This window comes from Ixodes scapularis, unplaced genomic scaffold (assembly GCF_016920785.2).
Source record: "Ixodes scapularis isolate PalLabHiFi unplaced genomic scaffold, ASM1692078v2 PGA_scaffold3__209_contigs__length_174095766, whole genome shotgun sequence".
NCBI classification, from domain to species: Eukaryota; Metazoa; Arthropoda; class Arachnida; order Ixodida; family Ixodidae; genus Ixodes; species Ixodes scapularis.
The window spans coordinates 78,256,081-78,328,169 of record NW_024609868.1 but is presented as its reverse complement, the minus strand read 5'-3'; the positions used below and the strand labels follow the sequence as shown (position 1 = coordinate 78,328,169).

General features: G+C 42.9%; 2 protein-coding genes across 8 annotated transcripts in view; one reads left to right on the top strand and one right to left on the bottom strand.

The window, feature by feature from the left end:
- Positions 1–9,748, top strand: part of LOC8025947 (general vesicular transport factor p115) — a 21,948-nt gene extending 12,200 nt beyond the window's left edge. The window contains exons 15-19 of the mRNA XM_029986921.4: positions 1–43; positions 1,368–1,480; positions 1,938–2,129; positions 3,801–3,932; positions 9,442–9,748. The exon at positions 1–43 is cut by the window's left edge and continues 96 nt beyond it. Of these exons, the coding sequence (XP_029842781.3) occupies positions 1–43; positions 1,368–1,480; positions 1,938–2,129; positions 3,801–3,932; positions 9,442–9,537 (576 nt within the window). The 3' untranslated portion in view covers positions 9,538–9,748. The remainder of the gene's footprint in view (positions 44–1,367; positions 1,481–1,937; positions 2,130–3,800; positions 3,933–9,441) is intronic.
- A 3,076-nt stretch (positions 9,749–12,824) lies between these two features.
- LOC8025953 (FK506-binding protein 15) lies at positions 12,825–63,928 on the bottom strand. 7 transcript variants are annotated; one of them, XM_029986926.4, is made up of 30 exons: positions 63,708–63,928; positions 63,412–63,512; positions 63,186–63,246; positions 63,025–63,094; positions 59,349–59,423; positions 59,013–59,111; positions 48,217–48,378; positions 45,601–45,669; positions 45,094–45,237; positions 44,915–45,009; positions 42,959–43,142; positions 40,704–40,860; positions 39,121–39,194; positions 35,337–35,540; positions 33,659–33,751; positions 30,299–30,393; positions 30,042–30,144; positions 29,187–29,316; positions 25,079–25,215; positions 24,902–24,985; positions 24,482–24,544; positions 23,365–23,517; positions 23,205–23,291; positions 22,768–22,902; positions 22,535–22,642; positions 21,870–21,948; positions 21,323–21,772; positions 16,573–16,643; positions 14,494–14,565; positions 12,825–13,918 (listed from the first exon to the last, which is right to left on the bottom strand). In XM_029986926.4, the coding sequence occupies exons 1-30, from the start codon at positions 63,758–63,760 to the stop codon at positions 13,847–13,849; spliced, it is 3,480 nt and encodes a 1,159-aa protein (XP_029842786.2). In that variant the 5' UTR covers positions 63,761–63,928; the 3' UTR covers positions 12,825–13,846. The 7 variants fall into 7 exon arrangements, with proteins under 7 accessions (XP_029842786.2, XP_029842793.2, XP_029842803.2 ...); XM_029986933.4 differs by having other exon boundaries at positions 42,959–43,139; positions 63,708–63,891; XM_029986943.4 differs by lacking the exon at positions 14,494–14,565 and adding an exon at positions 15,885–16,012 and having other exon boundaries at positions 63,708–63,861.
- Positions 63,929–72,089: the final 8,161 nt, after the last annotated feature.

Genomic DNA, 72,089 nt, shown 5'->3' with positions numbered 1-72,089 from the left:
CAGCAGCTGAAGGACCAGAATGCTCTATTCAAAGCACAAAGGGGTGAGAGGCACCAATTATGCTATACTTCGTCTCCCCTTAGCATCAACTATTGTTAGGCGGGCATGCTAAAAGTGCGAGCTATTTGCTTTGGATGCAGCCTCGTCGGTTGCACAAGCGCTCGTGCAGCGAGTGCTTCAGTCAAGGCAGTCAAGGCTTCCCGCTCGCACTTGCACAGCCTTCACAGTTAGTCTATACTGAGGTGAGACAAAGTATAGGGTCTCACACCGCATGACAACTGCCTCTTTTGGTTTTAAAGTGTCAACATCTATTGAAGTAACAATTTTCTGAAATTTTAGTTTGCTGAGTTTAATTTAGGACAGTTAGTCATCAGTGGCAAAGTCGGCAATGCCGAAACCAACACGAAAATTATTTAATATATTATTTCATACAAGCAAGTTCTTCTGAACTTGGTGCACTTCTATGTCCAGATATTTTAGAATGCAGCTCTTAGGCGCCAGTTTCCATGTATAGCGGCGTCGCCGACGGCGTAACCACCCTGCTAAATTTAGCGGGAAATCGAATTGGTGTTGAGCTTATGTGACGTCAATTTTTCCGCTAAATCTAGTGGGGAGACTGAATTTGTTCATGGGTGACGTGACACGAAGTCATGTGACGTGATGTTCCCCGCTAAATTTAGCTTGGAAACTGAATTGGTGTTGAGGTCACGGGGCATCAATTTTCCAGCTAAATTTAGCTAGGAAACTGTTGGACGAGGGGATGGAGGAGGAGGAGGGAAGGGTACAGAGGAAAAGGAGGGGCATACCCTCCCCTCCTCCTCAAGAGCTGCACTTTAATTTCGCATTACAGAGATTTGTAAACATCTTTCATCTTTTCTTTTTGTTTTCAATTTTTAACAATTGGGAACATGGCAATAATAAACTCAGAATTTCCGAAAATTGAAAGTCCAACAAAAATAAACTCCGAAGAAAACCTCTGAATGTATGACAAAATATAAACTCCGAAAAAAACACCCTCCGAATTTCACGAAAAATAAACTCCGTAAACACAGAATCCTAGTTGTAAGTTAGGTTTCATGGTTTTCTTTTATATATTGTTTTGCAAGAGTCTAGCTTTTCGAAACCCAAGCCGTTTTTTTTCCACAATGTCTCAGCTTGACCGGAAATTGTGCTAGGAACAGATCAAATGCAAAGTCGTCTACTATAAACAACTGAATGTATACTAAATGCAAATTAACTGACAAATGCAATGAGGGCTTGCCCTGCCAAAATGCCTAATGTCTCGTACAACTGTCTCCGCCTTCCAATGATGATCTTCTACTGTACATGTCATGGAAGAACTGATTTTGTACCCCTGGACGTTCCAGTGGCAGCTGGGGGTGGCCAGGGCGACAGCAAGAGTCCCAGTCCCGAACTGGACCAGACCAAAAAGGAGCTGGATGATCTTCGGAAACAGCACGAGGAACTGCAACTGGAACTGGTACCTTCACTTTATGTTGCCCTCGAAGTGTCTATCAATAGGCAAAACCCGGGATTTTCTCCAAAAGGCAGCCACGGTTTAAGATAACACATATAAATTTTTCTTTCTGGGACGCTTTCTTTGCACGTGCAAGATTTATATAGATTTAATTATTAGGTGTACCACAGCCATTAAATGTTAGCTGAGAATTGTGCAAGCACAATTTCGACTGTACTTCGGCTTCCCCAAAGATTACCATTGTGTTGTCGTAAAGCCATGTGTTCCGTACGCCTGCCGTCATTTTTGCTAGTGATAGTACCTTTCGTTTGCCAGCATGCAGTAAGAAAAACATGTAAAAAATTGGAAAATTAAAATTCGTAAGCGTGGTTATACTGGACCTCCTGGCCCATGTTTGGGCTGTCTTGGATAGGTGCCACCAGATGCAACTCACTAGAGGGTTGTTATTTGTCCTCAACAGAATTCTCTGAAAGACGAGCAGACCCAGCAGAGCGTGGCCGCTGAGAGTGCGACCATACCGTCGGCGCCCCCCCTTCCCGTCGACCCCGAGGCAGACGCAGCTGCACAAGCTGAGCTGACCGCTCTCAAGGAGAAGGTTGCTTCTCTGCAGACAGAAATTGCTTCTCTCCAGGAGCAAAACAAGTCTCTTCAGGTAAGCGAGTGTAGTTTCCGATATTTGAATATACTGTAATATCCCGAGTCATCACCCACCCCCCTGCCACCTGAAATTTATAGGAAAAGTGGGGTGGGCCATGTCTCGGTGGGTAAGCACAAAAAGTTTAGAAAAAGCTAAAAAAAAATTCATTTTTTTCTGTATGTATCTATGCAAGAAATGCTCATGAAATAATGTTTTACTATCGCAAAGTCTGTTGCTTGCATACGAGCGATGAACACCAATGATCGGCATATGTGAAAGCATGTTTCTAACAGCGCTACATTCTCTTCATTAGTAAAAAAAAAGTCAACAAGAAAATAGAAAAACCAACCAGGTGCAACTAGTGAGCGAGCGAGCGAAGAGACGAAAGAAGTGACGAAGAGCGATGGCGAGGAAGCAGAAAAGCCGGCGATCGCGTCAGTGAATACTTCGGCGTTGGGCCAGGTCAAGGGCCTTCTCAATCGCAAGGAGCAGGCTTTTGCGCAACTTCCTTGTTTGGTACGTACATGTGTGCTGTCAACACTGGTTGAGGTGGCATTGCTGCGTGGCGTGGACGGCATCACGAACTTGGTGCTTGAAATGGGACGCTCTACAAACGTCTGTGTGCAGTGTTCCAGCAAATCTTTATTTACCAGTTATGTGCGGTGTTCCAGAAAATTTTTATTTACCTGTTGGCTTTGTCTTAAACATAGCATCATCTTACTAACCGCGATTTAGACGTTCTGGGAGACGGAGCAGGTTTGCGGTGACCTTAACTATGGTGGAGACGGACCTTAACCTTACACTTTGCGGTTACATTCCAGGATATGGGGTGTCCAAACAAACTTTTTTGTAAGCGAAACAAAGCTCCATTCTGTTATCTCCACCATTTTCCTTTCGCACACGTGTGCTACGACCTCGGGGTCAAGGAACTCGGGTAGAAAATGCGTAAACAAAGAGAAGTGTCTTTTCCTCCTTCATTTTACATTGTCACAAACGTCCTTGAACTGTAAGGTCCATACGGCTGCGTCATTCGAGTAAGATGAATGTCTGCGGATCGCCGAGTCCGCATTGGGGCATTCGTAGGGGTGGGCGATCACTCTGCGTTTTTTTGGGACTTGATATTCGCCCAAAAGGTGCGGTGGGCGACGACCCGGGATATTACGATAGTCGCTGACAAGATGAGAATGGCTGGGAGGAGTTTCAGTTTTTCTACCGTCGATAATGCTTCGGAGTCTCGCAAGCCTTGGGCGTGCTGGAGAGACCGGGTGTTCTAAAGAAACGCGGTGACTTTCTCACCTTGTCGGCAACTGTAAGTGCTACTGGTTTGGCAAGGGAACGCAAGTGGTAGGAACATGATGGCCAAAGTTTCGTTTAGAGACTGCTTTTGGGGGCCGATGTGTATGCTGTTCCTCATGAGTTGATGACCACTGCCAAGGCCATGGTCTTTGCTCGATTTTGACCTCTCATGAGAAATGACATACTTCCGTGCATCCCAAATCAAATACTGTCTTTACTACTTCATGGATGATGGCAGTCTCCCACGCTCAAGATGGGGCTAAAGCTTATGGTACTCTCAATGTTTCAAGGTAATATTTCGACGCAGATGCGATCTAGAAAATGTTAGGAGAGTACTATTTCAATGATCATGACGTTTCTTTTTGCGATTGTGCGATTAATTTTGAACAGCAAGAGAAAGCCACGTCGGAGGAAGAGCTCCAGACAATCAGGAAAGAACAAGAAGATCTGCTGGTCATGTTGACAGAACAAGACTCCAGGATTTCCAAGCTCAAGGAGAGGCTCAAGGAGCATGGAGAAGAGGTGAGCGCTTTCTTTTAACCGTTTCTGAAGGCTTCTGCCATCTTATGCTCTGTGCCTCATGAAATAAGCTTATTTCTCAAGATTTCTGGCAATGTTCTATCTATTGCTTTTTAGGATGCAAATGCTATTGTGATGGTGTCTTTGTTATCATTGGACATTAGAGCACTGCACGGGCCGTAATTTCTAGGCCTGGCCCGACCCGGCCGGTAGAGACACGGCCCGGGCCCGGCCCGAGCCCGACAGAATTTTTAATTTCTAGGCCCGGCCCGACCTGGCCTGGAAGAGACACGGCCCGGGCCCGGCCCGAGCCCGATAGAATTTTTAATTTCTAGGCCCCGCCCGACCCGGCCAGATGGCTGTCGCCCGAAACAACCCATTCCCGTTTGAACCCGTCCCGTTTCGACCCGTTCCCGAAACGAGCTCCCCATTTGAACCCGTCCTGTTTCGACCCATTCTTTAAACGCCCTTCCCATATGAACCCGTCCCGTTTCAACCAGTTCCCTAAACACCCTTCTCGTTTGAATTTGTCCTGTTTCTACCCATTCCTTAAACGCCCTTCTTATTTGAACCAGTTTCCGAAACACCCTTTGCGTTTGATTGCGTCCCGTTTCAACCTACTTTTATAAGGCACTGCACATCGCAACCCCTTCAAAAAATGTTTCCATCCTTCTAAGCCTGGTCTGCGCACCTTCTCTGTTTAAGAATATGTTCTGAAGTATATAGCTTTACATATCAACGCGTTCTTAAAATATACAACCCTTTCAGGCAAGCTTAAGTTTAATATATTCCTACTTAACCCCTTAAAACGTTTTTTTCAAGATGGTTCCCAAAACGTGCAAGCGCGGAACGGACTATGTACACTGCGCGACACTGATACCGCGAACACAACGTTGGCTTTTTTTTCGAATTTTACTTCGAAATGGTGTTAGTAGGCACCAAAGTATACCGCTTAGGTCTGTGGCCCAGATGAGCACTTCTAAAGACACTAATAGTTTTGAAACAGCGTTATGATTCTATGAGATAAACATAAAAACACGACGTTCGCTTGTTCGCGCTAATATAGTGTCGCGCTCTGTGCAATAAGGGAGTCTTAGAATAACGTACTCAAGCACTTTGGGCAAGCTAAAATTAGCATCACCATAGGTTTTACATCGCAACGCTATTTTTATGGTACCCAAAGCGCTTGCGTACGTTTTTCTAAATCTTCCTAATAGCGAACTAGATATTTTTGAGAGTGATGAATCAGACAGGTTGACAAGCATATGACTGGGACTTTATTTTGTTTACAATTTATAACACTGATCCCTCGCTCACACGGAAAAAGCTCGAAAGCTTTCTAGCTTCAAGACGCCTTTTAGTTATTATTTTTAACGACGCTGTAATGAATTTGCACTTCGCTTTTTTTTTTTTTTTTGTATTCAATGAACCTAAAAGATTAATGAGCAAACTTCTTGCTATCAACAACAATTTATGATTTACGGCAGAAGATTGCCCAGGCATGGCCCGGGCCGGCGCGGCCCGAGAACTTTTTTGTTCAAGCCCGAGCCCGGCCCGGGCCCGAGAAAATACATGCTACCCGGCCCAAGCCCGGCCCGCGGGCCAGGCCGGGCTCGGGTTTTCGGGCTGGCCCGGACCCGTGCAGTGCTCTATTGGACATCACCATCATCATCTCTGATGGCTCGCTTAGGGCACTATGGAATTACAATAGATATAAAATTGTTAGGGGAATACAGAAAGGAGTCATAATACCGGGGTTGTCTTTTGGCAATGCGATGTTATGCATGAGATCGGAGGTCCAGTCGAGCTTAGAAATCCGGCAGAGGAGGTTTGACAGACTGGCACTGGTGGCACATGGGAATACACCAAATGAAGGGGTGCAGGGAGACATGGGCTGGGCATCTTTTGAGGTTAGAGAGGCGATCAGTAAGTTGAAATTTGAACAAAGACTGGACACAATTGAGGATACACGATGGGCAAGAAAAATATCAAGTATCTGTTTGTGAAAAGTTTAAACACTAAATGGACAAACCAGACCCGAAAACTAAAATTAAAGTAGCAACAGTCAAGTGCGGGTGCAGAACAGACTACCTCTGTGAAAAAAGAAAGTAAAAGAAACAGAGAGAAATATGTGGGAGGGAAGAATGTGTGGGGAGAGAATATGTGAGAGCAGAGAGAATATGTGTGAGGGAAACTATGCATAGGGGACAAAAACAGGAAGTAAAAAAGGAACATTGGTACAATAATTCACGTGGGAGCTCGTTATTCAAGGTTAGGACTTATAGGACAAAGTATGAGGAAATGGATATGTGGTAAGCTGTATGCCAAGGGGAAGACGAGACAATAGAACATGTGGCAGGAGCAAGCACAGAGCTTGCTCCCGCCCCTCCGGAGGGGGCGACGGATTTGACCAGAGCACTGGAATTTGCAGACGAGAATGGATGATAAGTGTATTCTAGTAACAAAGAGGAGATTGGAAGACTGGTGGACATTGTCTAGGGAGAATTGAACGATGTACAACTAGCTGCTACAACTGGGGACAGGCAAGACAGTGATATCCCACACCGCCTTGTGATAGTTACGAAATTGCAGAGGGTAAGCAAATTGGCGAAGGAAAGAAAGCATACTTTTGGTTTTAAACTTCTAGGCTAGGTGGCGCAAGCTATTGCCCGATATAAAGGCCACAGCCGTTAGCATTCCTCCATCCAGCTTGGTCTGACTGAACAGTGTCGGTCAATTCCGACATATACGTTGATGAGACTATCGCAATATGTGTATAATTCAATAAAATAGTTGCTAATAAAAGCCTGACTTATAGAGCCAAATTTGGAGGCAGATAATCAGAGTACCAAAAGTTATACATTATATTTTTTATACTCTATATGTATATTTCTATTTTTCCCCTGCTATGCCCGATGTTTATTACTTTTTCCCTGTGGGTGTAGAATTTCCAAGTCGCTTTCGTTCAGATTTGGTATTGGCTTGCATGCTTTTGTTTATCCTCTCTGATGTATTCTACTTTTACCTATTAACACTATGTTATGCCTAACATGGGTTTTCTCATATGTACTGTCACAGACAATGTGGGCTGAAACAGCCCTCAATGCTTTATCAACTTACCCGTCAGTTTTCAAAGAAGCTTTGGCACAAAAATGTGTTGGAATGCAAAGCTTAGGTCAGAATCTTTGTGAACTTTTTCACGATTTAAGATGTAATAGATATTGTGGGAACTGTAGGCATAGCAAGAGTCCAGATGGGGTGTTTCAGCTCATATTGTCCCGAGGTGTACGTAGCTCTCTCTCTTCAGCAGCACCCACACATTAACTTGGTGGCATTTTGCTCAAATATATAACCATTATTCTTAATCCTGATAACTGACAGTGCAGTCTGGCATTAGAAACTTAACCCTATGCCCATATAGTTTCTTTAGTCAATTTCCTGGGCATCTCAATATTTTCAGGCGGAGCCAGAGCCGGTGAGTTTCTTGCACCATTTTAGAGTGGTGGTGGGAGGTGTGATGGTGATGATACTGGTGGTAGTGCTATGCATGTTTACATCATCAGTGGGCATGTTTGTTGTTGACAACTTTGCATGTTCTGTTTGGCATGTTTTCTCTGACAGTGAAAGACTATCTGTATTTGCAGCTGGTTAGTCCAGTTGAAAGGCAAGCCTACATTATCAAGGCCTAATTAAGGCTTGCCAAAGAAATGTCTAAAGCATTGGCCTCGGCAGACACAATGCATTGGCCAAAGGACAATGCATTATGTTAGGCTTTGTGCTTAATGTGAAACACAACCCAAATATTTAATCAAATTGATGCTACAATTTGTACTAAAATTGAAGAACTAGTGAAGGGCAAATGCATCCCTCAAATTTCAGAAAAATAAAGATTGCAATTCTTCTATGGGTTACAGTCTCAAGTTGAGCTAATTGGTACATGTTAGGTGCAAGTGTCAGCTAGAACATAAACACGAACACAAAGATAGAAAAGGTCAAACACTACAACTAACAACTAGGTTATAATACCTCTTCTTTGTTTTTAACTCTAAGTACTTCCTCTTCAGAGACTTTTGACTTTTACTTTATTTACAATAATGTGGTTTGTGTGAAACCTCTTTGAAAGAGGAAGTACTTGGGGTTAACTATGAAGAAGAGGAAGTACTTAGGGCTAAAGACGAAGGAGAGGTATTATAATCTAGTTGTTAATCAGCAGTGTGTTTGTCCCTTTTTATCCTTTGTGTTCGTGTTTATGTTCTAGCTGACACTTATCTTTTGTGGGCCTGAAGCACTTTAGCAACTGTCCCAATAGTGTAAAGAACTGTCGAGAGATGTCCCCAACTAGCTTGCAACGAACGACCGTGTGGCCCAATGCTTTCACGACACTGGTGGTGCCTTTGTTACCGCCTCAACAGTGCAAAAAACATGGCGGGAGACGGTGCTGTCAGGTCGAGTGGCAGAGACTCCCGATTAATGCTGGATGCCCACAGAGATTCAGCTACTGAAGACATCAAGCAGTACATTACAGACTGTGGACAACCTGAATTTAACTGATTCATTCTGCTGTTCCTTATCATTACGGGTAAAATGCTCTTATCCCACAACATTTTTCTTGAGCACGAAGGAAGCTCCGAGCAGCTAGAGCTCGGGGGGGGGGGGGGGGGGGGGGGGGGGTTTGGTATGGTAGGCCATTTCCATTCCCTTTTAGACCATAATGTGCGTAGCAATGCACACTTGACTGTCAGATTACACTGGCAGAGTAAGGCTTACAACTTTTTGATTTTAAACATTTTTCACCAGTGTTTCAAGGGGCAGGCAACGATTTTCGGACTTTGGCCAATTAAGTGCGGGAATTAATCGGTGCCACCCACGGAATGAACAAGAGAAAACTGCATTTTCTTGCGCACGCCAGTTCTTGTTTGAAAAGGTCAAACTGCCTCTCCTTTCGAGCGACATACTCTGGGGGACCATCTGGTTTCCCGCTGAATTCTCTCTTCTGATCCCCTAGCCGTTTCCTCTGCACGATTGTCAACTTTTCAAGGATCAGCTTTGCCGCAAGTCGTGGCGAGCGGTCGACACAAAAGATGGCTGACCACGAGGCTCACAATGAGTGTAGCTGCGGACGGGGACAGGTTTCATTGACTTTGGAGTGTCTCCCAGAAGATGTTTCACCGCACTTCCCGTAACCGCCACACACGGCTGCGGATCGCTAAACAATTAATTTTTTCTTTTGCGATTACACGGTGGAATACGGTAGCACATTTTTGGACAAGGTGGTGCATTTTTATGTCACTCGTGCCTAGATATACAACAAGAAAAACAAACTGCAAATTCTTTAAACATTAAAATCTTTACACTACACCTTTAAGTGTCTATAGCTTTAGCTTATTTTATTATATGTCTTACATACCCAATTGTTGTAATTTGACCCGAGAATACACATTTAAAACAAAGGGAAGTCAATTTTTTTTTTTTTACTGTCCTTATGCAGTTTTAATGGAGCATTATTTTGCAGGTTCCAGAGTTTGGCTACAGCGACGACGACCTCACCAGCGATCTCTGCGACACAGAAGACCTTGTCATGGTCAACGAACCCAACGAAGCCGTGTGACAGCACCTACCAGCAAGCTCACTAAAACATTAGGGCAGAATTTGGGACTGTACAAATGTTGGCATTCACCCCTGCACTTTGGGGCTGGAGAGCAATGTGCTATAAATATATATTCCGGTTGTCCCTTTTGCAGTGCTAAACACGTTTCTGGGTGTTGCGGCTTTGTGGGGAGTCGGCTAAGCATCTTTGCAATTAAAGTCTAAGCTATTTATGTCAGCGTGTGCCTCACCAATTAAATTTCAATATTTGATACCAAAGGCTGGCATAAAACCTGAAATGTCAGTTTACACAGAAACTGCTTTTTTGGTGGAGAAGGTTGCCAGACAGTCAATACTCACTTTGCTGCAGCTTGCTTTTTGTGTAGACTGGTGTATGCTAATCACAAAAAAGTAAGATGGTACCTTCTTGCCATACTGCTCTTGGCAAGAAGGTACCATCTTATTAAGGTACCTAGAAAATATACTAACAATCTCTATAACATAATTTTCCCCCTTAATAACTTTTCTTGAATTTAAATTTTTTCTTGGGCTCTCTCCCCTTCTCCAAAGTACCACAGGTCTGAGAGCTAATCTCCTCCTCCTCCCCCTCCCTCCCCCCCCCCCCCAAAAAAAAAAAAAAAGGAAAGGTTTCCTTAGACATGGAGAGGGAACTAAGAGGAAATTGTACAGGATTTTTGCACCTCAAATTTGTTTTAAAAATTGGTTCAAAGCAGACTTCTTTCCACGTGAGAGGCAAAAATTTCTTCTAAACACAAGCCATAGGAATTCGGTATCCCCCAGACTCGTTATCCTTTGTTAATGAGACGGTAAAGACATGCTTTGCAGTACCAATTCCCACATGTCCCATGTCTTTTGGAAATTCTTGTATTCACCTCTCCAGAGCATTTTGTCCTTCAAAGACTGCCACAGCAGTATCCATCATTACTTGTAGAAAGTGCATCATTGCAATAGCACCCTGGTGCTATGATGAACAAATTGTGTAGGATACGTGGAAAATTCTATTATGACCAAACGTCCACACTTTATCCAGCTGAGTATGCCACATTCCACATATGCATTGCTGCAGCGAGAATTATAAACATGCCACCAATAAATGTCAACACCTTAAAGGGGTGCTCCGGCGATTTTTTTAGCTACCCCAACTACATTTTTAGAATCGCCAGTATTTACCCTTTCCGGTATTATATTTAGTATTGCGAAATTCGGAATAGTTATTGAGAAATCAAGTGAAAATGATGCCAAAACCAACATTCAAATATACACTCGCTTTCCAGTGCCGCGATGTCGGGGGAGGGCAGGCTTGCAGGTCAGTGGGAAGTCTAAGAATGAACTATGTCCAGCATCTGTTTCGTACTGCTGCGTGGGTGCTGGAACAGGCTTCCAAAGTATTCATTTGACACCATGATAATACTTGTAATCAGTTGGGAACAAAGTCTACAGTCCAAAGATTGAACCCCTGCTTTCCGCCGAGGTCACTTTTCTATTGTTGCTCGTAGACTTTCATTCCGAAAAACACAGTGAGGACCAAAATTGTGAATTCAATAACTTTGCGTTTTGGCCCAATATTTGGGGTGACTATTGCAGTGATGTCGGTCGGTTGGTGTGTTTTGCAAATTTTCAGACAAGTCGGGGACTATGAGGAAAACGCCAAAGCACCCCTTTAAACCAGACAATTTCAAAAAGTCTTGGGAGCGTGCAGCAATAGAAAGCTCAAGTTCTGTTTGTTACACCAAGTAAGAAACCTCCAGGGATGGGATTGGTTTGTCATTCTGGATCACTTTTTGGAGCAGCTAAAAGTACATTTTGGAGCAGAAACAACAATTTTGGAGCACAGGCACACCCTTCATTTTCATTCCTACCACTGCAAACATATGTTAAAATTCATGTGTCGGCTTGTCCAACAAAACTGCACTATTTACTTTGCCTTCCCACTTCCGTGCAACCTTCTGTTGTAACATCTGAAAGGAAGGTTAGATTCCCTCAAACACAGAACTATCTGTTTAGAAACACCAGTTACGGCAACAAGAGGCCGACTGATGATATCAACTGCTGTGGTTATTGTAGGTATGGAGTTAAATGAAAACCAATTAGTATACAGTAAAACCTCGTTATAACAAAGTTGAAGGAGCGGTCGTAATTATTTCGTTATAACCATTAGTTTGTTATAGCCAATGTCCATTTCTTCCCACTATTAGCAAGCAAGGGGAATTATGATTGCTTTGTTATATCCATTAGTTTGTTATATCCCATTTTGTTATAACGAGGTTTTACTGTATTCCATAAAAAAAAGGTTAGAATGGAATTATATTGAGCATTCAAATTTATGTTTCATTTAAGTTCTAAGGGTTCCAATGAAACCCAAATTCTTAATTCAGATAAAAACAGCTTTTGCCGTTTGATTCTGATATGCCTTCTTGAAAACAGTCCAGCCAAATTCATTAAAATTATTCCTAAGTATCCATCCATTGCCCCTGAAGTCAGTTTTGACTCTCTCTTCACTGTTCTACGAGCACAAAAAAACCAACATAACAGGGCCTCTTAGGCTGCACATTCGCTTAAAAAAAAGACAACGAAAGCTACACTAACATGGTTTGTGCAGGTGAGTTATACAGTCAGTGGGACATAATAGAGTAGTAGGTGGCTAATCATTACGATAGAGTTGACTAATGTCTGTTCATTAATGTTTTCCTCAGTGAAATACAGGATTCCAGCTGGAAACTTGCTGTGCACCATCAAAAAACATTAAATTCGTAAATTTTAGAAAGATTTGGAGTGCGTGAGAAGCATGCGCCGTGCACAGAAGTTATTACTTGTGCAACAAGATGAAGGCTGGCAGTGCAAAACACTGATAAGCTGGCGGTGGTGTTATCGGTGTTTTCACACTTCTAGTCTTGCGGCTGTTAAAGTAACTTTAGTGACTGTTACAAGAGTGGTAATTTTAGCGCACCACTGCATTTCTCATGCGCTGAAATTTACTGACTTGGTGGCTTTTGATAATGCTCAATAAGTTTCTAAATGCAATCATGTTTATTTTAACTTATTAAAGAGTTAACAGATTTTAGTTAATTATCAGACTTCTTGCAATGATTAGCACCCTATATATGTCCCCTTGACCATATCACTACCCTGCACAGACTAGATTAGTGTAGCTTTCATGGCTTTTTTTAAGCAAATCTGTAAGCCATAAAAAAACATTATATATGGAGGTCATAACTAAACAAGAGAAGTGACATAAAAATAAACATTTAGAGCACTCTATGAAGAAAAAAAAACGTCAGAATATCTTAGTTTATGGTATTTCACACAATTTTACTACAAGGTAGAGTTGTTACATCAGAACTCACCAAGTTCTTTTCTCAGTACTATTATATCAGACACTTGCATCATAATGTCCGGCTCTGGAAGAGTGCTTTCCCCTTAGCACGTGGGTGCACTGTAGCGAAGCGAGATACCCAAAATTGCAATGCTTATTTCGCGGTTCTGGCTGCACTGCAGTGCACCAGTGTGCAGTGAGAAGTGCCCTCAACGAATCTAATGAACCTGCCAGAACAGACCACGAACATGAGAAATATGTCGAGACTTCCGAGCAATTTATATACAGGGATCAAATTGAGCAGTGTGTTAATTAAGGCGAAACTCAAAAGTTCTGAAAAATAGTACAAGCCTACCGTAACGATCTGGCCGTGTAGCGGGCCTCGGCTATAATATTTTCAGTAATAATGAAGTGAAACTATGTTTTGGAGCAATATTGGCACGATTTCATCGCATTTCGGCGAAACGTAGCAGGGTAAGCACTTTGGCACAGAAATCACATCACTGAACCTTATATTTATTCAAGGCCACTTGACTGGGCCACACAAGGAAAATCTCAAGGATAAGACAGCAGTGTTGTGAATGCAGAAAATGAAGCCTTTTCAACCCTTCTGCACAAAGTGCAGTCTTACATATTCCGAAACGTCTGGCAAAATGTTTCTGCACTCCGGTATCATGAAAGCAAACCCATAAAATGAAATATATTACTCAAACGTGTCAAGCCAAAGGAAATATTGCATTTCTATGGGCACACAAATGCATTTGTAGAGTTACGATATATTTACATTGTGTGCACTTTAGTATTTACTCAACATGGCCAACACTCGCGTCATGTTGCGATCTACAAACACGACTTTGAACAAATAGTTACCGCTCGATCTGAGAAATGTAGAAGCTGGAATGGTTAATTGAATATGTAAAATACTCAATGCCACAATATAAAACTACTCTAGAGAGTGCAGACTGGTATCCCTGTCGTGCCGTTGGCAGGAAAAAAATCACTTTAGCCAGTCGTCTTCATCGTCGTCGTCATCAAAAAGAGGTGGTGGTGGGGGCTGGGGCTTCCAAGACTGAAAAGGAGAAACATAATTAAAAATAAAGTGTAGACAGAAATGTTCTCAATAATGAGACAAAGTAAAGTTACTGGTGTTTTCTCATGCACACTGTAAATAACTGTGTGTTCAGTAGCTAGAAGTATGCCATACTTTCTTTAATAGTACCACCTAGTAACAAAATAATATAACATTCAGAACCAAGATAATTTTTATCGCAAGATAAGACCCTCTTAGCACGTCGGTCTAAACCATGGCATTTCAAGAATTCACAAGCTCAAATCTGAAGCTTTCACAGCCTTTAGCCATTAGAGGGTTTAAGATTGAGACATAAGGTCAGCTTACGACACTCAGAAATGAAAATAGAAAAACCTAGTCCTCAGTGGGTGTAACCAGATAACAGCACAGCCTAATATAATCATGTCTTCTGAAGTTTTAACATGCCACGGTGCCAGAACAAAAAGGGAGCATGCACAAGCACTGAAGGTGCACAAGACATTGTCGTGTGCACAATGCATCTTGCCAAGACAGCGCCAAGTGCGTGCGACACGCAGCATGCACAGGAGCCGCAGGAAGCACGCATGGGTCAGTACCTTCGTCCTAGGGTGAAAGTAGACATAACGCTTATTGCTATCCTCGGCCAGTTCGTCTAGCTTCGTCTGTTCCTGAGGGGCAGTACGACAAGATATTACCGCATTACTTTTTTTTTTTTAAGCAGATCAAACCTTGATATCCACAAAAGAGACATTTCACTTTCTGTGGATGGTTAATCAGACAGACGAGAACTAAATTTATTTCACAAATTAACGAAGTTCAGCCAAATATTGTTTTTTATTTTTTTATTTCAGATGTCATTCTGTTCACTAAAGATACTTGCATAAGGACACTCTCATGAGATAAATAAATCCTACAAGTGATTGACCAAGATGTTTTAGCTGTTCGTAGGTGCCTCTACAATTTCTCACTCGGTTTCCTAAACCACCACATAAAACTTTATTTGATGATGGTTATTAGTTTTACATGCTCTGTAAATATACAGGTCACTGCCATTTTGGTAGAGTGCCGTATGTACCTATCCTTAAGAGAAAGCCCACACTAAGTAAAATGAAGAGGGCAGGAAGTGTACCCAAATCTCCCCTTGGGTCCATCACTGCATGCAACCCAGAGTGTCATCATTCCAGGCCTTGTTTAAGCAAAGGGTTAGCCAATTCAACAGACCGAGTCTATGACGATGAGTAGTAATGCCCTGGCAGTTCCTTGAGCTACCTAAACTAAACATGTTTTTGGAATACTTAGGCTGTACCCTTCCCAGCATACCATTTACTACCTCCAAATTCAAAATACCAGTTTATTGAGAAAACAACAAATTAACATTTTTTAGTGGGGCAAGGTCACATGTAAAATTTTCCAAGTCAAACAGGCAATCTAAGAAACAATAATTTGCAATTTTTTTTACTTTTTTAGTGGTGTGAGTTTTTTTAGCATTCATTTCACACAGTCAGACTTCTTAACTCACTGGAAACAAGCTGTACTGCCTCTACATCACATTTGACGTCGCATTTTCAGTGCTGCTGATAAGACTACTCGGCCTCTCAGACCAAATTTAAAAGTTCCATAAGATGGGGGAAAATTTTACAAATTGCAATTTGGGTTATTGGTTCTGATGTGTCTATTAGTGTGCTGAACCTATTTTGAGGCAAACGGGTGACTATCGAAATTTTGCTGGAGCTCCGTTTTCACAATACCATAAGGGAGTTCTACAGAAATACTGCAGATGTAAGTAAACAAATGTAAACAATAACAAAAAAGCTGAGGTCACGCTACAGGAAAAAAAGCAGTGGCAAGAACGCAGCAGCAGTTGAACAAAGGGCAGCGGACACAGAAAGGGCAGAAAGAAAAAGCAAAGGGCAGGGGGGAAAAGGGGCTATGGGGACTGGACGCGTGACCCCAAGGGAAACTATGAGGGTCCCTGTCGTTTCCTTACCTTCCTCAGTATACTCCGTACGCAACTGCCAACAGGCTTACAAAGAGGGCGATCAAACTAAGCAAAATCGTCCATGGCGGAATTTTGCGGCCCTCTGTGCGACTAGGGCAGAGCAGGGGGAGGGGATCCTGAGGAAACACGTCAGTAGACTGATTTAAAGCAGAAGCAGGCCCAGCCACCAGTTATTGCATCAAAAAACAAAACATTAGCAAAAAGCTATATAACGTAAAAAATTCCACAAGTGCAGTCTCTGATCTAGAGCAGAAGGAGACGGACAATAGATTTTGCACTACAAGCTGACCAATGAACCACTGACTAACAAATAAATGGGGGCACCTTGCTCAACTGCTGCTGGTATTGGGCGTTTATTACGTATGAAAGTTTACAAAATCTGCAGTACCAATATATTAAAAATTGGGCAGTTCACACTAGTAAAAACAAACATGTTAGGAAGGTTATAAAAAAATCAGCTGACATTGTCGTGGTAATGACCATGCCTACAGTACACCATATTATTAGCAGCCACGAATGAGAATAACCACGAAGAAACTGCCAGTACACGAGTTGAGCAATGAGGCGGCAACAAAAATATGCACAAGCCGACGTTACCTCTACTGCGTGCATCATTCGCAATGTTAAAATGCCTTGGAACAATGGTCTTTTTTTACAAAAGAAGTAATGTGCTCACCCAGTCAGGCACAGGCTCAACTTTGGGTTGCTTCTTTGGATCATTCACAACTGATTTCTCAGCATTATCACCTTAAAAAAAGACGAGAGCATAGAATAAGCAGGGTACACATGCATGCACATGCACAAACACATGCACAGATTACTTGGGAATCGGGACCAAGGCGTAACATGAAGGTGAAGGAACACAACTGTCTTTTGTAAACAGACCCTGCATGTGTCGTGCTGGCAGTTAGACTTCTTCACAGATGACACTACTGCATCCAAGATATACCCGATGGGCAAGATTGATCTAATCCACTACATTCTGAATAAAAAAAAAAAAATCAGTTTTGCGTTTTGTGAGATTAAGTTATGATGAAAGGTAATCTGGTGGCTTTGTAAAAATATCAAAGGAAAAACTTTCCAATCAGAAGTTACAAATAAAAACAAAATATTCATGGTTCAATATGGAGATTAAGCCTTTTTGAGGTCATGGTGAAAAAAACTTGTGGGTGGGATGTTATCATTGTTTTTTCCATAAAAACAAAAGTTCCCATTTTTGCCCAATCAAGTGCCCAAATGATATTTGATTAAACAAAAGAGACAAAAATATTATATTTTTAAACTTCGACTTGAAAGGGGTTTTAATTCAATATTAAGTCAAAGGAAAATATTGGTTTTCAATTTGTAACTTTTGACTCGGGCAAGTCTCCCGTTACATTTTCAGAAAACAAATCACCAACTAGGCTCACTTTTATGGTAAATGACAGTATAGACCAGGGGTGGCCAGGCCGACCAGGCCTAAGAGCCGCAAACGAAACCACGAAACTTTTAAAAGCCACGGGGGGGGGGAGGGGGAGGGGGGGGGGGCAAGTTTAAATTATGTTCAGAGTCTGACTGTACGTAGGAGTGCACAAGGCTGTACGACAGTACGTATGGAGGTACAAGGCTGCCAAACCCCGAGTCGCACTTCATTCTGCCTGAAATCCCTTCTTTTTTTCATGGGGAAATGCGGGAAGGGGGGGGGGGGGGTCCCTCACGAGGGATCCGCGAGCCGCACTTGAACCAGCAAAGAGCCGCGGTTTGGCCACCCCTGGTATAGACCCTTACCAAAATTCAGTGCCATCTGGTGGCTGAAATGGTGGTTTAACTTTTGCCGTACTAATCGCGGCAATGGACCTGTAGCCTGCAGTATTTTATCGGGCACCGTCACTTTCACAAGTCAACGGCAAATGAGAATGTGCTCTTCACTCTACAGTTTTTTCTCGATCATCTCTTTCAGTGTCGATGGCCACAAAGATACAACCAGTCAAAACGAAGCGCCAACCCAGATAGACGCCATGACAAAGTTCTATACATCAAGGGGTTTTGAAGTCAACTCTGTGCTACTAACAGATTGACTGGGCCCGAGTTATAGAAATGAACGCTTACGCAGCTCTTGCATTCAATTCCTGCTTTGCAACGTGCTAACGCTAACGTCTTGAATGTTCCTTCATCAGCAAACAGAAGGCCGCCTTGATGATGGTGATCAAAGTGGCTAGACTGAATTTCGGAAAGGGTCCACTGTCGAGACCGGTTATAACGAAGCCAACGGGAATCGGAAATCGCTTCGCTATATCCGCTTCTTTGTTATATATGAACTCATACAATTATTCGCTACATCCGCTTTTTTGTTATATATCAACTCGTACAAATAACATGAAAAAAAAAAAAAAAAAAAGATAAAACAGGTTGTTACAGGCACATGTTTATCGAGCCTGCAGAAAGCGGTCGAGGCTTCCCTGCATGCGTCCTCTGCTAGATCGGAGCCGCTTCTTGCCAACTGCAAGAAGCTCCGATCGAAAAAAGATTCTGCTATGTACGAACCGTGTTGACAGCTGCGACCACCCCGCCGAGGATGACATCCTTTACATTTATGCGCACTCCATCGAAGATGGTACGCTTTTGATTCAGAGAAATTGCCTTCATCTTCCCCGTCGAGGTGCCGGCGGTGCCAGGACTTATCATTGTAGAGCGGTGATGATTCACCGAATCGGTGCTTGAGCAATGTAGACTTTTGCGCAAGAGCGACCTCACCGACCAGACGCCGACACGGATCACGAAGCAAACAAAAAAGCGCGCATGGCACCGAGTTCGCGCTTCAGCTTGTCTGTCGTCAGCATAGAGAGCCTAGATTTAAGAGATGGGGCAACTGCTTGATCGGGGTCACGTGGTTTGTGGGCCGCATTTGCAAAACGAGCTGCAGCATGCAAGAAGTCAAAACTCAGAAGCATTCACCTCTGCAGACGTGTCCGCCTCTCCGCCCAGTTTCCTCCACACACTGGCCACGTGACAATCAAATGCAGGCGTACTGACTGCTTTCTCTCTTAAATCTAGGCTCTCTCCATCATCTCCGCCGGTACGTTGTCGCTAGCGCTCCGAATGCCCCTATCGGCATGCCACGACGGCTTCTCCGCTTGCGATGCGGTAAAGCTGCTTCCCAGATAAGGAGCAGGGAGCAGACGACGTTGCAGATACTGCCGCCAGCGGCCTTTGCAGCATTTTTCGCAGCCTATTCTGGGTGGCTTCTTGGCCGCAGCAGCAAAATGCGGCAATCAAAGACTTAGTAAACTTTCCGATTTTTAGGGGCGAAGCTTTTTAGGGTCTAGCCTTGTCCGTCCGTCCGTGCTCACATAAAAAGAAAAAATGTTTGTGCAGTCGACAGGATTCGAAACTGTGCGGGGAGACCCCAATGGATTTCTAGTTTATCGCCTTAACCACTCGGCCACGACTGCGGGACGAGTAGGGGGCTCTGAGGTGTGGTAGTAACTCAAGAGCTGGGGTTTCTGTCATGGATGAAACGTTGCATGTAGCCGCTCAACGTCTATACAGGAGAGGGCGCTGCGGTCAAATGCGTATATAATCGCGTTAAACTTTGTATGCATTGGCTCAACGTTTATAGACGAGAGGGCGCTGCGGTCAAATGCTCAAATGCGTATATAACCACGTTCCATACCACACAGTCTCTTTCTGACATGGACGGTTGACTGAAGCGGTGGAGATGCGTTCCCACGGCTTCTAGCAGATCCAAGCTGGTCCGCTAGAAGAACCACTGGTTCGGCACTTCACCGACCATAAAGCAGTAATAATGAAGTCTAAACGCAACCCGGAACTCAGCACTACCTATGAGCAATAAAAACAAATCAGCACCATCAGCAGTACCTATGAACAATAAAATCAGTATCATCAGCACCACCAGAGCTTCGCCCCAATCAACATCATTCACCACGTAGAGATGCGGTAATTTTTTTTTAAATTATAACAAAATGTTTTTTCCCATATCCGCGGGAGTCGCTCAATTTTTTTCGCTAAAAGCAGACACAAATTTATTGTAAAAGTGCAAACTGAATGGGAAATCGTGATCACTTCACTGTAGCCACTATTTCGTTATAACCGGTCTCAACAGTATAGCAGTATGGCAAACAGATTTTTCCAATTTAAGTGTTAGATTAATCTGGCCCACAGGGTAGTACAGTTCCCCAACATTAAATACCAAATCAATAAGGTTAACATAGTGTCTGGACCACATAAAATATAAGCCTTGTTAATAGGGTAACCCAATGTAGGCAATAAAATCCAAAAAGAAACAATGTTAAAAAAAATATATATATAATTTGAAACTAGGACCTCTAGCTTGTTAATGTATTTGTACGGAACTCAAAAATAAAGCTTTGAATGTATCAAGAGCAGTTAAAGGACAGGTGCAAAAGAAAAAAGTTTTTTTTTTTAAACAGCCTGGATGGGAAAAGGAAGTCATAAAACGAATTTTCAATGAAAAAGAAAACTTTTTAGAGCTATATTTACGGCATGAAACGAATTTGTAGTTGGCACCCGCGGGCGCCGTGGAAAAGTGGCCGCTATTTATCACGTGGAGCTTGCGGTCTTTCGGAAAGTTCCTATGGTCTTTAAAAGTTGCTTATTCGTCTTCGTTTGAAGTGCAAGAAGAAATTAAGATTAATAAGTAACTTAGATCCCAAAGGAAGCTCCTGAAAAAGCACAAGCACCACGAGTTAGACCTGTGCGCCCGTCAAAAATTGACCGTGGCGGGTTCCCTTTTGGAGGCAGCGCTCCAGAGTTTTCCCTTCCGGCGGCGGCGGCGTGGAGAAACAAGTTGAACTGGTGGCGCACCACGCTCAGCGTGCGGTGGCGCACAGGTCTACTGCATGACCAGCGGCGGCGCCAACTACATATTTGTTTTGCGCCGTAAAATTTTTTTTCTTCGTTGTAAATTCGTTTTATTACATTCTTTCTCCACCTAAGCTGTTTTTTTTTTTCTTTTGCATGTGCTTTTTAAGTGCCAATCACCAGAAGATTATATTTTTTTTCACAGGCAAACATTATTTCGATATAAAATTCTATTACCTTTTTTTAAAATAGATGCAAGCAAACACATTTATATTTTCTAAAGTCTAACACAACGCAGCATACGCTTGTCAATGGGCAGCGAAATAAAATCTTGCAATGCGGACTATAATGCAAACCATACAAGTAATTGGAAACAGTCATATCCTGCTTGATTAACAAAGTAGAAGCTGAATATTCAAACAGTTTGGGTACAGCCAGGACGACACTGTGTGCAGTTGCACCACCTGTGAGGATATGCTGTTCTAGCAAGTCCCTATCTGCTAGAAAAAAAAAAAAAATCTGGTCACACCTCTCCGGGAACTTTTAGCAGTCTTGCTACAATTTTTACCGGAAGCAAAAGCCTTTTGCTTTAATGCTGTTCTAACCTGATGCTGGAGCATCCTCCTCTTGAACTTGCTTTGGTTTCTCCTCAGCTGCTGCAACTTCGCTTGAGTCACCTTCCAATCGGGGATGCATGTCTCCAGCATCTGCACCTCCGTTTCTTGCATCTCCAGTTCCTGCACCTCCATTCCCTGCACCTCCATTCCCTGCACCTCCATTCCCTGCACCTCCATTCCCTGCATCTCCAGTTTCTGCATTTACACTTCCTGCATCTGCACTTCCTGCATCTGCACTTCCTGCATCTGTACTTCCTGCATCTGTACTTCCTGCATCTGCACTTCCTGTTTTGACTTCAGTTGCAGCTTCAGTTGCTGCAGGCGGTTCGGAAAACTTGGCCATCATGGCAGAGCCAGTATCCTTCGCTGCAGGCTCAGAATGCACTTCTGACTTCGTGCTGCTGGTCTTGCTTTCTGTGCCTCCTTCTTTCGGGTTCTCTGGATAAAAGAGCCAAAAATGTTACTGCTTCTATGTGCTGTCTTACATGTCGCAAGTTTCTGCACATGGTGGTAGATGTGGCAATGTTCCACTTACGTGAGGAGCCATCACCAGACCCAGTTGCCACTGTAGAAGTTTTGGAATGTCTCATCTTGAGCACTTCAGTGGTGTAGTACTTAAAAAAAGATGAAAAGTTTGGTAAAACACGTAACCTTAAAGTTCTGAAGCCTCTGTAATAATACATCATGTACCCTAACATCTGGTAGCTATGGCAAAAAAATGTTGGCTATTTGGCACAGCCCTTTCAACACTGTCTTTTGTCATATCCAACATGTTGCAGTCTCGTTTTTCAACCATTTAAGTGAGTACCTAACACAAGGGTACAGCTTTAGGTTTGCAAGGCGATTAGAGCAGAGAGTGAAGACTTCTAATTTGTATTTGAATACAAAAGCCCTAGTTGCATCAGTAAACAAATCCCCCTAGCGTATTACTGATTATGCTGTGTTGCTTAGTAAATTTTAATATGAAATAGCATAGGAGTGATGCAATACAGCAGCCAGAAATAGTAGTGTTTCATAAATGCCTCAATAATTCATGGGCTATGTTTTGGCTGATCAAGTAAGGTGATAGTAAACCTAAAACATGCACCATCCACCCATCTCGCCGTCGCAGTTCCAAGAAGCCTTGTCCCTTTGAAAGCTTAAAAACAGAATTCCACCTGTTTCACACGAAAATAATTAAACTAAACTTAATACACTTACCTTGATGGTCTCCAGTATGATGGAGGTGGCTTCACTCCTAGAATAAGACTCTGCACAGCTGAATTCTCTTTGTAGCAGCCTGAACAGTGTGTTCATTATCTTTTTGAGCTGCAAGGCAATCCATTAATATCATAAGGTAATTAGGACGCATTCATTGAGATAATAAAATTATTGCAGCCCAAATTACTAGCTCTCATCGTATGCTCCCTATTCAGAAACAAAAAAATTCTTACCTCAGCATCAAAATCAAAAGCAGCATTAGCAAGTCCACCAGAAGATTTCAAGGCTTGGTTTTCAGACAGCAGTTTCCTAATCCGACTTTCATATGCATCAGCTGCTTCATCCTTGCTTCTACTCAATTCTTCATACTACAAGAGAATGCAAGATATGTATTTAGTATAGTTAATATACTAAGCCTGGTACCGGAACATAACATATTATATATCACCCCAAAAATGTTTTTAACAATCCCAGGTTCAATAACATCTGAAGTTGTGCACTCGAATATTCATCATCCTGCATTATTTATTAGGTATTATCATGCAAGTTTTTGTCATGCATGTTCCTCATCAATTGTGAATGTGAGAATGAAGTGAATGAAGCTGTAAATTGTACTGCACCAGGATTGTTGCAAAGACAAAGGTGGTATAGTTTCACCGAGGTCACTCACCTTAACTTTCCAAACTCTTAGACGTTCAACTTCTTCTCCGAGCTCTGCAAGCTCCTTAACACTTCCAGTGGTCACACTAAGGCTTGACTGAAACCGATCAAGTGATTTGTGAGAACCAGGCACTCACCTGATGTCATAAGAATCACAAAACAGATCTCACCTCACTAGGCAGTTTTCTAAGTTTTTGCTCCAGTTGACATTTTTCTTCTTCCAGCTCCTGTAGTCTTTGGCCAAGTTTTTTTTCTACTTCTGCAACCTGCTTTTCACACCTGGCCTGCCACTCGTTCCGCAATTCCGCCTCTAGATCTGCAACCTGATGTTAAACATTCCATAAAAGAACATAATAATATGCCTAATGTTCTGAGATTTAAACCTACTGGCACAATTGTTTGCTCAAGATTAATAACTACACACAAAAAAAAAATCAGAGTTTAGTTGCATCAGCTCAGTCCTAAAACAAGCTTCTTGTGACAAGCACCAATCAGTATGTTCAGGAACAAAAATTGCCACTTTTTTATGTATTCTGAAGTAGTTTTCAAGCTCGAAGTAAATTCTGGTAATTGTTTATTTATTAAAAATCAATACTACTACTAATGCTACTTGGGATTATGGTAAAATGAGTTATTTCTTTAAATATTGAGTGCTGCGAGAAAAAAAAGTGTTGAACACACTAATCAGTGATAATTATACATATGTACCTTAGTGACAGCTGTGCTTTTAAAGTTAAGAAACGATTCTAGGGTACGAAGTTCTTCACTCAGTTTGCAAATATTATACCTTGTTAGTTGCTGCCGATAACAGCAAAATTATTTTCTCTCTAGATATTAAAATTGCCGATACGGAATCTATAAAAACTTGAGCCTTGCAATTTTAGCCCTTTTTTTCTAGTCTTGAAATACGCCTCTGCACAACCCTCAACATAAGCATACAGTCTGCATACTGATTGCAAAGGTTACAAATTGAACTACCAAAAATGAGAGTAGAAGCCCACTTCCATTTCCTCATAGCTTTTTTTTGTACGTTAACACAGCTTGCCGACTATATTTACTCATATACAGTACAATCCACTTATAACGATAACGAAAAAACCCCAAAATTCAATCGTTACAACCAATTGTCGTATCTGGACTAGAAACTGGTTGCTTCTAGTCTAGAAACTGATTGTTATAAGGAGTACAGTGTTATAAGGAGTACTGATTGTTACAAGGAGTACACCATAAGTGGATTGCACTGTATTTATATTATTATTTACTCATGGCTTTCCCTGCAGCACCCACCTGTTGGGAAGATTGTGCAGCCATCAGCTGGTGCAGTTTGGTCTGCAACCTCTCAATTTCTTTCTGATGTAAAAACAATGAAAACACAAATTAAGAAAATGCTAAACCAGAATCGAAACTTTTAGTTTTCAATTAGTCAGATCTACATTACTAGAGGCTTGAGTTGCATACCTCGCAAGTCCAGTAGGTAGTATGCACAAGAAAGAACAATGTGCACTGAATCACCAGTGTTGTACAAATGCATAGAATATTTATCACAAAACTATCACCACGCGGGTAAAATCATCTCAGATCACGGAAAAAAACAAAAAAGGAATTGGGTTTTCAAAGCAATTTGGAAAGTATGTTTCGAAGAATTTCTTTTTTAACATCACCACAGCACGAACCATACCTTCTTTACCAATTAATTTTAAAACTAACCTCGTGGGTCATTTTGACATCATCCAGCTCCTCATCGGCTCTCTTTCTATCGTCTTGCAGCTTCTGTGTCCTTTCAGACAAGTTCTGCAAGAAGACAGTAACAGCGAGTAGGTGCCCCCAATCACTGTACCATGTCAAAGAGCAGGGTCGGCTGTGCCTATGAATCCTCCATGGTACCTTTTCGAGGTTATTCTTCAGGCGCTCCAAGTCCAAGACTTGTTCCTCGAATTTTGCCAATCTTGCTTCCAGCTCATGTTTTTGTTGCCTCGCTTCCTTCAGGCTGTTTTCAAGAGACAAAAGAATATTCTCCTTTTCTAAAAAAAAAAAAGAAAAAAGGAATTTAAAGAGGATATTTTTTTTTTTCTAAATGAACAGGCATTTATGCTTTCTGGGAACTCACTCAACTAAACTATAAATTATTGGTTAGGGGTGTGCAAATATTCAAAACTTCGAATACTTCACGAATAGTGCTTGCTATTCGATTCAATTTGCCTCACATTTACTGTCTGAAGCACTCGAGTTCTTCAAATATTCAAAAACTATGAATAAAGTGGAACTCGCTCGTTAGTTTCAACCAGCAGTCACATTCCCAGTTTGTTTTTGGACTGCACAGTATGGTTTCGAACTTGGCAAACCCAAAAAAACAAATGTAAGTGCATTTTTTTATTTTCTTTTTATGAAGCATTGGAAATGGAAAGTCATTTGCACGCAATAGCGTGATCTGTTTTTCGCTTGTCGTGATGTCTGGATTGCAGAGTTCGCGCAGTGGAAGTGACGCAAACATAAAGCGGAACCATTGCTGCAATAAATTTGATAAAGGACTATGATTTGCAACAGCACGTGCTACAGCTGCTAACTCATGTGCACTAAATCAGAGCCTACAGAGCCAAGCTGATATGGATATGGATTTACAGCTGACCTTGGCTTTTAGGAATATTTGTTACAGTAGTTACCATTGATCTCTGACTATTTGCTGGATCGTGCATCCCCGCTTGTTCACTGGAGCGCAAGTGCGGCCACCGGACGGCCATCTTTGGACACAGAAAATACCTTTTGGAGCGTTGTGGAGTCTGGGCGGCAGCATGCTGAAGACACATTTTCTGCTCGTTCGTCGTGATTCGCCGAAAAAGTTTGTTAAAATCCCGTGTAATGGGTGAGAATTTTCTTTGAGAATACATAGAAATTTTTACAAAAGCGCAACACCACAGAAAAAAGGCGCAACTCATGAAACTCGGGCTTTGGAGCTGAAGAATGCTAAGATGGTTGCACTCAACCTGCAACCGTACACAATTGTGCAAGACTGGGGATTCTAGAATTTATTGAAGGAGGCAGTCCCAGGTTATCTGCTACCATCGAGAACAACGCTGTCGCGCACGTTAGTGCCGAAGTTGTACGACGATACCAGGAAGAGGGTTCGGCATGAGCTACAGAATGCATTTGAGAGTGGCATGAAGTCTCTCTCGTTCACCTCTGACATGTGGACGTCCAGAACGAATGATAACTACATCAGCCTGACCTGCCACTTCCTGGACTCGCAGTTCAAGCTTACTCGATACAACTTGAGTGCCTGTCTCACTTCCCAGCAAAGTACACAGCAGTTAGAATCACCTCAGATCTTGATAAGCTTGTTACAGACTGGGACATTCCCAAGGACGTTTGCCCCTTTTATGTGGCGACTGACGATGCTCGCAATATCAGAACAGCCACTCATGCACTTCCTTGGGGAACTTGTTTTGCTCATACGTTACAACTGGTCATCATTGACGTGAAAGAGATGACTTTAGGACTTTCTGTGCTTTGTAAAAACAGAAGAGGCATTATAAACATAGCCCTAAAGCACAGAAAAGGCTCAGCTGTTACCAGAAGAAAATGGGCGGATTCCCACTGCATGTCGTTTAGGACGTCGAAACACGGTGGAATAGTGAATCTGTAATGCTGTCCAGGCTTTTAGAGTTAAGGGGGGACACTACCTTGAATTGCACCTTTTTTTAAAAAAATGCCTATTCAGAACTGCAGTTTTGGCATGCATGGATAAAAAGGAACACTCTCACAAAGTCCTGTCACTGTGCACTGACAAACAATGTAAAAAATAAATATTCTTTATATGTTGGTGAGGCGTGCTACACTGCGTAGCACTCGTCATCCAAAAGTGAAAATAGCTGAAAGCAATGTCAGCATATCAGAAGAAGTTTGATGAAGACTTCACCTACACTGCTGGAAAGAATTTCTGACATTTAAGATGCAAAAAGAAATTTTAAAATGTCATCTTGAAACTTCAAGTGCATTTAACTCAGCTTCACTTTTTGGCAGCAAATCCTACCTTATAAAACAATCATTTTAGTATGAAACTATCGATAGGCTTAATATTTGCGGCTTACATGCCGAAATTTTATCGAGCCAGTTACTATGAACTTTGATTTTGCATTTTCATGTTCCTTTATATGAAAAATTGTAATTTGCAAAACTTGGCAAATGTAAAAAAAAATAATAATTTCATACATTTCTTTTCCCCTGAAAAATGCATATTTTTTAAAATTTCTTTTCATAGTAACCGGCAACAAGTATTCCAGTAAGCATTCCACCATAAAAATATGTGGTGATCAACACCATTTCTCAACGATAGATTCATTGACCAGATTCCATGCAAAGCTATGCTTTACTTCGTTTGGGGGGGTATATAGTACCTCATAAAATTGGTTACAGGGCTGAAACTTTGCATGCCCTCCTCCTATATGGCTGTAAACACCACCTGCAAATTTCACGCCAATTGAACGAGCGGTTTAAAAGTAGACATGCCCAGGTAGTGTCCCACCTTGAGAGAAGCCATAACTGTTGACCTTCCATCTGAAGTTGGGCCTACCGAAGGCTTGACTGGAACAGAGCGGTGGGAAATGAGCAAGTTTGCTATTCTGAAGCCACGAGAAGAAGCAACGACCAATGCTGGAGCTGACAGCTAACCAACATTGTCAGCCCAGATACCCATCCTGTATTGCATCCTTGCATGCCTGAACAACTCCATCAGCCAGCAGACCGCGACTTCCTCGTTCTCAGCTCACCTAGCCAAGTGCCTCAAGACAAGATTTCCTGACAACAAATTTGACCAAGTAGCAAGCTTGACAATGCTCCTAGACCCAAGGTTCGAGGCAGTGGTCTATGAAGAGGACAAATCAATGGGGAACTGGCTCAAGAACCTGGGAGTTGAGGAGGTGCAACAAATTTCTGAGGCACGGAGAAGCGCAGGTGCCCTCAGCGTAAACGGCCCCTAAAGTTCTTTTCAGGTCAGAGCTGTGGCAAAACTTTGACAGCCTTATTAAACGAAAGCAGCATTCAATGCCACAAGCTGAAGAAGAGGTAGCAGGCTACTTGCACGAAGATGTCCTGGCTCGCGAAAAGGATCCTTGCAAGTGGTGGCGTGAAAAGGTTGTCACAAGATACCCCCTGTTGACTTGACTCGCAAGAAGGTACCATAACCATACTGGCCACAAGTATGTCTAGTGAGCGCCTTTTTTTCAATTTTCTGGGGGAATAGTCACCAGCAAAAGGGTACTGCTACTCCCAGAACATGTGGAAAAACTTATGTTTCTTCATGACAACATTCTGTAACTTTACTCCTTGAATTCTGTTTTACTAGTATTATTTTATCCGATACTTTTTATCAGTCCCATGTGACATTTTTATTATTGCAATAATAAAGTGAACCTTTTCATAAGTATGTAGGTTGAAAAAGAATTCCAGTTGTGTTTTGATCAAGTATCCTTGTTTAATTCACATCAGATAGAAAATATTTGTACTAAAAAATATTCATATTCGAAAATATTTATATTAGATTTGATTCGTAACCTTTACTATTCGATTCAATTTGAAAAAAGATTTTGATATTCGCACACCTCTAATTTTCGTTAATGAATCTGACCTCATCCAACAAAGATATTCCTCTGTCTGGCTCAGGCCTGAGAAGAATAATGCGTTGCGCACAAAGCATGGGACAAAGATTGAATCAAGTACCAATGCCCGGGCAGCATGCTCACTCCAAAGAGGAATAAGCAGACATATAACACCCTCGCTGGAATGCACTGGGAGATAGATCATTTCAATTTTCCAGTTTCAACTGTCTACATTACTACCTTTTAAAAATATGCATTAAAAAATCAATGAAAAAAAAAAAAAAGATACCGTAGCCAACACTGCTTGCATGGTCAGGCAGATGGTATAATATTTTGCACCTGCGCCAGACCATCGCAGAGTTTTACGAGTGACCCCGAACACGTCTCGAGAGGCAGCCCACCTTGCGAATGACTGCGCAGTTCTTCCAGCTGCTCCTGCATCTTCGAGTCCCTCTGCTGCTTCTCGGACAGCTCCGCTTTCAGGCTTGACACGAGCGACTGGGCCTCATTCAGCTTTTCAGTTACTTCCAGCTGCAAAACCAATGATCCCCAAATAAAGTCAATGCTCTTCTCCTTATGATAGTAGCAAACAAACCAAATTACACCTTTCAATTATTATTACATAAGACACGAGTTCTCAAGCTGGGTAGCTAGTACTTCCCAGAATGCCCTCCAGGATTCCCCAAGCATTTCCTTGACCGTGCCTGCCCCTAAGTGAAGTGTACTTCAAATTTAACCACTGTTTTAGCAGATCGAGCCACTCATTGGTCGCTCGATCTGCTATATATATATATATATAAGCAGATCGAGCTACCAATGAGTGGCTCGGTCTGCTAAAACAGTGTATATATATATATATATATATGGACCAGACACTTCCCATTATATGCATTTTTGCTAACAATCTTTGTAAACTTCGACACAGCTTCTCTGTACCAAGAGCAAGACCAAAAAGGAGGCTGCCATTCAAAGAAGTCCCCGAGATCGAAGAGTGAAAACCTTGGTGCCGAAAACTCCTCAGTTTGTAAGCAGTGTCAAGGAATTTATTAGGCTCCTGCGATCTGCGGTTTTGTTTCTACGAGGGTAGGCAATCTTTCGGTACTCTTTAAGAGATCAATATCTTGCCCAAAAAGTGGGGTGGACAATGTTTTGGTGATCGGCATTGAACCTTGGTAAAAAAAAACTTCTAGCAATCATCCTAAAATCGTTTACCTGCATAAATGTACAAAAACAAAAGATAGAGAGCAGCAACTTGCCTTTTCTTTCTCCAGAGTGTGCAACCTTGCCTGAGAGTGGGCAGCAGAACTGTGCAACGAGTCGCTTCTCTGCTCAAGCATGGTGTTACTCTCTTCCATGAACCTGTGGGAAAGGAAAAAAAGCATACTTGGTGGCAAGAACTGGGCTGTATTTGAGAAGATGCTAAAGGTTTCTCTCCAAGAAAAGCACAATCAATATAACACAAGGCTTGCTCATCCCCTTCAAGGACCAAAGGACCGAAAGTTTAGAGACATGCCTCTGGTTTCTCTGCAGCAGGTCACAGATCTTTTCGTTGAGGGCCTGGATCTTGTTGCCCTTTTCGCCGCTTTCCTCTTTCAGTTTGATGTTCTCCTGCAACAGTGAAGAAAGAAAGCTTGTCCATGCACCATTCTACCTCAGTACAGGTTGTCACAAAATATATAATCAAAACCCCAAACAGATTACTCAGTTATTGCCAAGCAACACTACACAATGTAATGCTTATGTGTTGCCAAGGGAAGGATGAAGGAGAGTAAAAAGTAGAGCTGAGAAGAGGGAATTTGTGTTGTCCATCATGTTTGAGAGCATGTGGGGAAGGTTGCCTTTTCATAACAAAATTAACTAAAAAAAAACGAAAAAAATATCATGCGATTTATATAGCATAAATAAATCCCACAGTTTATTTCCAATCCCGAAAGCATACAAAATACAGCCAATGTTTTGTTACCTTGTGAACACAGTTTGGCCTAAGGTACAAAGAAAAATTACAAGAGTGCAGTTAAGACTGCTTATCTGTAGGAAGGCGAAAGCATTATAGTTCCCTGAGAAAAAAGTATTAGAGTAATGTTTCTACATGTATTAAAGTTTAGGACATAGTATACACTCCGTGCGACGCAACTGGCGCGCCGCCGCGCGGCCGGTACCGAGGGTAGGCAGTGAGAACCCCAGAGAAAACGAAACCGAAACCACGCCGCGTACGTTGGTACGCACTGAAGTCGGAGTGGTGCGGTTGCGCTGGGTTCACAGCACGAAATGCTGCCTGTGCTGCGTCATTAAGTGCTTCAATAGTTATGCGTCGTATCTCGTGGAGACAAAGTTTCACAGTTTTTCACCTCGCCGACGTTTTGCGGGACAGCGACAACGATGGAGCCGTGCCGTACGACGCGAGAAATTTGGTCTCCCGATCATGTCTGCCACTGTGTCGGTACGGCTGACATATTCTACACAGCCGCTTTGCGCTCTGCGTTTGGTTTCGTACCAGTAACGCCTACATGTGTCAGCGCCGATGGGACGAACTTAAATGCCATCCCACACTCGCGGGTATGAAGTGCCAATTTCGTTGGAGAAATGCCCTCCAAGGAAGTTTCGTCCCCATCGCACATGTCGACGATATTTCCGGACAAGTATGGCACGCAATCTGTACTTCATGAAGAAAGATTCGAACGGTAAAAAAAGTGACAAATATAAATCTAAAGAAAGCAATAATGAAACCCGGAATCACTGGAGAATCGACGTTTGAGTATAGAAGTTTATGTGGTGTGCTTTTTTTCTGGATCAGCCTCCTTTTTGGATGTGGAAACGCTGACACCCCGAGTTCCGTAGACAACAATTTTTTTTCTCGGCTTTAGAGCCACCTATCGCAAAGTGGTTCGAACTGGAAGCACGGTCCACTGGTCCCTTCCTACCTGTAAAGTGTGCACCTCCCACGATGAATGGTATTCTCTTGATAGCCTTTGACGGTCAAAGCCAGTTCCCATTTAGTTACGCTGCCCAAACTAAATTTCCACCTGGTTTCGCTATGCCAACTCTTTTTGTTAAAAGAAGTGTTGTGCCAAGTGACGGTCATGTCAAAGTACCTGTGCGCCGAAAATCAGCACTTCGCACAGCAGGTTATTACACAACAGCTGACCGCAAAAGCCCTTGGTGGCCAAACAGTGTGTTGGCCGACAACTTTGTTTTCTCGGCTTTGGAACCACCTTTCGTAAAGTTGTTTCAATTGGAAGTACAGTCCACTAGTCCCTTCCTACCTCTAAAGTCTCCACCTCCCCCACCAGTGGTATTCTCTTGACAGCCTTTTCATGGTCAAAACCGGTTCCCACTGAGTTACGCCGTCCAAACCAAATTTTCACCTTCTCCCTATGCCACCTTTTTTTTTTTTGTATATTAAGTGCTGTGTCATGTTACTGTCAAGTCCAAGAACCTGTGTGCCCAAATCTGCACTTTGCACAGCCCACTATAGCACAACATTTTGGGTCCAATATTGGATATTCCGTACAGCTTTATTTCTTTATTCGTTAGAAACATAACCTTCACACCTGCTGTCTTAAAGAAACTTGGCACTCTTCGTGCACAAACTTAGTGAACATCTCACTCGCCTCCAAATATCATCGTTCCAGCAGTCCTAGGTTTACAGCGACGAGCGAAAGAAATTTCCCACTCAGAGCAATTATGGTGGCGGCCGTCTTGTTTTTCGGAAAATAGCTCCAACTCCTTTTTCGGCCGCAGCTAGAGAAATTACCCCTAATAACGACTCAAACTCAATACGTAAGAAGTGGAGAACAGCTAAATGCTCTTCTGCCCCAGCACTCATGCAACGCCACCCTCAACTTATCGGCTCAAAAAGCAAAAGTTTCGTCCGTGCTCGCTTCCGCCGCCACAGCTTGGCATGCGAAAAGGCGCCGCAGGCAGCTCAACGCGCCTCACAGTCGAACGCCAGCTCCTCCGCTAGCGGCGCTGCGCGCGTTTTTCAAAGCGCCCCCTATAGTTCCCGCACGGAGTGTATAGGACGACGTTGAAGACGCCGCCTAGAGGAGGACACTTAACTGTGGCGTATCTGCGTGGGGGGCCCTTTTCAGGGAGTTGTGTGAATATTTATACAGTGTGTAGTTGGTCAGCCATTTCAAAGTTGCGACAAGTCACTCGTAGATGAGCAATTTAACCAGTGCAGTACAACCACTGGCCTAGGGTCTTTAACGTGCATCATGCAGTAGTGATACACGACCGCACGCCGGTACGATGCTCATCCAGATCGAAACGGGCAGGGGTAGGGATTGAACCCATGATTCCTGGTTTCTGCAGCGCGAGCTTTCGCTCCATGTGCTTCGAGCTGGTGCGCGCTAGCCCACTCGACCACTGATCCCCCACGTGGGGGGCCACGCTTGCCTACGGAAGCCGCTGTAGGTGTAGACGTGGTCACCTCACAGTCCATCGCAATCGCACGAAGCGCACAAAGAGCACAGCTGAAGTCCGAAGCACATCTTTTGCACGCGGCACTCCCGTGGTGACATCACGCTGATGACGTATGATGACGCTCGACAACATCACGCTGATGATGCTCAACATATTTTTAGGGCCACACTTCGATCACAACGCAGATGAATGCTGTTTGTTTCTCACGTACTGTGACAAGTGTGGTCGTCCTAGAGGTCTCGGATGACTTCTAGGATTACCGCGAGGACGAAGGGCGTCCTTGAGCATACGATTAAGTGGTGTGTGCCGGTCTATCGCATTTTATGGCCATTTACTCCGATTTGTTGCTCAATGGGACAAGTAAGGCTTTTGCTTTAAAACGAAACATATGTGTACTTTGTAAGCATATGTAGGTGTGTAAATCACGAGCAGCTCTGCACTGTCTCACCTGCACTATCCTCTGAATGTTGTGAAGAAGCACTTCACTGTCCATGTATGGTGTCATTGATGATGCAGCCTGTGGAGGCCTCATGCTGTCAAGCTGCATGCCAAATACATAAAACCATATGATGAAAAATATTTAGGGTGAGGTAAAGACAGTATAAAATACACTGATACTAAAACAAAACAAACACCAACTACACACACAAAAAGAAAATTACTTTTTTTCTGCTAAAGGCACCATACACAGCAAATACAGGACTCGCATTCACTGTCTACCGTAATATCCCGAGACAGCCCACCTAAATTCAAAAGCAAATTGGGTGCAAATAAGGATTGAGCTAACTTTCGGTGTGCGATAAAAAGAACCGAAAAGTGCTAGTTTTAGATTTTTGCGACCTGCAAAACTTGCGATCGCAGGGAACCATATTCGACTGTCCTTCCCGGTTGGCAATGTTGGCGTGTCTCCCGCCGCAGCCAAATAACACCATCTCTGCTGAACTCACTATTGGACAAGGCCAAGGCCCTGCAATTACCAGGAGTGGGCCACATCTTTCGATGTTTTTCGAAAAAGATCAAATCAAGCCAACAATAAGGGGGATGATATTTCGGGGGTCTCTCGGGATACCACGGTAGTACATGTACTGATGTGTAAGAAGCAAAATACTTAACGAGTCCGTTTTCTCGGTTATCTGAAGTCGGCACATACTACTTCTATTTTTTTTTACGAAGTATCGCAGCTTTAGGGGCATTTTAGCACACATTGCTACTACCATGGTCACCGGCAGGGCGGGAATGGCAGGATGTCTCTTTAGAACGGCCGGCCTCCAGCACGCACACCTTGAAGCTTGCCACGCTTTGGCCGCATGTGCACGCGCGGGGCTCACGAGACGCTCGAGCATTATCAAAGGTCTAAAGCTCACGCTGGAGGCGGGACGGGTGAACAATCTCCCTGTCAGTTACCATAGCTGGCTATTGTAAAAGCAACAAAGTATTATCGAAAGACGACGACTTAAGACATACGACAAAACAAGAACAGAAGCTGTCGCCAGTAAAGAAAAGCTGAGGCAAGAGGTACTACGCATCTATTTAGTAAGGTCACAACTAGTATTAGACAAAAACTGCGTGGGTGCATGCTCGAACAAGATTTATATAAATTATACGGAGTGAATTCTTCAATCTCTGCAAACTAAATGATGGGCACCTACAATGACGTGGGTGCATGCTTCTTAGGCATATCTTACTGCGGTTCCTTAGTACTATCTGCATGGTCCAAGATGAAGTAGTTTTACTCTCGCGACTCAATCTCGCTTTTGAACGCGTTTTTTCTTCGCACCGTCTGTCAGGTAGCCATGCAACACCCGCAATTCGCGTGTATTTCCTCATTTTTTGTGGATAATTTTTTTGCCGTGGGCTTAAAAAATCATCGAGAGTGTTTCTCATTTCTCATAGATAGTATGCACGTGACTTCACAAATACTGAAACACCTTTGCTCTAGATAAATTCGGTTCCAGGGCTACGTCATAGATGGTGCCAACATGCCAGAGTCTTGTTTCGTCTGAAGCGAAGCACGAGGCACTCGGTTGTGACGAAATGCTAGAGTGTGGACCAGCCTTAAGAGTGCAGCTTAATATAAAGTCCCAGTCCAGATTCTTCGAAAACAAATGTGGCAGTGGGAGGCTTACCTTGCTGAGGACAGTGTCTACTTTGTCGGCCACTTTGCTCAGGCCGAGTCTGATCTCGGTGTTCTGTGACCGGGTCTCCGACAGCAGGAGCGGGAGCTGCCCATCTGGAACTGTGGCACTGAGTGGCGCCATGGGTGCCGCCTGGTAGGGCTGGGGAGGCAGCACCAAGCCCTGCTGGTGGTAGGGGTAGGCTCCCAGGCCACCCTACGAGATGCAAGGTTTTTATTTCCTGGAGTACACCACTGTACTGAATGTTGCATATTAGCCCCAGATTCAATGCAAACCTCTAACCACCTACAAGTGTGGCCCATGGATGTTAAGAACACAGCCATTAAAGTAACTAAAAAACAGAACGGCAATTTTCTTTATCAAAAAATAAAAAACAAAAAACATTTTAGTTTTTTTTTTATTGCACACATTTTTTTATTTGCACATCTTTGCAGGAAAGAAGATATATGTGCATGAAGTATATAATATGAATGCTGAGGTTGTATGGTCAAGAAATAATAAGGAAGAGGGAGAGAAAGGAGCACAGGTTAGACACCAAAATCAAGATGTGCAAAAAATGTGAAAGTAAAACATGTAAAGTTTGGGGGTGTTTGCATGCCAAATCAACAAAGGACACCTTGCGTGCCCAAGCAAAGTACTAAGAAATAATTTGATCCACCTGTAACTCTTTTAATGCACAACCGAAATCTCACTTATATGGTGCCTTCAAAGCAAATGCATCAGATATGTGTACGAAGTAAACAATAATAGTGACAAGTGGTTCAGCTCATACAGACATGCCCAAAGGAACTTTAAGCAAGATGGTCACTTAGAAACAGCTTCTACTACTGTACGAAAGACATGGCAAACAAAGCAAAAATGTTCTAAACATTTTGCATCATTTTAACATATATCAATAACAAATAACACTGCATTGTCTTTTCATGCTGTGCTATATCTATTACAAGCTTAAATCCCATGAACTTTCTTGCCAAAAACAAAACCCAGACTATCAGATATTACCACATAGCCATTTACCCTCCTAAAAACAAAAAAATTACCTAGTCTGTAAACATGCAACATTTCTGTTCTATGTATAAGTTCCTGTAGGAACTCATGTTCTAAAGCATAAAGCATGCCCTCTTTTTCTTCAATGACCTGTGGATATCAGTTGTACTGGCTGGTCTGGCTGTAGTAGCTTCATATACTAGGTCATAAAATTTATGTTGTACGGCCATTTTTAAATATCTGTAATACCAATCACGACTACTTGTGAAGAAACTACAAACTGGTTAAAAAGTGCAACAGGACAAAAGACAAAGGGAGACAGAGGTGTCTGTGTGTGAGTGTGTTTGTCTTCCTTTCTGTCCATTGTCCTGTTTCACTTTTTAACCATTATGAATCACCAACTCACCCAACACTCCACCCTCATAGACTACAAACATTTAGTTTTGCATTTCAGTGTATTGGTTACCATGACTCCCAAATATATTTGTGATTGTATACACAGGTGATTACTATAATATCCTGAGAGATAGCCCACCCAAAAATCGAAAGCAAATTGGGTAAAAATAAATAATTTTCTTTAAGAGAGTTTCCAAAATGTCAATTAGGCCAAATTAAAGTTCATTGGGTCAATAGTAACTCTAATCAATAAAAAGGGTAATCATAATGTCAACTGAGCTCATAATAAATATTTTGGCTAAATATTACCTCAAAGTAATCAAAAGAGTCATCATACTGTCCATTAGGCTGTATTAAAATATATGTGTCAAAAGTAACTCAAAGTAGTCAAGAGTAATAATATTGTGAATTGAACTAATAATAGCTCGAAGCTAATAGCACATAATAACTCGAAGAAATCAAGAGAGGCACCACAATGTCAATTAGCTGACATAAAGTCTATTGAGTAAATAGTAACACAAAGTAACCAAACTACTAATCATCAGATCAATTAAGCTTATAACAAATCAATTGGATGAATATTTGCTCAAAGTAATGTAGTCATCAAGATGTCAGTTAGGGCAAATTAAAGTCCATTGGATCAATAGTAACTCGAAGCAATCAAAAGAGTAATTATGTGACTAGTGGTCATAATAAATCGGTTAGTCTATAATTTACTCCAAGTAATGTCAAGAGTAATTGTGATGTCAACTAGGCCAAACCAAACTCCACTGGGTCAATAGTAAGTCGAAGTAATCAAAGGCGTGATCAAAATGGTAACTGAGCTAATAATAAATCACTTTGTTTTATAAAACCTCAAAGTAATAATGAAGGTGAAGATTATGTCAATTAGATCAATATAAAGTCAAATAGGTCACAAGTTACTCAAAGCAGTCAAGATGTCAATAATGCTGATATAAACTCACTTGTGTGACTAATATATCAGGGAAAGATAAAAAAAAAAGTAACCACCAAGTTAATTGAGCTAATTTAAAGTCAATTCGGTGACAAGTAACATGGAATAATCCAAATTTTAACTCAACTTTGATGCAGTTGCATTTGTCTATCATATTTCGAAGTAATCGACTGAGTAATAAAAATTTTGCTTCTTTAGGGGTGTCAATGATACCTCTATAACCGAAAAGCAATCAGAAGGTTATCTTCTACCAAGTTATAATTTTGTCAATAATTCCTTGAAGTAATAGAGAAAGTAATACAAAATGTTTGAGAAACTTTTATCTCGTACTTTGTGTTGTTAATGAGTCAAAGTAATTAGAATTGCAAGCCATACCTCCATTAAGCTTTCAATAAAGTCAGAAGTGTCAATAATAGCACAAAATAACCAAGAGTAATCACAAACTGCAATTGCACTTTTATCATCTGAATTGCCCCAAATCAAACTAAGTCAAACTAATAAGAAAGACTAAACAAAACATCAATTCAGCTAAATTAAAGTCGAGTGCTCCACTAAAAGTCGATGTTACCAAAAGAGTAATCAACATGTCAAGCTATGTCAATCATTCAACTAGTAACTCCAACTAATCAAAATAGTGATCAAAATATCAGTTGTCCCAAACAAAATCTAATACTATAAACAATCACTCTAGTTGTCAAAAGTGTAAGCGAAATGTGACCACTAAAGACAAATAAGCACATGTATATATTGTGGATTAAATTCACTGACACCAAGACTAAATTAGGTAGCACTGGGATTAAATAGGATGGTGCTTGAATTAAATTGAATTGCGCTCGGATTAAATCGATTGCTGTTTTGGTTAAAATGAGCTGAAAAGCCTGTAGTTGGCCAAAGCAAAAAAAATTGTTTTGTGACCCCTTCAAGAACGGAAAGAGAAATTAAAAATTGTAGACAGTTTTTTTTTTTTTCTTATCAAATGCACAGTATCTATTGCAGTACCCACAGACTCTTGAAATCAAGCATCTAATATTAAGAGAGCTGAAACAAAACAAAAAAGTACCAAGAGGTACTTTGACAAATAGCACATAATAAAATTTGAACAGGACAAAGTTTTTCTAAATCCTAAATAGGCCAAGTAGTTCCAAGATGTACTAAAGGTACATTATGCAAAATCCATCAGCCCCCTTGCCAGCCACATTTGAGATAGGGTCAATATGAATGGCAGTAGTTAATTTATTGCTCAGAACACCTACCTAGTCAAACATGAAAGATGGCTTGACAAATATACCTAGCTAGAGAATTTGGTGCCACCAGAATCTACCAAACCATGTGCAACATTTCTTTTTTATCTGGATAGTATGAAACAAGGCTGTAAAAATCACCTCGCAAACTCCAACCCTGACGAACCGACAATATGAAAAAGGAAGTGTATCTCACAGCAAACTGTGGCTGGCTCTGGTACACGGCCATTTGCTGAGCAGCAGAAGCGGCAGAGGCCTGGTGTGGCATCCCTGTAGGCGACAACGCAAGGAAAGCGTTCACTGTGGGTGTAGCTGAGCTCACTACCAGGGCTGATAGCGAGGATGCTATCACAAAGGCTCACAACAAGATTGTGATCCTGCTGTCCTTTCAGTGCCACTTTATAAGGGACTAGGGGTGGCTGATAATGCAGGCTGGTTTTAAGTTGGGCTTAGAGGCCCCAGAAATGCTATGTGGATTAGGAAATGTCTCATCTCCATGATCACTTTGACCAGGACCACCTTCTTAAATGTGCAATTCATGATTAGGTTTGCTTACATGTTCTTTGACAGCCAAGAATGGTGACCCCTGCCCATTTAGACCTGGATGAGCATTGTATCAGCATGCAATTGTGTAATCACTACTGCATGATGTATGTTAATCCCTTCCGTGAAAAGATTTTTTTTTTTTTTTTTTTGCACAATCATGTTTTAGAGTTTACTTTTGTTCAGAAATCTAAAACATCATTGTTGCACAAAATATTTGAATTAGTTTATTAAATGTAAAGGAAAAACTCATTGCATCTTGTGCTAGATTATAGCGAAGGGGAGAGACTGCTTATTTTTACACGTTTGACTTTGTATGGTAGGCCATAAAGACTGGTGTTTTATAAATGTATTTCGGCAAAAAAATATGACGCCAGGCTTGACCTGTAAATATCTTTGAGGTTTCACTGTCACTGATCATGTGCTCATTTCCAAGAGATCGTCGTCACTTCGCTGAAGCAATGCTGTGATTACGGCATCTGTCAAAGCCTTGCAACGCTTCTAAATGGGAACACGAAAACATATTTCCTGGCAAAGTAACTACGGTAGATTATTTCGACAGCCAGCGGATGCAAATGAAACCAAACATGTTTGGTATCATGTTCCATAAACGGCTGCACCTATAACCCCCATCAAAAATTGACAAGCATTCCATGGCGCAAACTTCATCCATCCAAAGCAAGTGTCGCGTGTCTTTATAGAGGCGCTCCCCATTTCAAGGTCAAAATGGCGGCATCTAAAGACACACTCTTCAGTTAAATAAAAGTTTAAAAACCCCAAATTACGAATGGTACTGCACTGGCTAAACTTTGCATCTACAGCCGAGACACTAGACTCACACTGGGAATTGGTAACTTCTTGCTGTCTAAACATATGCACAACACAATTACAAAAATGGTGAATCTTTTGCTAGAACAAGAAAAGTTAAAAACCAAGACAGCCTTTTCGAGTCAACCAAAATCTAACCGACGAGTGCGTGAATATTTGAATACTTTTACCTAAGTACTATATGAATTACCCAGGTTTAGTATTGCTTTTTATGAGAGTATGAACTCCCACCAGTTTTTGAGCATTGTGCAGTGGTCACATGCTCGAAATCCATGGCTATCCAATTTAAGGAAACTTAGCACAAAACACTGCTTTATAAAAAGATAAGCATTCTTGAAAAATGTTATATGACAGTTAAGCATGATGTAAGTGAATTCCACCAAAGAGTTTATTATTTGTAGCACTTACCAGCATATTGAGCAACCATAGGCTGTATAACAGGCTGCATAATGGGCTGTGGTGCTGGCAATGGCTGTGTACTTCTAGGTTTGACAGACGGCTTTGGAGAATCTGCACGCAGTGCTGGTTGAGGTCTAGTGGTCTGCTGCAGCGCTGGTGGTTCGTCCTAAAATTATAAGTGTGCCCTGTGTCACCCCTAACCAATAATGGGTCGTATAAATGGTTTATGGTCTGTTGTTAAAGGGGCACTGACACATCAAAATTATATTTTTTTATTATTATCCGGAACGACTGAAAACGATGCAAGGACATTACCCTCAAAATTCAAAATCTGGAAATTCAGTATTTGTACTAAAAGAACAATTTCCAAATGCCAAATTCGAAGTTCCCGCGCGATCCGCGCCGGTGCGTTGACGTCAAATATTGCGGAGTCCTGAGAGTCCACTTTCTTTCACGACTCTCTGCTGTTGCCATGGCGACCCAAAGTGAGGAGGAAAGGAGCAAGCAAGCGCCGGCCGCCGGCGGACCGATTTTGAGCGGTGTCGCCTGTTTTTTGTGGGAGGATACAAATCCAGGAGACGGCAGCACAACGAACTCTGATTTTTGGCATTTCAAAAAGAAGGGCCGTAGTGCGTTCGCAATTGCGTTAAAAAACATTTTACGATTGCCGTTATTAAATGTTATAGAAATGTCGCCTACAAAGCTTCTAAATTTCATGATTCATGACGTCATGAACCAAAAGAAGCGAGGAGGCGAGAGGCGGGAGAATCAAACGCCAAAAATAAAAAGGCGCGTGCAAGAAAATTTTTTTTCGCGATGGGATTTTTTTTTTGCGTGTTTATGACTGCAATTTCCATCGTTTTAGACAATAAAAAAAATACGAGCTTTGGGGTGTCAGTGCCCCTTTAAGGATTAAAGCCTGCAAAGCTCATATTTTCCCCTCAAGCCGCTTACAACTGAAATGGGCAGGCCGATTTATAAGCGGAGCTGCCCTCCGTTTCTTCGTTCCTCGATTAAATAATATTGTCATCAAGTTGCCGCTCATCTTTTGTTTGGGCGTTTTTTTTTTGTTGTTTTTTTCTGTGCTTTTTATGCTGTCTTTGCTGTATTACATATTCTTTTCCACCACGCACTCCTGTAATGCCCTCCGAGCAGTGTAGGCGTGAAAAAACATAAAAATTAATAAAAGTCGAAAAACAGAAAAAGGTAATGTAAACAGTGAACCTGCAGCTAGGCATGACAGTTTAGTAACAAAAGAAAACAGGCCACACAACATCTCAAACTACGCCGCTCCATTTGTTAACTTGTGTTCTTGGAGAATTTGATCGAACGAAGCACAGCACAAGATGTGAAAAAAAAAGCACAAACAGAGACGTGCTCTTGTATATTATTACTTCTATGAAGTTGAAAGGTTGCTGGAAGTTGCACTTTTCATTGCTTTAACTCGCCCTCAAGTCACAGCTTAGAAAACATGGAAAGATTTGTAGGCACCGCAGACATCACTTTCTCGTTACTGAAATGGCCTCTCATCGGGACCACGAACTCTACTTTTAACGACACTACATTAAGTGTCCTGACCAGCTTTTTTTGTCATCGTGAACACAAACATCAGAGTTTGTCGGACAAATCTGCAACATAATTTTTGTAATGAACATTAATAATTTTTTTTAGCCATTTCTGCTTCGAGGAGGATATACAGAAACTTATCCAAGGTCATACCGATGCACCCAATCTTTTGGGAGGCATAAAGTTCTGTATCCCACCTAAATTCACGTGGCGCTGTGAAACGTTTCATCCCGACAAGCAATTCGAAAGAACACCATTACGTCGAATTCAGATTTTTTTGCAATAGCCATGTTCAGTATATTTTCTTTTCCATGCCTCATTTTTACCTTTTTAATAGAATAATGCACCCGTAACACAATTTATTACGACTTGGACTCTTCAATGGGCTATTTATGCATTTCATGCATTTCCATGTTGAATTTATTTTTGCATGAAAGCGACTCATTTAATCAAAACCTTCATGCTGGTTTTGGGCATGCAATAAACATAAACATCAACATAGTCATGGAGGTAGGAAGCTTCTGGAGGAGACATGATGCCATCAAAGGTGAAGTCAGAAGTGTGGAGGTTGGGGGGGTGTCCCTCCACACTTGTGGCTTCACCTCTGGTGGCGTCATGTCGCCTCCAGAAACTTCCTACCTCCATGAACACAGTAGTGCCTGCACCGAATTCGGCTGTGCATGCGTCGAGAGCTGTACCTCGGGCTCTGACTCGCTGCTGGGCCGAGCGGGCACTGCCCCCACGAGGGGCAGTATCTGGTTGCCCATCTTGGCCATGCGCGAAAGCAGGCGGGCCTTGTCGCTCTCCGCTCCGCTGCTCGCCGCCTGGCTCAGCTGCTCTGACAGGGAGGCACCTCGGGCCCGAATGGACTCGTCCACGCTGCTGTTGGGACGAGGAGGGAAACACGGGGCCTAGAGGAGGCGGCCAGGTACCCTAGAGGCATGGCACGACACCTAAAATGCATCTCTGACCGGTGTGTCTAAAGCATCTTCATCAACTTAGAACTGCATTTGAGCAGAAGCTATACTCAGGGACGATTTTATGAGGCAATTCTGATGAGAGCAGTAGCGCTCATGCCACGGCTCTAACGGCGCTCAAGGTGCGTGAGCATGCGCACCTTCGTAGTTTTGACTGCGGGGCTGCAGAAAGTTGTTCCCAAGCATAACTCGATTTTTGTGACCATGCGAAGCGTGGATGGGGCGGAAGAATGGACGGTGGCAGAGTTTGCCTTCTGCGAAACACCTGTGTCGCCAAAAACCTACGGGTGTTCGCAAACGTTGCTCATCAACACGTGACGAGTCCCCCCACACGATGCTCAATCATCCCAGACTGTGCATTCTCCGTGTTGTCGCGAGAAAAAAAGATGCAGGACGGGACAATGAGGCAACACTTCAAAAAGATGCAGCGACGTGTGTGAGAAAGTTGGATGTGAAATGCGAGCGTTGGCTGCATTTCTCAAGAAAAAGAATTCTGCATACGGCGGTTTGATCTATAGATGAAGATACAACTGCAATTTTCGCTTTCCCCTCAATCTCTGCCTGGTGACGTAACTTTGTCGGCACCACTACGACCAACTTCCAGGGTCACGACAGCCCATACTGTTAAGTGGCAGCTCCTGTGTCGTACTATGTTGCTACTTTGACCTCCGACGCATGGGCGATATGGGACAATGCACGCAGCAGTACAAGGAGAGTTCCAGGCTCCACACCCAAAGGCACCGTTACTACCATTTTTTTCTTGGTGGAGATGCATATGTGATTAGCAAACTGTGAAATACTGGTATAAGTAAAGAAAAATTTTTTGCTGTGGATATCTTACGTTCATGCGCCGTTAGAATGCTCCCAAGTTGAATAGCCATCATTATTATTATCATTGTTATGATTCTTTTTTTGTTTAGTTTTCGACACTAACATACACCAAGATAAAGCTTCCAGATCAGTGGTTCTCAAACAGTGATGTTTTGCGGACTCCTCTTGGCTGGGCGGAAGTTAAGGGGGACCCAGTCTAGCGAGAAGGGGGGGTGGAGGAAAGTATCAAACAATTATCATTTTAAAAAGGCAAATGAAGAAAACTGAATGCTCGCAAACCAACTTCAAACTTCTGAAACAGAGAACAATCAACCCTACTCACTCAGCACATTTAAGTTTGGTTTATTTATCTCTGTGGGACAGCCAGGATCAATAAAAAAAAGTTTTATTGCTTGGTATGGTTGATTGTCGAGGGCTTCGGGAACCCTAAGAAGGCCTCAGGGACCCCAAAGGGTCTGCGGACTATATTTGAGAACCACTGCTCTAGATAGTGAAGTCAGTTTTTTTTTTTCAGGAAAACTTTGTTATTTTCATGCCGTCTTTCCAATATCCGTCTTCATGATAAACAGGTCTTACTCCAACAGATCTAGTTAGTTTACATAAACACTAATTTTCAAAGACCAGTAATATGCTTCAATTGAGGTGGCTCTCAAAACCAAGCCACTGCGTTCCCTTTCATAGAGCTGTGCGGCAAGTTGTTGTAATACAACAATGACCCAAATCAAACTGCGGCTGTATTTGGTATTATTTTGTTTCAGACCAACAATTTGGTTGCAAAGTGCAGTTTTTTACAGCAGTCAAGAATAGCACCAAGGCGACCAAAGGGCTACTAAACGAAATAGTCACCTGTGAGACAAGCTTCTCGTTTCTGGCCTCTCCGCCTCACTGCCAGTATTAGACACTGGAGTGGTTGACCTTGTACTATCCCTTCCGGATTTCGCCTGAAAACAAAGGACAGGTAAACAGAACAGCATTCCACGGGCAGATCCCATGACGAGACTGCGAGAAGAAGCATGCATACCTACCTTGCTGATCGAAATGTCGAATATGAGAGTGGCATTTGAAGGCACAGTGTTTGCTAATCCTTGGGAGCCATAGGCCAACAATGGGGGCACCACCAGGAGTCTCCTTGATTTCTGCTTGCAACCCTGCAAACCATCTTCCCAACCCTGTTGGCAATATATAAACAAATCGAAAGTTAGGTGGACAAATACAGATTTGAACAGTGAATGTGACAATAAAGTGGAAAATACTATAGTGAAGCATTTTGTCCTTCCTGGCTCATTGGAAATAATATTTATTGCATGCCATTTCATTTCCAATTTACTAGTTTCAATGGCAGCTGAAAGTTTTCTCTTGAAACCAAGACCAGTAGCATGGTCCAAAAATCCTTCATATCAGATGTAGGCTAGCTGGTCGTCGCAAGGCTTGAGGTAAAATAAAATCAAGAAACCGGTAAATGGATTTGTTATAAAAACAAAGCAATAAAGAAAACAAAACAAAGCAACAAAAAAAGAAGAGAGTATCCACACCTTGATGACTTTTCCTTTGCCAAGCTTCACCTTCAATGGCTTCTCTGCATCAGCATTGGTGTCAAACACCTGAAGAATGAAGGCACGATGGCTCACTTCAAATCACATTAGCCCGGTTTTCGAAGAAATTACATTACTAAATATTCCTCCTGTATATTTATAAAAAAAAAAAGCTCAATAAGGTCAGGCATGGACGATTTTGCAGTTCCTAGTCTGTATAAAGTGACTCAGGAGTGCAAATTTAGTCCTCATAAAGTAGGGGTCTCAAAACACACGGCCCGAATGTGGCCCGTGACTTGCTGGGACGCGGCCTGCGGGCAACCAACCGGCTACAGGTCCCACTTCCCATGCACTAGATATGGCACGCTCCATAGTGATCTCACCTCGCTGATTCATTTTCGCTCGAAAAGTAGCTCTGCTCCTTTTACGTGTTCACATAGTTTATGCTTATCTGCGTTCATTCGCCCTTTGTTCTGTTTATGCTTCCCAGTATTTTTTATGTACAACAATTCCGCTACCAGGCTACAAGCGCAAGCTCTTCGTTGAAGGATGCATCTCAACTGCACAAACTCTCGTTTAGTATGACATGATGAACAGAACAGCGCACACAAAGACAAGGACAGAGAAAAGGAACATGCAAGACACACAAGCGCTGACTCGCAACTGAATTTATACACAAAAGAAAGAAGAAGAAAACGTTCTGAAAGACACGCAGGGCACGCAGTGCTTGTGACACGCGACACAACACCATCTAACTGCAATGTCCGATCTAAAAACAAGGTTTCAGTGTTTAGTAGTGTCACTGATGGGTGGCTGACGCAACAGTCCCCCAGGCTGTTGATGCAATGTGCTTCCAAGATTTCACGAGTCGTCTTGTCTCGATAGTGTCCAATTATTGTTGTGCCTTTTAGAATCGGAGCACACGAGCAGGAATTGCAGTGAACGGGAAGGTGACCACCCACCGTAGATTTTAGTGAACGATCATGCTCAAGAAGGCGATCGTTTAGGCACCGTCGAGTTTGGCCCACGTAGCTTCTACCACACGTTAGTGGGATTTTGTACACCACGCCAATTGAACACGGCACATAAGGGTGGCTGTGGCGTTTCTGGCACTTCTCTTTGTTGAGGTTATCCGCTATCGAGCGAACCTTTGAACAGATTTGCGCCATTCTTTTAGGAGCCGAAAATACCACAGGCACATCGTACCTTTGGGCTGCTCTTTTTAAATTATGAGAGGTTTTGTGCATGTATGGTACAACAACCTTTCGTTTCTGTGGATCTCTAGGTTTCTTTCGCTGAATCCCTTTAGTCTTACGTACTAAAACCGCCACCACCTTGTTTAAGACCTGTGATGGAAAGCCCGACTTTTGGAGTCTCTCAACTTGAGCATTAAAACTTTCACGAACAGTGTGAAAGCAGGACTTCGTAAGAGCAGCCCCAAGTATGGTAACCGCAATCCCCCTTTTAAGAACTTTCGAATGTGCGGATGTGTAGTGAAGGATGCCCTTTTTTGACCTAGGAGAGAAACTCCAGCAGATATGGTTTGTATGAAGAGATAACGAAAGGTCCAGGAACTGTAACTTTCCGTCCGAAGGTTTTTCAACAGTGAATTTAAGACCAAAGCCGCACCTGGAAAATACGCTCATAACCTTATCAACGTAATCACCTTCAACAGACTTGGGATACACTAGCAAAAAATCGTCAACGTATCCGAACACCTTTGACACTTCTGATCTGCTAAGGGCACCTTAGCAGATCAGAAGTGTCAAAGGTGATATTTTTCTAGCAAGTGTGATAGATATTTTTCTATCACACTTACTATAAATAAATATATTTGTACTTGCTATAAATATATATTATATATATTTATATAAATATAAATATATTGAAAAATATCACACTTAGTGATATTTTTCTAGCAAGTGTTGATAGAGCTATTGAAGGTTCCCTTAGCAGATTTCATTTTCGTCTATATGTTTCGCACATTGTTAACCAAGAACTTTGCAACCTGGGCATCATCCCGTGGCTTACGAGAAAACTTCGCACTTCCGAATGTCTTTAAAGCCTGTATTGTGCACTTGTTAGATCACGCCTTGAATTCTCGTCGGTAAAATGGAACTCTGTCGTGGTGTCACACAGTAATTTAATTGAAAAGGTTCAAAGTAAGTTTATATGAATTTTATACAATAGGCACATTGGACACCGTTGCTTTCATGGCTACAATAATCTACTGGTAAACCTCGGTCTGTTGTCGCCGCACAATTGAAGGATTGAAAGAGATGTATGTATTTCCTGCGCCAAGTTGTATGTGGCTGTGTTGACTAGGCAGAGTTGCTGACGGCGCTGAACTTTCGTGTACCATCGGGGCGAACTTCCAGGTGCCGCGATGCCTTTTATCCTGATGTGTGAGCCATTTGCTCCACGACACGTCTACAACAGATGCACAATACTTTGTTCATTCAAATGGACATTTTTTCTGTAACTTGCTTGTTTATTACTTCCCAGGACAGTGTGCTGCTGCCCAGGCCACACGGCTGTTGGCAGGCACTCAAATAAAATAGCTATCTCTATAAAAAAAGCGAGGTGTTAATTGTGAGAACAGGTTAAACACGATACCTTTCCAAGCGAATGGTTGCTAAGAAGCCAGCCTGTGTATCTGATGACAGCCACACCATTGTTGTCCAGAGGCTCTCCTTCCCCAAGACAAATATCCTGTGTGATGATGTTGCCAAAGCTGGAGAGACTAGAGCCAAGACTGTTGGCCTTTGCCAAGACAACCTTGAAATAAAAAGAATTAACGCTTCAACTACATTTCAGCAATGCCAAATTTTAATGCTTAGTAATGGGTCATGCAGTGGAGGTTTTCATTCCCATCCACCTAACCAGTCTGTAACAGCCAGACTGCATGCATAAAATGTCCACATCAGTAGGCCACACCACCGTTTACAAAAAGTAGCAGTCTAATGTGAGACAAAAGCAGTAATGTGGATCATGCTTCCCACTTTGGCAAGCGAGGGAAGCACGTGCCAAGTGTACCTACCTCTAGAATAACGGTTGCTGTAAGCAGTTTTGTGAAACGGTGTATTCCAACAAGTAAAACAATGCCGTGTCACGATTCCGTACAAGATATACAATGAAACCTCCGTCTAATGCCTTTTCAACTTAGACACCTGCTTAACTAAGGTTGATCGCTGGCAAGCACATCCTCAACAATGGACATCATTTCAACTAGGTCATATGCCAAAATTACATAGACCCAGCATGCATATAGCGAGTGTCCGAGCTGAAGATGTCTAGCAGTATATGTGCTTTTACTGGAGTAATACTTTATGTGCACAACTTAGACTGCAATAGCAATGTAAAATTTTTTTTTCTCTTTTTCATTTTGAAGTTGCATATCATTTTTTAACGACAATATCTGCACAAAAACAAACACTATACTCCGTCTCACCCTACGATGGACTATACAGCCTGAAGGCTGGCAGGCGGAGCACTACCTCAGAAAAGCTTGCATCCGGATTGCAAAAGAGTGTGCGAGAGAAATTCCTATACACAGAGTATGAAAAGTACTAATCTTATGGATATGGTTCACTGTTGTGATAGCACAATATTTTATATCGGTGAAGTAAAGGAACATGGTATTTAGCTTCATAAACAATCATGCCATATTTCGTAAATATGTTAACTGTTTGGAGAAGTAGGAGGGCATGCAGGCAACACTGACAAAGGTATTTTGCCTTAGCCCATAGCAATGCAATTCAACCCAATCCAATCTTTGTGTATGTACCTGGACCCGTATCTCCCTTCTACACGTGGTCCGTACATACACTCTTGCGTCGAACACTCGATCCGACTCATCTTCATTACTTAATGGCCGCTGGTTCTGATCCCTGGTTATCTTCACTACATCACTTCCAGACAGTATTTAATCCCTTTAGCAGTAGCAAGCAGACGGAGTCGCCGTGAGTGCTCAATAAGCAGACAAAAAACTCGCCACCGCACGACGCATCTTGGCGCACCGATACGTACAACGGAACAAATATACCACATGGTTTCTAAAAGGCTCATGATTGGACTTAGCGCTGTTGTTTGAGGGCTTTATGGTGCAACAGCTACGAAAGCCATCCTGCATCAAACTAAGTTTTAAAAATTAAGCCACAATAGTTTAGTAAAAAAAAAATTTTAAAGTTAAGTAGGTTTAAATTTGGTGTATAAGGCCAGTGCTGGTAATAAAATATAAGACACAATAAAATGGGATAAGGGGATATTCTCTCAGTAAAAGCGCAGGATGGAGTGGAATTTGGAAGCACAAAAATTCAGGAAAATGAATATGATGTTTGGTGCCGAATCCTAAACAGGCCCATAGAATATGTAGCAGGGTAATAACATCCCCACAATTTTCACGAACTGGTGGGTTCTCTCCACAAAGAAGATGCTTGTAAGAGATGTGAGAGATGTAAGAATGGCCAATGCAAAGATGACATAAAACTTCATGAAATCAGTTTCTAAGTGAAAAGCTCTCCTGCAGCCCAAGGACCGGCTTTGTAAAATTAAGTTTGTTATTGCAATGCATGTTCCTTTCCGACTGCCATAAATGGACAAGTGAGGACTTTGAGATGTTTGATGTCTTGTTACCGCAAACAGGTTTTGGGATGGTGGAAGATTACCCGAGGATGTGGAGAGTCTGTCTGCCTCTTAATTTCCTTTTATTCCCATGTGACTGGGAACCCAACAAAATTTTATTTTAAGACCTCCATGCATAGCATCATTAAGTGTATTTGTCAGTTGCTGCACAGCAGTAACGTTTAAGGAGCATATTGCAATAATAGCACTTTGGGAGTCTACAAATAAGACTGCCCGCTTCTTTTTAGCACGCAGAATATTATCTATAGCCACAGAAATTGCATAAAGTTCTGCTGTAAAAATGCTGGCACAAATATGCCGACGTTTCACACTTGTAAATTGATTAGAATGCACGGCACTGCCAACGAATGATGAAGTCTTAGCTCTATCAGCGTAGAAGTGGGTACGACCTTCATATTTCTTCTCTAGCTCAAGGAATTCCCACTGAATGACAAGTACCAAACTAAACTTGGTGAACGTCCAGTCACAGACAAGTGACAATATGTCCCAGGGGGCAACACAGTCTAGGTACATCCTGCAAAAGGTTAACATTGTTCAGGCAAAGTTCAAGTAAGTAACAGAAGTGTTGATACGAAAACTGAAGGGCCTCACAACACGTGGCTTGTTTTTGGAAAAGGCGACGAAATCTAGACCCTTGTAAAGAATGGTAGGTTGGATGATTACGGTTTGCAAGTACCTTGTAGTTGTATGTTAAGCTTAGGTATTGGCGTCTTTTCTCAAGTGACATCTCATTTGATTCAAGCTAAGGACAGGAGACGCCCGTAAAGCATCCGTTGCGAGTCGAAAACCAAGGTGATGGATATCATCCAACATCTTGAGAGCAGAAAACCGTACAGAATCATTTTGCTCCGTGCGCGTAAAGGCACACTCCTTATTCCACCGAGGTTTGCACTTGCATGGCAAAGTACCTGTAGTTTCAGGAATTGACTGATGAGCAGCATTTATTATCTGCTCTGCCACATACAATGTGGCCTCACCCAAAGTCATGGAGGAAAACAGGGATGTATCCAGCGTGGAGTTCAACTTAAGGAGACCAATCTGCTTTGTCAAACTTCCACTGAGGCATTCGTTTTAAAATGATGGGAAGACAAATGTCTCTTTCTAAAACACTAGGAAACTGGACACTCCCAAAAGGGGGTATTAAGAATCTGCCAAGAAAAACAAGGCAGTAATGGAGGTGATGCAATAGCTAAATCAATAGATGTAAATGAATTGTGAGCTGAACTAAAAAATGTAGGCTCTTTCCCATTAAAAAGACGTAGTTGAGACGGTAAAAAAAAAACTGTTCAATTACTCTGCTCCAAGAATCAGGACGTTTTGCTGCCTAATAAAGCAAGAAAGTTTGGCTGATGTTTATAAAGAATGCGATCCTTTAGTTGCTTATAAAAGCTTTCCAACAAAATTCAAGCATTGTTATGATGCTGCTTTTCCCCTTTGGGAAAGTAAAGAAAGGCCTAGAAAGATTAGAAAACTGTGAATAGCTGGTGAACTATATAAAAGAATCCGGGGAAAAATTGCAAGTATCATGCTTTTATAGATAATCGTGATCCTGCTCTATTGGACGAGTTCAAAAAATTGAGAAACAAAGTGAACTCTGACCTAAAAAAAGCTAAGTATCAAAATTAATTTCTGCATATTCACAATGACCCCAAAAAAGTATGGGACATGATTAACTATCTAACGAGCAGGAAGCAAACACGCACCAGTGTGAATGATATCTTAATAAACAACATGAGTTGCCGTCCAGAACTTGCAAGCGAAATGAATCAGCATTTTATTAGCATAGGCATGTGCTCGGGAAAAAATGCAAGCTCAGGTTACTGCACACTGGCAAGAAATCGAATGGGATCTACCATGCTTATTCCAACGACGCCAACTGAAATTGATAAAATGATAGGAAGTTTAGAAAATGATGTTGTGGCTGGTGGTGATGAAATAAAAGCACTACCAATTAAGTATACCGCTAGCATAATAGGTCCTATATTATCTCACATAATAAATATGATGCTTGAGTGCGAAGTTTTTTCTGATATAACTACTGTCTACAAAGGAGGCGGAGAGACCTCAATTAATAATTATAGGCCTCTTTCAGTTGTCCCCGTTTTCTCAAAGATTTTCGAGCGTGTAATCAACGACAGGCTAAACAGCTTCTTTAAAATACATCATATAATAACTCCGGCTCAATAGGGTTTCCAGAAGGAAAAGTCTGCACAATCAGCACTTCTTGGCACTGTACAACACAATATTTTACTTATATATACACGGTGTACGACAAGCAGGGCTAAAGTTAATTAAAAGCTATATCACCGAATGCTATCAATATGTTATACTTAAATAATAAGTCATCTGGCAAAATGGAAATACAACATGGCATTCCCCAAGGTTCTATTCTAGGGCCTCTGCTATTCCTTGCATATATAAACGATACAACGAAAATCGCAGGCTCTTCAGTTAATAACGTATGCAGACGATACAAATGCTTTTTTTGCTGGCGAGACAAAAGAGTTTGTAGAGAAACTAGCTAATGACTATCTTCTAAAACTCTCAGAATTGTTAGAAACCAATTGTTTAAGTCTAAACACAAGTAAAACGAAGTATGTCATTTTTAAGTTGATAAATGAACGCGATGATAGCACTATCAACATAACATTTGAAGGCACGTTGCTGGAGCAAGTTAAAGAGCGAAAATATTTGGGGGTGTGGTTTACTGAGGACCTTTCATGGTCCACTCATGTTAAAGGCCGCTGTACAAACAAGACGTTCTGCAGGGAAGAACCTTCTCTCCCGAAGCTGGAGACGGGGAGGGAAAGGGCCAGCGTTGGGTGGAAAGGGCGTCTAGAGAATGGGATTAGCCTCGGGACGAGCCATCCTCTCGAGAGAGAGTGGGGACGGAACAAAGCTGCCGTGGGTAGGGAGCCTTCATGTGCGCTTTGCTGGGGGTTCCGGCTACCAGGTGGAAGATAAGCTTGTCAAACGGCGACCTCGGATGCGAGGACTGGCACGTCAGAGATTTTGAAAATAGCTGCTTGATTAGCCGGAGGACCCAGTGCGGTCTACTGGCTCTAGAAGGTGACTCAGATGAAGAAACTCGTTTTGCTCCAAAACTCTAAAAGCATTCTGGAACGTGAACTCTTGACACAAATAAAAATAACACATGCATGAAAAACTACGAAGGCACCCAAGCTTTCTCCTATGATGTGAGAATGCGTGAGCATTACAGGCAGAGTTATGTTGGCGCAACTTGCAATAAAGAAAGAAAAAAAAAAGTTATGTTGGCGCAACTAGGCGCAACGAATAGCGCGCTAGTTTCACGATCAAGAGGGCCTAGCTTCGAAACCGGACAGGGGATGGTTTTTTTCTCATGTTCTTTTTTTATTTCGCTTATTTTTTTTTGTTCGGTCACGTGACAATACAAATCACATGAACAGAAATTTTTTTGGCCACGTCACCAGAGATTTTTTTTCTTCTTATTTCTCCTATTCTTCTGTCTTTTTTTTTTCCTTTTTTTCGGTTTACGCTCCCTTTTGCAAAACTCTTTGCACCAATTTCGCGTTACTTTGGCGTCAGCCAAATAATTTTATTTATGGAAGGGAATTCTGCCGTACGTATCTTATGTTACTATTACCAACCCTGGCTTGCAATACGCATAGAGAATTTCGTCCGGCAACCAGTTTGGGAATGACGAGGCCAAATTTGTGTTATAATTTTTTTGAGGTATAAGCATAATTTCGGCCTCGTTATCCGTCGGTCTCTAAGATTGGCTCGTCAAGTATCTTTTCGGAAAGAGTAGACGACTGGCATTTTTACAGTGCACGTGTGTCGACCAGAGTGAACATTGCTGAAGCGCCTCCAGTGTGATTTTGGCCGTAAATAACTGGAGGCCCCGGGCAAACCCACCCTATGTAGAAAAGTATCTACCTTTCTGGTTTCATAGAGAGCTATGAAAGGGACGAATCCCAGCCGAGTCAAACTACCGGCTTGCAAACGCAATCGTGTTGGCAATAGCTCTAAGGAGTTTGTATGACTCTCTCTGGCGGTGTGCAGAGGGTAAAGGTGCGGAGGTAATATATGCTTTTGCCTAGTCACCTCGCAAACGGTTGGGTATTGGCTACAGAGATCCATTTCGCTTTGTTTTATCACCGGGATTATAGCTTGATTTCTGTGTTCCTAATTTCACAGACAGAACGAAATCGCTTTTCTCGTATGGCGTCACGGCGGTGAGACAGAAATCAATCAGTGTACTGGAATTCGACGCTTGTGCTCGTTCTATAGCGCTTCTAAAAACCGTGCGATCCCGGCTGTGCAACGTCAAGATTGTATAAACTGCCATTACTTGTACACGTATTGCATCGTGAGGGAACGACTATGACTGGGTAAACAGGAATAGGGAGAATGGGTGCGTGTGATTTCTTGAAGTTCGAATCAACAAATCAAGCTTCAACGAATGCGATAGTATTGCATTCACTCAACCAGCTATATGAGTTTTCAGACGGTATATACCTTCCAAGTATGCGATTCGTGTTCTGCCAGTGGTATTTCAGCTAAATTAAAAAGCAAAATCCACGTTGAAAAAAAAAAAAAAAAGTTTACGGTGACTCGAGTCGTTTCCGCGCAGAATCATGTTTCACGTAAGCGTAATCTTGGGGTCGATGCACGACGAGGGGTCTTCAATCATAAAAATAGTTTGATAACGATTATTGGCAACGCTAAAAATTTGAAAGCCAAGCAGTGAAGACAACGGTGTTATAAATATTATATACATTTCATTTTACACTGTTTGAATACGCTGCCGTCGTTATGTTCTTAATTATTGGCTAGCTTGTGGCGAACAGGGAAGTCTTGCAGGACCATATGATAGGACCTACACTAAACCTGCCGCGCTGCAAAAAATGTTAGTCCAGTGCATACAAGCTTGTTCAAGGCGGACGGAGCGTTGCGCATCCGGCAAAGCGCATTCGGTCGCTGCCCGCGGCGTTTTTCTTTTTTTTTTTTTTTTTTCGAGCAGCGATATAATTTTTGGTCAAGCAGCAGGCCCCCTCTTCGGCGGGTTAGGCCGTATTAACGGAGGCGTCTCCTAATCCATTCTCCGTGTTGTCCCCTCGGGGAAGGGCGGTAAACGGGGGGGGCGGGCGGTGAAGGAAGGAAAGGAGGGCAGGGGAGGGGAGGAGGAAACGCAGAAAAAGTGGAAAGCGCGAACTGTACGGCGGCCTTTAATATGCTTAAAGCTGATTATCTCTCTGGTTCGTTTCTCAAAAAGCCACTGTTTTGTGGCTGATTTGAATGTTGTTGCATACCCATATTTATTACATTGCTCAACGGAGACATGTCTTGGGGTTTTTGGTGTTCAATATTTTTTTTTTTTTATATATATTTAATGATACATGAAACTGTAATTTTGACCTATATTTAAACAGTGTTGCAGAAATGTTTTGGTTCGTTCACTTGTTTTCAATCACCTTGATGGATGGCAACATTTATTTATATTGTATTTGTCATGCTTGTAACATTGTTGTGCTGCAGTGCTGAACTGTAGGGGGGCAGAGGACCTGTCAGTCACCAAGCCTTTATCTTTGTAAAAAATTCCACGAAATAAATAAATAAAAAAAATATTGAGACGAGTAGTGCCCCACGTGGGGTGACGGGCATTAAAATCACCTAAAAATAAAAACAGTTGAGGGAGCTGTCCCACAAGTCCCTGGAGCTAATAGAGAGGCAGGGGAACATTTGGAGGCAAATAAATAGAAACAACTGCTATAAGGCGATCTAAAAGAAGACGTACCACGACGGCTTCCAGTGGTGTGCACAGTGGGACCTCGGAGCAGGCCACCCCACTCTACACAATCACTGCCACGCCCCCAAAAAGAGGAACTGAAACATTCTTTAAAAAAAACTAGACGATGCCTTAAAATCTGTGTATGATGAGCTTGAAGATGAGTCTCTCGTAAACCAAGGGCAATAGGCCGAAGATCATAAAATAATTAACATCATCAATATTGGGTAAAAGACCACAACAGTTCCACTGCATAAAATGCAATTCTTCATTTATCTAAAATGGTGGAATGTGAAATTCAAATAAGAGAAGCAATGGAAAAGTTGAGAATACTAATATAACAGTTATTTGGGAGGGACCACTGGCTTTTTTTTCTTTGGGCCTTGGAATTTGCCACTCCATGTCATCCCGGTCACATGCAAGGGTGGGTGACTCTGAGGCCTCATCCATCACCTCCACTTCTGGAGTTGAGACTTTACTTAAAGGTTTTGGCTGACTCGTTGCACAGGGCGGCATGCCCCGGCCACGACCAGCTAAAGAGGCAGCAGAGGTGCTAAGGCAGAGTGCCTCAACTCTACCCGCTTCGGCCCCTTGGGTACCGGGAGAGCGGCACAAGGGTTGTGCCGCTCTTCGGAAGAGGAGGTCCTCTCCGAGGAGGTTGGGCGGGAGTGTCGTCCTTTCTCCCCAGAAGAGGACTGCGATGTGTGTACAGGTACGGCAGTTGCCGGCCTGTTCAGAACCAGCGAAGCAGCCTGTGCACTCTCTCCTGGAGGAGGGGGGTACTGCTGCCCCAACGGGGGGGTTGGGGCCTTGAGGGCTGCCTCCAGAACCTCAGGCGATATCTAGGTAGCCCTCGACTCCGAGCGTGGCACAAGACCCCTGCGTGCCACGTCGGCGTAAGATCCCTTCAACACGAAGGAAAACTGTTTCTTTGCTTTGCTGTAACTGACATTTTCTTTGGATTTGATGGCAAGGATTTGTTTTCCTTGCTTCCAGATGGGACAACCACAATAATAAGTAGGGTCTGGTCCACTGCAATTAGAGCAGTGGGCCACATTCTCGCAAATGTCGGAGACATTATGTTGACTGCCGCACTTTGCACATGTCTCTTTCCCTCAACAGCTGTGTGTTGTGTGACCAAAACCCAGACAGCGGAAGCACTGCTGGGGGTTGGGGACATAAGGGTGGATGTGGCAGTTCAGGTAATGTATGCCTCTCAAAAGTAAGAATGACGCGGGACTTCTTTGCCATCTTTCTTAAACATAACGCGTTTTACCGCGACGACGCCAGCAACCTGGAGCCCCTCGAGGAGTTCTTCACTAGTGTGCAAGAAGTCGTCCTCGGAGAGAACTCCACTAATGGTGTTCAATGTGCTATGAGGGCTCACCGACACTTTCACACAAGGATAGTGTTCAGCTTCAGGAGTGCTTCACTTTGTTGTTTGGTATTACAGTCAAACCCGTTTATAACAAACAGCAGGAAACACTACGATCAGTTCGATATAGCAAGTAATTCGATATAGCAAAAAACATTTATAACGAACTTCCAAGATGCGTTTGTTGTAAGGCGAGAGCTTTTTTTCTTTCTCATCTTTTCACTTTCACCTTGTAACAACGCGCTGCAAAGTTTTTTGTTGTTTTTTTGCATGTGTGCAGTTTTTTTTTTAGCTTATATTCTTTTCTAAATAGTTTCTCTTCGTGGGCAAAAGCTTTGGGATGAAAAGTTTTTTTTTTCTGTGTGTGCGTGCAGAGTGTATCTTTTAACTTTCTCCCCTTCTGAATTGCTTCTCTTCGCTCATATTTTGCTTGCAACTTGAGCTTTTGGAATTTTCTTTCTTTCCTTCTTTTTTAAGGGGAAGGGACAAGCTAGAAGACGAATGTTTGCGCGATTTTGGAAGCCTTCCCGGGGGGGGGTTTGATATAGCCAAAATGTTGTTTGTTGTAAAATGTGCTTTTTACATGCATTTTTATTTAAATTTTCCGTGAGTTTCATATCGACAATAATTCGCTGTACGTGGGTTCGTTCTAAAAGGGTCTCACTAGGAGGTCTCCAGAGTGGAGTTTTTTTTAGCCTTGTAGGAAAACCCTACAAGGTGTTCAAGTACTTTGACTACAACGAATGTTAATAGCTTTGACACTGGTTTGTGTTCATCGAGAAAATGAACAACGAAAAACTTCGTAGAGGTTTCTACCTCAGGTTCTTTTCCAATAGTCTTGTGGTCAGGACAGCACCTCTTCACGGCATGCCCCAAACCGAGTTTGAAAGGGAGGGGTGCCATAAGAGGACAAAGAGTGTTAAAAATCTGCGGTACACCACCTACCACAAAGCCCAACAAGGGGTTAGGTAACGCACCATAACAAAAGGGGCTTTGCTGGAGACGTTACTCTAACAGTGCTGCCAGGAAACTATGCCCAAGCGTGCAACAAGAGTCAAGACAGAGGTCTATCGCCACCCAAGGTTAGCCCTTGTCACCAAAGATGAAAGTGGAAAGAAGAGGAGAAGGGGGCAAAGACAATGAGAGGAGGGGTAAAGAAAGGTGACTGATTGAATAATCTTGGCCGGGCCTTACCAGGACATGTGTCTATTAGAAGCAAGGGCCAAAGTGGTATATTGCCTCACCCAGGGGCCCCGAAGGGTCCAAACCTACCCCGGGCTCAGCTCAACCACCAGGAAGCCCTTCTCCCCAGACACGGGAAAGCCACGCACAGCCAGACGTGGGCAAGCGAAGCTGCATAGCTCGGGGTCCGTGGTGATGCCACTCACCAAACACCTACTAATGCAGGAGCCCCCTACGGGGTTTGGACCCAGCGGCATGTAGCACTGGCTTTAGGTTATCGTAGGATGAGACAGAGTATAGTGAGAAATGGCTCCCACTGCCATTCTGGAGATGCACATGTTATATCACGCACAGTCCATATGTTTGAAATACATGATGATATTAAGGAGACTCTGTTGGGTCAGTAACCACCGATAATCTCAAAACTGCTGAACTACTCACCTGTTTCGCAAATTCAACTGAGCTCTGCTCGTTTTCGAACTTCACTGACCAGCTTGTTCGTTCATTATCGAGGAAGCTTAAAAAATTGTTACCTTGAGCCTAAAAAGAAAAAAAAATGTAACATAGGGGTAATTTTATTGCAACAGGTGTCAAGGTGTCAACAATATCTTACTATTTTCAATATAGTACTATACACTAACAAAACCGAAATGAATGAGTTAATATGTTCCCAAAACACTTCTTATGGGCTCAATCTTCCCCTTACAGCAATGACTTTAGGCAATATCAGGTACTTCTAAACAAAAAGATAAATAAAATATGCACAGAAAAACTTGCCTTAAAAATGAACTGTTGGTTTATTGCAGCAACGGCAATGTGTTGTTGCTTGCCCTTGTAGAGTATCAGTTTATACTGAAACAGTGAAAAACATTACTTAAAAGAAAACAAAAACTAGTTGCGCTTTTATAGTGGAAGGGCATCCACCAATAACTGATAACTGTCAGCTGATGAAAGTCTGTTGAGTTAGACCATGCAACAGGAAAGTTCTAAATCAATCAAAAGCCATAATTCCTGCTTCTGTTCAGCCAGGACGTGCATACTTTTGAAATAAACCAAAAATAACAGAAGCAGCATAGCAAAATAAAAAGTGGCTATGACAGATGACATCATCCATCAGTGAAATAGTATGGCTAAATCTACAAAACCAAGAACAGCAATATTGTTCAACACAACTAGCACACTCCACTACTTCACAGCAATTGCTAAACATTGCAGTCATGAGTAGCTTAAATTAAGCAGTCACGAGCAGCTTAAAAACTGGTTGTAGTGCAGTCAGTCATAGACAAAGGCAAGCGTGTGAACTAGCCTTTACTGATCGGTGCTAGTCACTGCTATGCGTGTATATAAACAACCCTGAAAAAGGCCCATGGAGACTCAATTAAATTCTTGGAAAAACGAAATTTAAGCTGCAACAAACAATAAAAAAATAAAAAAAAATTACTGGTGGGGGAGGAGTACTAGAGACTTGGCAACGAAGCAGGATGAGGTTGCTGTACAAGGGTAAAGGCAACAAAGACAACATGAAATACTGCCGTCCCATCACGGTAACATCTGTCCTATACAGACCAGCAATGCAGGTAATGAAGGGTAGAGCAGGAGAATGGGCAGAGACAGAAGAAATGTTAGGAGAACTCTAGAATGGTTTTCACAAGGATAGGAGACTAGAAGATAAATTTTATGAGGTCACGCAATGTATAGAAATAGCGCAGACAAGCCAACGACCGCTATGTATGACCTTTTTAGACATACAGAGGTGGCATTTTTAGACAACGTAAACAAGAAAATTCTGTGGACACAGCTAAAAGAATCAGGTTTAAATATAAAATTGGTGAGGTTCCTGCAGGAAGTGTACATGGACAATACAGTAGCATGGGAGGCTGAAACCACAGAGCCAGCAGCAACAAGGCAGGGCCTTCGGCAGGGATGCCCCCTGCCGCCTCTACTTTTTATGATATACATAAGGAAAACGGAAAGAAGACTAGAGCAATGTGAATTAGGCTTCAATGGGTCGTATAGGTAGAGAGGGAGGGATAACAGTGACGCAGAAGTTGCCAGGCCTAATGTTCAGATGATATATTACTCTTAGCAGATAACCGAGAAGAGCTGCAAAAATTTATTGGAATTGGCAGTGTGGCAGGGGACACTTTCGGGTTTAAATTCAGCGGAACAAAATCGGAAATTATGTCTTAATGACATCAAGTGGAATTCTTTAGAGATACAGAACATAGAGAAAGATGTGGTGGGCAAGTAGAAAAACCTGGGAGTTCGGATCAACAAAGGAAAGAAATACCTTGAGGAATATGAGAGACATAATTGGTAAGGGTAAAAGGAATTCGGCCATTATAAAACAATGGGCACCATGGAACTTCAATAGATACGAAGTGGTGCGGGAAGTATGGAAAGAAACAAAGGTACCAGGATTGACCTTTGTAACACAATCTTGTGCACGAGTTGTGAGGAGATTGGAGATAGGACAAAACAGCATTGGCAGGATAGCTCTAGGGAAAAATGGGAACACTCCAATAGAGGGAGTGCAGGGTGATATGGGCCGGTATTGTTTAAAAGCAGAAAGGCAGAGAGTAAAATACATTTCGACCAAAGACCAACAGACATAGAGGACGTGCGGTGGGCGCATAAGATCTTCAAATGCCTGGATATGAGGAGTCCGAACACGAAATGGACGAAACGGACATGAAATCTTAAGACGGAATTGCTGCAGACGGGCAACGGGGTGGAGCAAACGCGTTCAGTGGAAGAAGCAACAAGTTGGACAACTGCAAAACCTCCCTACTCGACTCAAAACGTTAATATTGTGTAACCATAAGGAGGCAGAGAAATGGATGTGGGAGGAGAAAATGCAGGCAAAGTCAACTTAAACAATTTACATGTCACAAAAACCAGAAAACTAATTTTACGCGAGAAAAAAAGAAATTTTTTTAGAGCATTATTGACGGTGCGAGGCGCAATTTAGTTGGCAGTCACCTCCTTTCCACTTGTTTGCTCTCGGCATTTCAAACACGTAGAGGAGAGGTGGATCGGCTTCGCCTTCACGACCGAGATGGTAATTCCGGAATGACCCGTGACATCATAGACTTCGTGCGCAGAATTCCCAATAAATTTCGCCGTCAATATTGCTCTAAAAATTTTTTTTTTCACGTAAAATTTATTTCTTGACATGCATGTTCCAATCAGGCTGTTGAAAAAAAAAATTTTTTTTTTCTTTTCAGGGTTTTTTTAAAAACGAAAAACATACAAGGCCAAATTTGAAGAGACAGATACAATGTGCACATTATGCGAGGAGACGGAAACAAATAAGCATGTGGTTCTAAAATGTGAGGAGCTAGGTCCTGCCCTTCCCGGAGGGGCGACACACGTACCGGTGGCCCTTGGTACCGCTGGGGAAGATGGAAGGGTGGATTATAAAAGAGTAGAGGCAACGAAGAAGAGTTTCCCCCCAAGTGCTGGTATAAATTATCTACGGAAAATTTAACGAAGTATGACTAACTAGCACAGCTGGGGGACAGGCGGGAAAGAGGAAATCGGGACTCCCTCCCGCGTGGCTCCGGCCGAAATTTTCTTCTGGCCGACAAGGTTCGACCAGAGGAAAATTGGCAACTCCCTTGCCGGGGGAAGGAGGCAATGGGTGATGTTTTTACTTTTTTTGCCCGATTCCCCAAAAGTCTGCCTGATGATCATCTTTGTGGCCTTGTGATAGTGAGAAAAATGCTTTGGCTTGAAAGGGGAAATCAGATTTTTGTTACTGTTTTTAGGCTAAGTGGTGCAAGCTACTGCCCGTTATAAAAGGTGCAGCCGTTATTATCCACCCATCCATGCAGAGACATGGGCAGCAGGGAAGTTTCTCTGACCACCGACTATTGCAGCATAGGAAGAGATGGAAGACAAAAGCTTAAGCAAGCGGAAAAGGTGCTAGTTTTTATGAAACTACTTCGTTGCATGTGGCATTCTTTTGACGGGATACTTTATTGCACTGTTAGTCTCATATCATTGGTAGCTAGCTTCTACTTTACCTGGAGCTATAGTGAGGCTGTTTAATTTGGACAGCTGTAAACCTTCCTACTCAAGAGTCAAAATGTAAATATCGTGTAATCAGATGGAGGTATTTTACTAGATCAAAGCTGTGATCAGTTAACTTGCTTTTTGTATGCTGTGTTTACAGGTGTTGATGTAGAAATCATGCTTTCTATCACCACAATAGAAACAGCAATCAATCTGGCATCAGACATACATTGCAACATCCTCCAACAGCGGTATTTGCACATCTGTAACCATCTGACAAATACTTAAACCCCTTTAAAAGTGTTTTTTTTTTTTTTTTTTGATGTGGCAAATAATGGTGCATTCTGAAACCCCTCAAACATTGGCTAATGTGGTCTTCCACTACTAAACAAAGACATAGGTCACATTTAACCTTGACCTTGGATGCAATACTTACAAGTGTTGATTCATGATTACCCAGAATTGCTGCTCCTAGCTTTCCCTGGTTCACTGGCTTTCCGTTTTCACTGTAAAGTAAAACATCGCTGGGCATGTAGCTCCTCTGCTTCCTTCTGACATGAGCTACAAAGCTGGTTTTGAAAACTTTCGTATACTCACTACTTGAACGCTTGAACGGCGGTGGCGTGCAGCAGTGATAAGCTCCCTGCGTTTTGAGCGTCTAAGAAGACAAGGGAATGATAAGGCGTCTTCGTGGCCTACAGTATAATTAGCTATCTATGTATCCTGGCACGGGGAACAGTAGTTGTTCCCCGTGCCAAATGGAAACAGCGAAAAATAAGTGATCTTGCAAATATTTTTTTCACTTATAAACCCATGTACTCACCAACGTTTTTGCTAGAAGGCTGCCTCGGTGGTGTGTAAGTTAGGGAGCTGTTATCCGCCTTGGCAGCTTCGGTGTCCGTAAAAAGCTTGGCAAGTTTTGAGCTGCGTGAATACAATTATATGCGAACTTTAGATATAACGGCGGCTTCGGTGACTCCCTCCAATTTTAGCACGAGAATATAATAAAATGAATGGGGATGTTAGGTGGCAACTCTCAAATCATGAGCACGAGTTGCTCGGACGCACAGTCCGTCTGCCGACGACGAGGCATGCTACTTGTTTACGTATTTTTCTTACCTCCCGGGCTGCACCGCAAAATCTAAATCGTCGTCGTCGTTTCCAAGTAGCATAATTAGGGGACTGGAGTTATCAGGAAGACATAAATTGAAGAAACAAAACGCTTTCCAGCGATAGGAAAGGTGCGCGACCACACAACCAAACGGCAACCTCCCCTTTTTGGCCTATGGATGGATGGATGTATGGATAAATCTACCTCATTAGATAGACGTCTGATAGACGTTAAAGTTTGTACCCTTTGTAATGGGCGGTAGCTTGCGCCACCTAGCTTAAGTCTAAAAAGACAAACGATTTCTCGATGAAAGGGGAAAAATACAGGCGAGGTTGGCGAAGAACTTCCATAGTAATCGGAGAGCACTCTCATAGTAACCAGTGAATAACTTTCATAGTAACCGGTGAAAGAATCTCGTAGAAACCGTATCTCCGGTTACAATACGCTTCCTTACGCTTCTCTAAGATAATTTTCTCCCCCTAATTATTAGCAGTAACCGGGGCGGTAGCCCCCCGCGACAACCCCCCCCCCCCCTTCCCTTTCACTGCCAAGCTACAACCCCCGCGAGCGCTGCACCTGGGGTAAAAACCTCCCCCCCCCCCCCCCACACACACACACACTTTCTTTATTTTTTATTTTTTTTAGTAACGTCATTGCACAACGCTGGTGAATAGACCGATTTTAGAAAATCGCCGGTTCAGGACGAGCGGTACCGGTCGCTTCCTCGACCTAGAAAGCTACATCCCCCCCCCCCCCCAATAAATAAAAAAATAAATAAATAAAATAAAATAAGTATTTAGTTTTAGTTGATGCTTATCTTTTTGTCCCCACAGATAGTTCTGAGACGCATTGTCCTCCTCCTTCGTAATCCGTGCATTGTTTCATCCTCAGACACTTTCTTTTTTTCTTTTTTTCTTTAATCAGCGAAAGTTACAAATGCGGTTTGTGCATGTGAGTTATGTGTGGAGGTTGGAGCCCTCATCCGTAAAATTCGGAAGCGCGTCCGAACTGCATCCAGTAAAAAAGTGCTTGCCCTTTAAATAAAAAAAAAAAAAGCCCTTTAAATCAAGCGAAAAAAAAAAAAAAAAAAAAAGGCGCGCAGGTGCAGGTATTAGTGCCGCCGCGCACCGCCGCAAACCCGCCCTCAATAGCAGTACAGGAAAATTCTAAAGGGCCGCCCACACTATACGAGAAAACGCGCGCGGAGCGCCGATCGCGTTAAAAACGCGTTCCGCAAAATCGGCTGAGCGGGAAGATTTTCCTGCCGCGAGGGCTACCTGCACCAGTGGCGTACCAACTTGTTTTTGAGTGGGGGGGCAAACCCGACCCTCTTCCCCCCCCCCCCCCCCCCTTAATCGAAAATTCGGCGCAACTTTTGTCGAACTTTTCTAAAGACGTGGCAATGATTCGGCAAAATTACAACGTTACCAGACTTAACATTGATATTTTGTTTTTTCTCACGAAAAAAATTTTGCTTCTTCTTCTTAAAATAAATACAACTTGTAGTGCCTATTGAAACAGTTATGATTAAATAAGGTGATATTCTACAAGATAATTGTATCGATGTCGCTTTTGTGTGTTTACTGGCAATTTTAGTGTTTGCTTGCAGAAAGTGGCGTGACAACGAGGTTGGGTAGTAGCCGGAGCAGTCACGAATCACACTACGAGAGTTTTGATTTTGAGGCTTCATCAGCGCACGCCTGCACGTGTGTTTACATTGTTAAAATAAAGACAATCACTGCGTTCTTACTTTCTCTGGGAGTCACCGTTTCGTGCGCGAAAACGGATGCAACGGTTGTTTAGCCTTCACCAGAAGAGATAACAATACTGTAAATATGCATGTTTTTCGATTTGAGTCACTTGACGTCAGCTTTGCATGAAAGTGCGCGTTCCATATTCGCAACGTGCCGTTTTTAACCTTTAAAATTCCGGTTTCTGGTGTTAGGACACACACGGACGTTTAGGAAGATGGGGAGAGTTAGGAATGTCGGATGTGCAACGTCGAGCATGATAGTTCTGTAACGAATACTTTTCATCAGTGTTTACTAACGAGTGCTTGGACTTCGTCCCCACTCTCCCTGAAGAGCTTTACGAGCGCATGCATCCTATTAACGTTAACTCCGCTGGTATTAAAACATTGATTGATAAACCAAAACTTACTTCGTCCGCTGGAACCGATAACATCAACCCTAAAATTTAAAAGAAACACCTGTGTTATTTCTAGTGAGTATTTGAAACTCATCTTCATTCAGTCCTCATCTCAAAGCTGCCTTCCATCTGACCAAAAGGTGGGAAGGGTAATTCCCAGTCTTTAAACAGGGCAGCCACTCTTCCGCATCTAATTATCGCCCTAATTCATTGACTTCAATTTCTTGCAAACTACTTGAGCATATCCTCTACTCCAATATCATGAGGCACCTATCATCCCATTTCTTTTCTTTAAACAGCAGCACGGTTTTCAAAAGGTACTTTCCTGCGAAACGCAACTCTGCGACTTCATCCATGACTTGCACACTAACCTTGAATGTCACGTCCAAACTGACGCAGTTTTTTTTTTTTTTTTTCCAAAGCGTTTGGTCGTGTCCTCCATCAACGCCTTCTTTCTAAGCTATCATCTTTTTGCCTCGGCCAATAACCGTTTGCATGGATTCGTGACTTTCTTTTTTCCCGTGTACAGGTCACGTCCATGATGATCATGAATCTTCCTTAATAAATGTATCTCCTGGTGTTCCCCTGGGGTTCGTACTTGGGCCCTTACTCTTTTTAATATTTATTAATGACATTCCCATTGGGATTTCTTCAAAAAAACGCTTTTTCGACGACGACTGCGTCATCCATAACAAAGTAACTTGTGTGCAAAATAATAACCAGCTTCAGGAAGATCTAGATAAAATTAACAATTGGTGCAAAGAGTGGATTATGTCACCAAACAAGTATAAACGCAAACTAATCCACTTCACCAAGAAAAAAACCACTCTGTCATTTAATTACATCTTGGACTCCGATCTGATTGAGACCGCTACTGTGTATAAATACCTTGGTGTAAGACTAACATCTGACCTTCCCTGGAATAACCACATTGAAGTCATTACCGCCAATTCATCTGGAACTCTTGGACTAAGCAGACGTAACTTAAAAAATCGCTCCACCCTTTGTCCCTAAGCTAACCTTTAACACGTACGTCAGACCAAAAATAGAATATGCTTCAACCATCTGGAATACCCATCGACTGTACCTCATCAATACGCTGTAGAGGCAGTTCAGAACAGAGCTGCTCGCTTCATTTCATCCACTTATGACTTTTCTTTCAGTGTCTAGGCGCTAAAAACTGAACTAACCATGTCCTCTTTGCAGCTTCGCAGGAAAGTCTCTCAGTTGTGCCTTATTCACAAAATCTACTACCACATTCCCGACCTCAAAACCACTTTGTTATTACCCCTCGACCGAACATCTTCTCGCCTCAACAACGTCTGCACCATCAAACACACTTCTGGCTCTACGAACGCTTTCAATTGGTCATTCCTTTCTCAAGCCATCAGCCACTGGAACAGTCCCCGATCCTCCATTGTCACCATCTTGGACCCTGCTGATTTCTCCTCTGCAGTAAAACTACACCTTTCTTGGCCCATGTGATGGTGTGCGGGGCTAGGCAGATCAGTGAAAACACTTACGCAGAGCGCTTGCCAGACTTGTACGTAGTTCAACTACTTTACTCAAGTTACTGTAGTTTAACTACTTTTCTGGGTAGTTTAGTAACTTTTAATTACATTTCTATTCTAGTAATCAGTAGTTTACTTTAACTACTTTTCCGAGTGACTTCCACTGAAATTACAAATTACTTTCTAATTTTAGTGGTTGTTTTGCCTATCAACAGAGAACAGAGGTCGGAAGGTCAGCTGATATTTGCAGAGGGGGAAGCATGCGGAGTAGAAAAGGGGGGGGGGGGGGGGGGGATGGGAAGGAAGAAAGTGATTTAGATAGTCCAAAAAACCTCAAAATTTTAACGAGCCCCCCCCACTGCAACAACACTGCTACGAGGCGCGGGGAGCGAACAGACACGACGCAAGAGAGGTCGAGTAACTGTGGGATTAGCTCCGAATAGTGGCGTTTCTTTGTATTCCGAAGCTCAAGGAGACTTGACGCATTTGAAGAAAGGGCTTGTCCCCGCTTCTCTCCAATGTAGGAATTCTTGCCCACTACAGGAGGTGCACACACTGCTCCTTTTACGGTGCAGGCGATAGAACCCCTAACAACGACGCTCACGCCGGATGGGCTGCTCGTGTATCACTCGAAGCGCGTTAACCCACCCCCGCGCCTGCGTTCACGCCGCTTCGCGGTGACGGTGTGCGGCTGCTAATTACAAATCTATTAACCCACCTAGCCCCCCCACCCCCGTACACGCCGCTTTGCGGCGTCCGGTCGGCAACCCAAGCCCCGCTGCCCCCCATGCACTTCCGTAAATAGAGTCGATACGATTTAGTTTAGCGATGTTTCGTCAACAACATTCGTTTTTTTAGTGTTAATGGTAAAAAAGAAATGTAAATATCGCCAAATGCCTCGACAAAACAAAATGTTCGAGAAAAAAAATAAAAAGAAGTAAGCCGGCCCACACCATAAATAGAACCCGGGTCTGACACGTATGAGGCAGACATCTCACCACTAAGTTACGCTACCTCTTCGGAAACTCGCAATGCATCCGCTGCCTATGTTGACGGCGGCAGCGCCTATCTCCAAGCAAGCAAGCAAAACTTTATTTTGTGTAAGGGCCTACGTCCTGGTCTGGACGGCCCGTCCGGCCCATGTCTCGCGGATGGATTCCGTAAGGTTACCGTGTAGCCTTGTTCGTGGAGCAAGGCTTTACGAACCAGCCAGTCCGACGTGCGTGAGCACCGTTGCTAGGGTTTGTATCGCCTGCGCGTTAAAAATATGCCCGCGCGGGTCGGGGGGCAGTGCCCTTGGTATTCCTTGGGCGCCGCCGGCCTGTGTCTGCTCTGCCCAGTGGCGGCCGTTTCAGGGGGGCAAAACGCATGCCTTGCCCCCCCACTCTGAGAACTGGGGGGGCAAGTGCCCCCCTTGCCCCCCCGGTTGGTACGCCCATGACCTGCACTATTTCTTGTGGTATGCCGCGTGCCGATCGGCACGCGGATTGCGTTGAAAGCGATCGCGTTTTCAACGCGATCGGCGCGCCGCGCGTTTTCTCGCTAGTGTGGGCGGCCCTTAACTGGCCGCCAAAAAAACAACTCTTTTTTTTTCTTTTTGGGAGATCATCCAGATAATCCAGGCATATGAACATTTGTCGACAGCGAAGTGCTTTTCACAAGTGCAAGGCAGCGTCGCCCGCTGTGGCGTCGCCTATGACATCCGCCTCAAGATAAATCCTGTTTTAAAGGGACCATGAAATGATTTTAAAATCGAGTTTCATCCACCGCACGTCGTAAAAGGTGTGAAAAGAAACACAAAAACACAAAAATAGGGAGCCCAAAAAAATTATTTGCTATAGAACTTTTAAAAGAAAACTGGACTCTTTTGCGCCTTCCTTCCTTCGCCTGTTCACTACGATGCATACGCAGAATCGGTGCACGTCAGCCGAATCCACATCGCCTATTGGGTAAGAGCCTACCTCACCAGCACCGCGATCGTAAACAATAAATAGCCGGCGAATGTTTCCTAAAAGTTTTGTTAAATAATATTCAGATCCACATTTTGTAGCATAATTAGAGATGTGTGGCGAAAATTGCCAAATTTGATAATGCTGAGAGCCAAGCGCCATCTATCGTGTGGTAAACGAAGCAACTACTGCGCGTGCGCAGTAGGGCAGGGCCGCCAGTTACTTGGTTGACGGCGACCGACGAACATTTATTTTCTTTGTTTTCCTTCCTCTCAAAACTCTCACTGACTGAACGTTTATTTTTCTACGTGTTCTTCCCGCGCGTGCCGACTTCAAGCAGCAAGAAAACAGTACTTAAAACAGACCACGACGAACAAGAACGCTGGATTCACCGACTCCGACGAAGCGTATAGGCCTAGCAGGCATTCCGACTCGGCGCTGCGTTGCTTCGTCGCAAGACCGTCTGCCTACGACCGGCTGGCGTGCTAAATGGAATATGCCCGCGCGACCCTTGTGGACCCTTCCCGTATTATAGTTTGATCACTGACCTCAATTCTAGATTAAGAGGTGAGGAGGTCAATCTCTTCCCCTTGTTTTCCGAGGCAGTGTTGACGAACACTCGTCGAAAAGGGACTCTCGTCGATTCTATCTTCTTGTTTTGTGTGATATAGAGCTGAAATAAACGCCGTATGGATTGCCTTCGTAACACGGTATGTACACTTTGTTATTGGTATGCCATTTTTATTCTGACAGACTGCACGTCACTGTCGACCCCGGTCCAACCTTTCTTTGCCGAGTGTCGCGTCAGTATCGAGTTGCAATCGTAAAAGAACGGTCCCGAAGCGCTTACAAACAGCGCGAATACAGCACTTCCATCAAGCGCGCGCGTCCGCTCCGAGTGTAAGCAGGTATTTACGTGGCTCTTGCTGACACTCGTAGTTCAAACGTATCTTTTTTAACGTCGGCTCGCTCCTGCATCTCCGAGGCCGCGAAAAACGCCATCTACGTCGCTTTGCAAACGACTGACACGGGCCGGCCCTTCTGCCAACAATGACGGGGTGGTGACAAGACTCGCTGCACTTCCCAACAGGCATACCGGCGTATGGGACTAGTCCCATGCTGTCGCTGTAGCGCAACATATCTCATTGAATTTCGCTCAGCTGCGATGCGGCGATGAGAGGCGCCGATTCAGGAAATACGTCGGTGACATCAGCGCAGTAAAACCTACCGGCGCACCCCAACTCGTTGCCGCTAACACTCCCATTCTCCTACTGCCGAGAGAACTTCCGGTTCCGGAAACGGTCTACGTCACGGCTTCTTTTGCGGTCAGTTGGAGAGAATGAAAAAGTCGATATTTCAATAATTTTTTGTGTAAAAGTTAATAAACCGAGACGAAAACGGATGCCTGTTCGGCATTCAGTGAACATTGACGGTTCAATGTAAAAGTTATCTGGAAAAAGTAAAAAGGTCATTTCATGGTCCCTTTAAGAGGGGGCGCACCTCAGAGCCCCATAGAGAATACATGAGGTTTTTCACCAAATTAAAAAAAATTCTCACATAATAACGGCTGCGCGGATCTTCTTGAAAATTTCGGCTTTAAAGACATTGAGTCATTATCGAGACACTAAGCGCAACAAATGTTTCATCATAAATTTAATTATATTCTTTAAAAAATCATGAAAATGGTCCAAATCGGCTAATTCACACTCTTGCGTTCGGAGCGAATTTACAAAATTATCTAAATTCAAACATAAGAAGTATTGCGCTTAGTGTCTTCTAAATTTATTACGAAATCGAATAATATTCAAATTATTCATGTAAGTCTATTTGTTCCGTAACTACAGCAAATATAAAGAACCAAGGTGTCGGTGCTTGTTTTCGTCGTTTTTAAGGTACCTCTCTCTCCCGTGCGGTGGCGCTCGCTGTCCGCGAAATGCGTAGAGGTAACCGTAGAGGTCCAGCCAGGGAAGTGTATGGTGGATGCTATGACCGCAGCACGTGAGGGGGTGTGGGATAACCGGGAGGGAAGGAACCTAGTAATAGTTCATGCGGGGCTTAATGATGTGCTGAAGGGTAGGAGCCAGAACCTTGGAAAGCAGCTAAACGTGGGAATACGTAAGCTGAGGGACGTGTCTGAGAATGTGCATGTGGTTGTGTGCACCATTCCAGAAGTTCGGGGGCAGTCCGGGTTAACGGAGAGGAGGGTTGTCGAAGCCAACGGAGTAATTAAGGGTATGAGTCGACAGCTTCGGTACGACGTAATGGAAGTAAACAGAGAGGTGTACGAGGCTGGCTCCCGCCCTTTTGCAGATGGCATTCACTACAGTGAGGCCACGGGTTAAAGGGTGGGGGATAGGATGGGCCGCACGGTGACTGCTTTTTTGGGGGGACCGAGGGCCCTGGGGGCACTGAAGTAATTGAAAACCCAACGAAGTCAGGAGAGGCACCCAGGGTTAAAAAGAGGAGAAGACGTAAGAACAGGTATAAAAAAACAGCACAATCAGACATTGGATATATTAACATGCAGGGTGGTAGAAATAGGTTAAAATGGGAAGAGGTAGAGGAGCAACTAAGAAAGGAGGATTTAATGGTGTATGGGTTTGTGGAAACACATCTCAGAGACATGGAGCAGCCACCTTGCAACCCTGACTATGTGTGGGAAGAATGCAACAGAATGGAGGGAACGAGGAATGGAGGTGGAATTGGAGCATTTATTAAGAAGAATATGAACTTTCAAAGGATCAGAAAGGAGTGCGCCGAACATTTGTGGCTGAAAGGAAAA

What these genes read in the sequence shown, in the direction of transcription:
- LOC8025953 (XM_040500938.2), bottom strand. Translation starts at nt 63,760, where the DNA reads ATGCTACTTGGAAACGACGACGACGATTTAGATTTTGCGGTGCAGCCC. An exon ending in ACACTCTGGAGAAAGAAAAG is followed by an intron (nt 29,317 to 30,041) that starts GCAAGTTGCTGC and finishes TTGGTTTTGCAG; the next exon opens with CTGGAAGTAACTGAAAAGCT. An exon ending in TTGAGCCTGTGCCTGACTGG is followed by an intron (nt 13,919 to 16,572) that starts GTGAGCACATTA and finishes TCTCCTTTTCAG; the next exon opens with TCTTGGAAGCCCCAGCCCCC.